Source organism: Haliotis rufescens, unplaced genomic scaffold (genome assembly GCF_023055435.1).
Source record: "Haliotis rufescens isolate VD_foot unplaced genomic scaffold, xgHalRufe1.0.p SCAF_38, whole genome shotgun sequence".
NCBI lineage: Eukaryota > Metazoa > Mollusca > Gastropoda > Lepetellida > Haliotidae > Haliotis > Haliotis rufescens.
Genome location: NW_025964090.1, coordinates 2,934,574 through 2,995,638, shown reverse-complemented (window position 1 = coordinate 2,995,638; position 61,065 = coordinate 2,934,574). Strand labels below are relative to the sequence as shown.

At 39.8% G+C, this 61,065-nt stretch overlaps 3 protein-coding genes across 3 annotated transcripts; 2 read left to right on the top strand and 1 right to left on the bottom strand.

Annotated features, from left to right (window-relative positions):
* Positions 1-3,053: 3,053 nt before the first annotated feature.
* LOC124123904 (failed axon connections homolog) lies at positions 3,054-17,365 on the bottom strand. Its single transcript, XM_046487102.2, has 6 exons — positions 17,216-17,365; positions 7,779-7,893; positions 6,761-6,957; positions 5,493-5,683; positions 4,838-4,954; positions 3,054-3,304 (listed from the first exon to the last, which is right to left on the bottom strand). The coding sequence occupies exons 1-6, from the start codon at positions 17,218-17,220 to the stop codon at positions 3,198-3,200; spliced, it is 732 nt and encodes a 243-aa protein (XP_046343058.2). The 5' UTR covers positions 17,221-17,365; the 3' UTR covers positions 3,054-3,197.
* A 12,226-nt stretch (positions 17,366-29,591) lies between these two features.
* LOC124123907 lies at positions 29,592-32,404 on the top strand. The gene is made up of 5 exons (XM_046487105.2): positions 29,592-29,595; positions 29,760-29,968; positions 30,102-30,236; positions 31,878-31,984; positions 32,278-32,404. The coding sequence occupies exons 1-5, from the start codon at positions 29,592-29,594 to the stop codon at positions 32,402-32,404; spliced, it is 582 nt and encodes a 193-aa protein (XP_046343061.2).
* Positions 32,405-32,750: 346 nt separating this feature from the next.
* On the top strand, positions 32,751-38,139 carry LOC124117838 (glutamate receptor ionotropic, delta-2-like). Its single transcript, XM_046479865.2, has 4 exons — positions 32,751-33,069; positions 34,803-35,020; positions 36,678-36,943; positions 37,412-38,139. Exons 1-4 carry the CDS (start codon positions 32,817-32,819, stop codon positions 37,617-37,619), a joined length of 945 nt encoding a protein of 314 aa, XP_046335821.2. The 5' UTR covers positions 32,751-32,816; the 3' UTR covers positions 37,620-38,139.
* Positions 38,140-61,065: the final 22,926 nt, after the last annotated feature.

Genomic DNA, 61,065 nt, shown 5'->3' with positions numbered 1-61,065 from the left:
CCGCAGTATAATAATCATTAACTGACAAAGTCTGTTGTCAATGAAGAAAGCCTATGTTCCTACACTGTTCAGTGTCGTTTTACTAATTTATCATTTTACTAGTAAGCATCAACTTCGTAAATATTTATAAAAACTGATAAAGTAATTTCGCATAATTCATTGCGAACATACTCCATTCTTTCTTAGACCATCTGTTCTGGGATCCCAAATATACATTGTACAAAACTTTGATCATATTAGAAATAGAACAACTTAATTGTCGTATGTTATCCAATTAATACATACTTTTCTTAATCAAGCTTCAACATTACCATAAGTATGTATGCCACTATAGCTAGTAAGTCAATCAAGGTAAAGTAAATTGTTCACTTCATTCTTAAGATCAATATGAATCGTAGCCAGAACCCTTTTTGCGAATGCAGCTGTTTGTTTGTTTGTTTGCACTCAGCAATATTCGGGGGCACGGGTGGCCCAGTCGTCTAAGGCGCCGCGATTCGCTGTGCAGAGTTGCGTCCCTTGGGCACGCCAGAAACCTATGATTGTGGGTTCGAATCCCGATCGCCCCGATTATGTTTCTAGGTTTGTCAGCACCATACCCGTGCTCGTGGGTTTCACCGAAGTGGTAACCGTCTGATTCCTGCATCACTTCCGGCTTTCCTCTAACATTAAGCTGACACGCCGTGATATGACTGGAATACTGAACGTTAAACCCAACTCACTCACTCAGCAATATTCCAGCTCTGTAAATAATCGAGTCTGGACCAGACAATCTAGTGATTATCACCATGAGCATCGATCTAGGCCATTTGGATACGAAGACATGCGTCAACCATGTCACCAAACCTCACCATCCGATCCCGTTATGCAGGTACTAATATATGGAAGAACATGATCCTGACAAGCTTTTATTGTTGCGAATTACTTACTTCAGTTCACTGTAAAACTCTTGAACTAGCTGAAAGCACACAGAGCTATTTTGCCAGGATTGTACAACGTTTTGACGAACGCTCTCCCACTGTCGTCACCATTGCTTATATAGGACCGATGGTTGGCTATAAAGATGATGGAAAACTATAATCATAACCACTTGACACAGACTCACGAAATATCGCGATGATTCATTAACGGAGATAGCTACATGTGATCTGATCCTTATAGGGTAAAAAAAACAAGCCATAGCCCTCGGTATGGTTCGACGTTTTCTGCTTCTGATTGGCTGGCATATGAGGTAGAAGTATACACTATCTGGGGTATCACTAGGTTATCAGGTCACCATGGTCACCACTTCCCGGGTGTGATTGGCTGGCGTGAGGTACAAGTATACACTATCTGGGGTATCATTAGGTAATCAGGTCACCATGGTCACCGCTCTCGGGTGTGATTGGCTGGCATGAGGTACAAGTATACACTTACTGGGGTATCATGAGGTAATCAGGTCACCATGGTCACCACTTCCCGGGTGTAAAGAACACTCGGTTATCTCTATTTACCTGACGTAGCATGGTGCTCTAACGATAACCTCTCTATCAGTGGTGATGTATGTCGCAGTAGTAGCCCAGGCTAGTTCAAGCAGCCACACTGTCCCACCCACAGACCCACAGACAGACAGACAGACTGAGTGAGTGAGTTAAGATGAGAGATTTGGTTTGATCTAAGATTAGCATTTGGCAGGAGGGGAGTTGAAAATCAACGTCACGTCACCCGCATTTCTTTTCGTGTGTCGGTAGACGAGTGGGATGCGAGTTGAGCACACAGTGCGGTGATCTTCATGATTCAAACCAGACACAACCAAGCATAGACTCCTCTCCTGTTGCTTCTTTGAACTTGTGTCTTCCAAATTACACCCAGAAGACGCAAGTTACTTCCAAAGACAACGAAAACTCACAAACGCATCTCCCGACACTCACTGCACAGGCACTTGGTCACAACAGCGTATGAATTTCTGACCACGCACACCTGGTAAAGAAATACCACGATTTGCTGTGCAGAGTTGCGTCCCTTGAACACGCCAGAAACCTATGATTGTGGGTTCGAATCCCGTTTCGTCCCGATTATGCCACACCAGTCACACTTCTTTCACATCCTGGCGTCGAATGCCGTGAAATCATGAAACAGACGGTCTTCAGCTAAACACGCCGATATTCAGACACACTTCAATATGGTTCTATTGTCAATCACAATGTACCAGCAGACCCATTCCCAGTAAATCTACATGTAAATGTTGAACAGCATCGTAGATCGGGGTTGTCATCTGGCTTCATGCAATTTGTCAATAGCACGGAGATGGTCAACAACTGCTTCGACAGCCACTGACAATGGTGACGAATAACCGCGAAGTTCGGGGTGGAGAGTGAGTGAGTGAGTTGAAACTTACGTCGCTTTCAGCATTATTCCAGCAAACTCAGCGCGGGGCACACCAGGGCCCACTTGCACAAAGCGATCTTAGCGCTAAGACTATCGGAAGCCTATGTTAAAGTATGTGAGTTACAATCATCTCAGCGCTAAGATCGCTTTGTGGAAGTGGGCCCAGAAATTGGCTTCACACATTGTGCTCATGTGGGGAACGAAACCAAGTCTTCGTTGTGACGAGCGAACCCATTTACCACAATTCTACCCTACCGAGGTTTGAAATTAAAATAGATGGTTTATAGATCTCGATGTCAACAACATGTCTCACAGTTTCAAAACACAGTAGGTACCTCTCCGTAATACCAAAGAACTCTTTAGTGGGAAGATAACGAGTGAGACATCGGATGAGTATGGAAGCGTATTCTTGCCACAGTCTAAAAAAATATCATCAGCGTAGAGGATAGTACTTATATTTACGTTGATGATACTATAATCTACAGAGATGATGCTTTCATCAACGTAGATGATGCTAGTCACATCTACGTACAAGATACTTTAATCTACGTACATGATATAATAATCTACGCAGAAGAAAGTATCATCTACTGTCAAATTATCGACTTTGGTAACAATATTTTCTCGAGTGATCGACACTAGTTCCGGGTCAGTTATATATAACCTCTGGCTTAATTAATAATGACCGGTTAGTTTGACTTTCTATCTTGACATGTCTTTATTGAGACACTATCTACACATTGCATAAAGTACATCTTCATGTCAAAATGGACCATCATCAAACGTCGGTTTTACCTTTGACGTTCATAATGATCATACACAAAAGTCGGATTTTATTTTGTTGCAGTTTTAGTTCCGTCCGCCGTGATGCAGTCCTCCCAGTCGGGCCAAAATGTCGTCTTCATTCGTTCACAATACTCCACCAAATTTTGGAATTTTTCTGAAAAAAAAACGAACCGAAGGATATTACGTCAGAACTTTACTTTTCTCTCGATACTGGGTGTGTGAATGAGTGAATGTGATTTTACGCCGCTTTTAGGAATATCAAGGCTTGTGACACCAGCAAAGGCTTCACACATTATAGCCATGTGGGAACTCGAACTCGGGTCCTTAACGTGACGAACGGAATATTTAACCGCTAGACTACCCCACCGCCCCACTCTCGATATAAACCACTTACACATATGTTCTTGTAGTTAAGGTCATGATATAATAATACTCAATCAAATTTGTAAAAGTTTCTGAAAGAAATCCGAACCGAAAGGTATTATGTCAGAACGTTACTTTTCTCTCGACCGCCTCCGTGGTCTAGTGGTATCTCAGTGAGCTAGCACTATAAAGCGGCATCAAATGTAGTACAAGCTTAAGCAGCCACACACACATACACACACACACACGCACGTGCATGCACGTCTCTATATATGTACAATGATCTTGGACGCGACGTTAAACCCAATTTCACCTCACCTCACCTCATAAACTTTTCTCTCGCAATGAGCCGCTAATATTACATATGTGTGTTCTTGTAAATCAGGTTAATACGGGAAAATATCATTGGTAGTTGATGGGTTTTCTCTTGCAGTTGTACACCTGAACCGAATATCACGTTAAGATGAGTGTCAGCTTGATTAATATGGAAATATTTTTGTCAATTTTATTTCCTTGTTGAAAAGTTTGTTCACGGTACACATGCTTTGCAATTCAAATCCTGCATTCGACCGAAATCTGCACAGCAATCGCCAAGTCGTGTACGAACCGGGTGTTTCGTTACGCGAATTTTGTTTGAACGAGACAAAAACTCGTTAGTCCAGCCAAAATATAACTCAGAAGTTCCAGCCGAGTTCGGCAAGGGTTGAAACTGGCCATTTACAGTCAGTTAACGCCCTTGCCTCGGGAAGACGCATGACCAATTGCCATAAATGGCTACGACTAATACAAAGTGGAGACAACTCTGTAAAATTACCCAAGCTTAAAACAACTTCGTGCGCATGTCAAGCAGTGCCTGTCGCTTACACAGACGTACGACCTCTTCTGTATCACGTGATATACTTGTCATGATATGAGTGACTGTCGGTCTTCACCAACTATAGCCTGGAAATGGCCACATACCCATTGAGCGTAGATTCTTTAAAATCAGCATTCGGTCTCAATTGGAAACACTACAAGGTAGAAAATGTATACATATACATTTTAGTAAATACATCTCCTCGGAATTTCAGAAACCTTAAAATCGAGGAAATCTGTGTCAACGATGTTGTGCAGGCCGATGCGTGGAATCAAACGTCTCCACAGCGTAGCCAGGTGTCGATCATACCTCACCACAACCGCATTGTGTACTTTAACTCCCTCGATGTCCGAACAGGACGTATCTCCCTCCTCTTTACCCTCACTCGGCATCAGGGGGGGTTAAAGTGGCGAGACACGCGCGCCACCTGACGGCACTGTCGATGGTTTTTGCGTGGTACATATTTACCGTTCACGAGTTGTTCCCCTTTGGTTCCTGGACACTGCCAGCAAATCTGACACAACTGTCCAAACAAAGCAGCGTCCGTCTCGCATGGTTGATCGCCGAAAAAGAACTTCTTTGTCCCTGTTAATATAGGAAACAGTTTTAAAGATGAACATAACATAATGTTTTGAAAACAATGTTTTTTGAGTCCTACTGTGCAGTGGACAGAGCGACTGTCCTGATAGCGGAAGGCTGGTTGTTTGATCTCCGGATGCGTCATGCCAAAAGAAGTTAGAAGATGGTACTTGGCACTCGGCATTAAGGGAACAAAACAAGCACTGGTCAGTTTCGGGGTAGAACAGTCTGAGCTGGGTCAAAGCAGCCATAATACATGTACAGTAAACTACGTTTATAACGAACACGCTTGTTACGAACTGACGGATAAAAGGAACTGTTTTTTTGTCATTTGCCGGTCATTTGCTGTATATATGCTGTGTATATGCTTCTAACGAACATCGGTTATAACGAACTAATATCAGCAGTCCCTCTGAGTTCGTTATAACCGTAGTGCACTGTATACTCGTGCATGCACGTCACTATATAAGGGAAATAATCTTGAACGCGACGTTTAACCCAATTTGACCTCGCCTCACCTCATCCACTTATCGACATTCCTTACCTAGATAGACTGACAATGATCTTAAATCTTCCTCCATGATGTGCAGCACTTCCTCATGAGTGTGTCGGCCGATTCCGTGGGCTTTCGTATTACTCCGGAAAACTCGTGTTCCAAGCCAGATTACTATTCTGTTCAAGTCGAAATGTTTTTTCACGTAGTCCAAATTCTCAGCTCTGCACAGGCCCATACACCTGCAAAGATAAATAAAGGTCAAAACATCACCGGGGTCTAACCATCGTGAGTACGCCATGAGTGAGAGAGTTGGGTTTAACGCCGCTTTTAACAGTATTCTATTTATATCACGGCGTGTCAGCTTAAAGTGGGAGGAAAGCCCGAAGTGATTGCGGTCTCAGACGTTTACCACTTCGGTGAAGCACACGAGCATGGGTATGGTGCTGACAAACCTAGAAACATAATCGGAGTGAACCGGGATTCGAATCTACAATCATTGGTTTCTGGCGTGCCGTGCCCCCAGTCCGTCATGAGTTTGCATACACTGATGTACATCTGCTGAATAAATAAGGCCGTTTATAACTCACGGAAGTCAAATGAGCTCGACTCCGTGCATGTATGCACGTTGTGCGATCCCTACCATTGCCTAACACTGGAGCAATGTGAAGAGCAGATAGCCTCAAGACCGAGGCACGGTTTTCAAGCGAGAAATAGTGTCTTGTATGCGATGTAATCTGATCGATCAATGGTGTCGGAATCTGAATGTAGCTCGATTCGTTGGTTAAAAAAGCGACCACACCCTGTTGGTACTCATTGATTGAGTGAAGTATTGACGATGGGATCTAGCAAAGTATGCAACTCTCCGTCCAAAGACATTATTTACTGCTTTTCACTTGCGACGGTCTGCTTGACTTTAGACATGAGAGACTACACAAGGACAAAATGACACAAGTATATTTCGAAAGAGGAACAGTACGGCACAAGGACAATGAGACAGACATAATACACCACAAGGTCAATAGGAAATAAAGACAATACGACACAAGGACAATATGACACAGGGACACATGGACAATTAGACAGGGACAAGGACAATACACAGGGACAATACGACACAAGGACAATATGACACAGGGACAATACATTCAGTCAATATGACACAAGGACACATGGACAATTAGACAGGGACAAGGGCAATACACAGGGACAATACGACACAAGGACAATACGGCACGGATACGGCATAAGGAAAATAGGACGCAAGACGACACAAGGACAATACGACACAAGGTCTCCGAATAACTACATGAACAAACCAGAAAAGGTTTTCTTCCGCCATCTTCCGAAGGGCATGAGCAATAGCCCTTTGCTCATCGGTCAGGTGACTGTTGAGGTCAATGTTCAACTTCCGGTTCAGATACTCCACACAGAACTGCGAGTCGGCCACGGCCTCTCCGTCGTATTTCATCCAGGGAATCCTGCCTTTTGACGACCGCTCCCAACTGCAATTGTTCTGAAATAGTGATATGTGATGATTAGGCTACATAAATCCTGGTACTTCCTCCGATTGTTATTCTCAGCTTAAATTGTCCTGCCATGGTACTGTGGCATCCTCGATTATCAAAGGTATAATGTTCATTCTGTTATAATTAATAGACTTTGCGAAATAAGAGATACGAATGATATAGATTGTGACGAAACGACACTGTGGTGGAGAAAAGATCTTTGATATTAGTCACAACAGACTGTAGATGCTATACCCTTGGTAACCAAGGATGGGTACTGTGTATGTACACACAATCGTTTCTGTTATACGGGCGAGTCCCAAGGAGAACGGGATAAGAAAGATCCCCAGGACTATATTGCTTGTAGTTGGAGGCGACTAAACTGGATCCGGTCATGTCCAGTAAACGATTTTTGTGGAACCGGGGGCCATAATATTACGCTTTTACCCCAGGAACAATCCTGTTTTTCAATCTGTTTGTTTTGTTTGTTGTTCAACGCCGCATTCAGCAATATTCCAGCTATATATCTGTAAATAATCCAGTCTGGACCAGACAATCCAGTGATTCAAATCATGAGAATCGATCCACGCAATTGGGATACGATGACATGCATCAAGCAAGTCAATGAGTCTGACCTCCTGATCCCGTAAGTCGCCTCATACGACAAGCATAGTCGCCTTTTACGGCAAACATGGGTTGCTGAAGGCCTATTCTAACCGGATCTTCACGGGTTGATATTTTAATCAAACCCTTTCCCTTCAATTATTTATTGATGAAGAATTGTAATGTAAATACATGCCCGACGATAGCCACGACTAATTCCACTGACCTGGTATTCTATTTTGGCCATTCGGAGAAAGGTCTCCAGCTTGAGAGCAAATGGGGAGAAGCTAGGCGCCCTTGGCCCTCTCGGTATCTGGCAGAGAATCACCTTGGAGGCAGAACTGAAAAACAGGCATGAAGACTAGGCTAGGCAAAATGTCAGTTCTAACAAATTTGGTTCAAGTCATTTAAATAGTCAAAGAGCTGAGTTTCAAAAGGAGCCTAGAACCTACAACGCAGGACATCAAGTATTCGGAGGGTTTGATTTCATATTCTGTTCAAGCAGGTTTTCAGGCCTGTTTAACATAATTGTGGTATCAGGTTTATTTTCAATGGTCAGTGTTTGTTTATAGGGGTATGTGTTCATATAAACGATTCATGTTGGTATATCATGTCGGAATCAAGGTAGCAACCTTACACAAAGTCCACAAAGTGTTATTTTCCATGTCATTGATACGGTTATATTCCCTTGGACCAACTATGACAATTTAGCAATTATAAAAATCCAAGATGGCTGCTAAAATGTTATCCAAGATGGCCGCCAGATTATGTTTACGTTCTATACTACAACTTTGAAACTAATCCTCATACAACTCGAAAAATACAAATGCTTTTTCCAATTAGACATACTATTAATTTCTGGGCGGTGGGGTAGCCTTGTGAGGGAGCTAACTTCGTTTGCCTAATCGAAAGTTCAAGGTGGGCCCACATTCGAAACTAAACGTACTTGTTGTTGATGACATGTTCTACGTAAACATACGATCGTATTTCGTACGCAGATTATACACTTGAAAATAACATACTGGTATGCGTAATCATTTTCTTCATATATTATATTTATTCAAAATTTTAATTTCAAACCGCTCCCGTTTGTGACCTAGGAACGTGTTCTATTGGATTTTGACTGTGATCGCCGAGCTAAATTCAATTGTTAAATCTACATTGAAAACACAGTATGTTTATCTCAGATAAGGGAAGTCTTTGGAGACCGACCTTTAACATTCTTGGGCTGGGATTTTTGTCTTCAAAACACGCAAAATAATTCCCGACCCCTCCCAGAATATATAACGGCTGGTTCCTTGTGTCAGCGGAAATAACGCATACAGAAGCATTATTTTCAGTAAGTTGGCAACACCGATAATAGAAATGGAAATATAAAAAAGTATTTATTACCTTCTTTGCAATGTTATATAAAAATATAATCACAGAATGAATTTTCTAGGAGTAGCAAAATTCGTCATTGCAATCATGTTTGATACATTATACACAAGTCCTATATACATATTGCCTAATTATAGACATTGACTGTAATGTCTATATCAGTTGTGACAAGATCCGTCATTCATTACAATCACGTTTGATACATTATACACAAGTTCAATATAAATGTTTCCTAAATATAGATATTGTATGTAACATGTACATCAGGTGTGGCAAGATCCACCATTCATTGCCATCACGTTTGATACATTATACACAAGTCCTATATAAATATTGCCTAATTATAGACATTGACTGTAACATCTATATCAGGTGTGACAAGATCCGCCATTCATTGCAAACACGTTTGATACATTATACACAAGTTAAATATAAATGTTGTCTAATTATAGACATTGACTGTTACATCTATATCAGGTGTGACAAGATCCATCATTCATTACAATCATGTTTGATACATTATACACAAGTTCAATATAAATGTTGCCCAATTATAGACATTGACTGTAACATCTATATCAGGTGTGACAACATCCGTCATTCATTGCAATCACGTTTGATACATTTTACACAAGTTCAATATAAATGTTGTCTAATTATAGACATTGACTGTAACATCTATATCAGGTGTGACAAGATCCATCATTCATTGCAATCACGTTTGATACATTTTACACAAGTTCAATATAAATGTTGTCTAATTAAAGACATTGACTGTAACATCTATATCAGGTGCGACAAGATCCATCATTCATTGCAATCACGTTTGATACATTTTACACAAGTTCAATATAAATGTTGTCTAATTATAGACATTGACTGTAACATCTATATCAGGTGCGACAAGATCCATCATTCATTGCAATCACGTTTGATACATTTTACACAAGTTCAATATAAATGTTGTCTAATTAAAGACATTGGCTGTAACATCTATATCAGGTGTGACAACATCCGTCATTCATTGCAATCACGTTTGATACATTATACACATGTCCTTTTGTATATGTATCAGGAACCCGAGGCTATACAGTCATATGAACGCCATGAGTATCTTCAAACATTCTTGCTTGACATCTTTTGACTTTTGTCGCACATACTTCAGTCATTGAAAGTGTGTAATATAGCTGCTTCGTAACCTAACTTAAAGATGGCACCCCTAGAGAATGAAGCAAGCACTGCAAGGTTCAGTTCTACACATCACGTCACTGATATAACCGACCGCCTCCGTGGTTTTGTGGTAGACCGTCCGCCCAGAGAGCGGAAGGTCCGGGGTTCGATACCCGGCTGCGTCATTCCAAAAGACGTTAAAAGATGGTACTCGTTGTCACCCTGTCTGGCGCTCGGCATTAAAGGGATAAAACAAGGCATTGTCGGCTCAGAGTCGGTATACTGTGTCTGAGTGGGGTATTCATGCTAAACTGCGGCATGGTATCTCAGTGGGCTAGCACTATAAATCGGCATCAGTCCGGACTAGTACAAGCAGCCACACACTCAAATGTGCATGCACGTCGCTGGTTAAGTGCAATAATCTTGGACGCCACGTAAAACCCCATTTCAACTCACCTCATCTCGCTAATTTAACCGAAACTCTGCATGTTGTAACCTGTAGTTGTCAATATCATAATTTCAAGACGCCTTCCAACACTGATTGAAGACGACATTTTCTCTATGAATACTGCTGGAGTGGTCAATGATGCCTAGTTTGACACGAGTGGGTAGAACGCTTGACCCAAGCAGTGATAACTCACCGGGTGCCTATTTGTGTGATTCCTATTCTTTGAACGATATTGTTATATACTTGTTACAACTGTGGTCAATAAACCGTGTTTGTGTATATATTCAAGTTGGTATTTCCGCTATCAAAAGTGTGCATTGAAGCCGTCTTATTGTTGATAGTCATTTAGGAGACATAAATGCGAAGTTTTATTTATTCGAACAAAAACCACTGGCATTTTTCGCATTTAATTCAAGCTCGCGTTAATTTGAAGATTTACAGTATTAGCTTCCGCGATGACTGTTTCAATCAGAGGTTGTTACAGGGGTTGAATCCTCTGGCTGACCAAATAAAATCGAGTATTTTCAAAATTCATGGTAGAATATCCATTATAAAATTCAGGGAATCAAACACATAAGTAAAGCACCAGCCCCCCTCATGGGTATTGACAGGGGAGTGTATGCAACAGTGTTGTATGTCACATCCACTGCACCTACAATAGGAGAACTGTGGCAACTGAAGTAGATGGTGCCTCTATACAGTCTCATGTTCCAGGGGACGGCGCTCAGTGTGGTCACCTCTGTACTCACATTAGTGGACACTGTCATCTTCATCAGTTTCTTCTCATTGTTATAATACAACACACCAGCTGTCTGATCTAGGGTAACAGCATACATGTTCCTCCCTGTGGCTAATGTTGCCAGACCTTGACCATCATATGTCACTGTGAACAGTTTCCCGCGATTACATCCATAGATCCTCTTTCTCCTTGTATCAAGAGTTATTTGCCTTGGAATGCTTCCGTACTTGGATAAGTTAATGATGGCAGAAAAGTCTTTCCCCTGTGTAGATATGCGGCTGATTGAGTATCGTGGTTGATACGTTGCTATGAATACAATGTCCCGATCTTCATCAATTGCCATGCCATATGTCTCTACACCTTTTCTTAGCACCGTCACGTGACTTGTATCCAGTGTAGATGACACTATTTTATCAGGGTAGGCTAGTCCTATCAGAAGTTTCTTTGTCTTAGCTATGTATGCAACATATGTTACCTGCTTCATGGTGTGATACTGATAGACACTAAGTGAGTTACTGTGAATGTTGAGTTGACGGAACTGGTGCTGGTAGTTTGACCAGAGTGGAGCAATCAGGATCCTACTTTTCTCCTCCTCTGGCCTGGGTGTCATCACTGACGTTGTCGACACATGTGGCCTGGAGGTTGTGGTTACATTTACAGGGGCGGGGGTACAAGAAGACGCACCGAGAGCTGTTTTCATCTGTAACATTTGGGACTGACACGTTTCATTCAATGCCATGTATCGCTTGATGTCAGTCTTGAGCTCGGCAGCAGTAACATCACACTTCTGTAGTTCTATTTTCAGTCTGTGTTTATCTCTGACACAGGTATCACTTGCGTTCTCTCGATTCCACACATCTGCAATCTTCAGCATAGATTCATGAAATTCACCCGTCTCGTCCTGGAAGTCTTTGAGGGATCTAGAGACATGATGCAACTGTCTCTTCATCTGATGGTAGCCCTGTTTCAGATGCCGCAATTCAGAGACAACCTGACTTTTCACCATGTCCTGAAGAGACTCTCCTTGTAGAATCTCGGCCATGGCTTCTCTCACCTGATCCCGTATGTTTTCCTTCAATTCAGATCGAAGTGAAGTTCTGGCGACATCTATGGTGTTACGTACCCTTTTTTCCATACGGAGCATATCGACCTTGTTCTCAAGCAGTTCCTCCTCAAACTGTTCCAATTTGTGTGAGAGAGACACAATACTGTCCTGGCTACTACAAAAACAGATTACGGAGGTACATGTCAGCAACCAGAACAGGCATTTAAACTCGATCATCCTTAGGGCTGTACACTATCCTCTAAGATGTCCTTGTCCGTTAGAGCGATGTGTGCGTTTACCTCTTGGTGTGTAACGACGTTTTCTGCTACTGATTGGTTTACACTTACTGGGTTATCATTATCAGTGTTGCTGGTAACCTGTGGTTAGGGTTAGGGGTTAAATCTCCTGGGTGTAAAGAACACTTTGTTATCAGAATTGATAGCTGTGTCATTGATGTTATGATGATGTATGTAGCAGTAGTAGTCCGGGCTAGTTCAGGCAGCCACATAAACAGAGACAGACAGATAGACAAACAGACAGACACACAGACAGACACACAAACACACACACACAGAAACATACAGAGACACAGAGCGACACACACCATTGTCATATGGCCTCACTATAGGTGGAGGAACAATTAATAGAGTGCAGCAAACGAGATAAGCAGGTTGCACAGAGAGAGAGAGAGAGAGAGAGAGAGAGAGAGAGAAAGAGGGGAGGGGAGAGAGAGAGAGAGAGAGAGAGAGAGAGAGAGAGAGAGAGAGAGAGAGAGAGAGAGAGAGAGAGATAGAGAGAAACAAAAAAACAAACTGTTATTCTTTGGTCAACTATTTAGACAGAATAATTCCTTCATTTCGAAGAAACTTTTCTAATTGCTATTAGGCATCTGTTTTGCTTATTTAAAATGTTGCACGTTTATGGACAAACAGAGATGGTGCTCTTTGGTCACAAAGGCTCTTAATCAATATGAAAAGGCATTACACTCCAGCGTGCCTTACAACTAACCAGAACTACAAACTGTTCATGAAATTCACCCAACAGTGCGTATGCATCATCTGTGGAAAGTAGCATACGTTCATCTAACACGCAAACTGTACATATCATCCATGATATATCTGGCATCAATAAAACCTGGTGATGTTACATGTGCACCATGGCACACCATAGTACCGGACTGTAAAAAACACGTCACCATTGACGGTGAAGGAAATACAAATTCGAAATGATACCTCTCCACCCCGAACCTAGACGTGGGTGGACTTGACCTACTGCGCGGTTACTACTAGTCATTGTGGCTGTTGACATACATTGACACTATTCGCGACCAACTCGGGTCACTCTGGGACAAGCCGAATGGAGACTCGTACCCCTCTCGAAGATTTCCACCTTCACGAGATTTTTTGCTTGGTTTGTTTTTTAACGCCGCACTCAGCAATATTCCAGCTATACGACGACGGTCTGTAAATAATCGAGTCTAATCCAGTGATTAATGTCATGAGCATCGATCCACGCAATTGGGATCGATGACATGCATCAACCGAGTCAGCGAGCCTGACCACGCGATCCCGTTAGTCGCCTCTTACGACAAGCATAGTCACCTTGTACGGCAAGCATGGGTTGCTGAAGACCTGTTGTACCCCGGAATCTTCACGGGTCACCTTCACGAGAACTACTTCAAAAAAGAACTACAACTCTAACCCTACCCGCGTCTTATTGTATAATTAATATAGGCGTTCAGCAAGGTTCATATACTCCTGTTGTAAAGTTTTGAACTACTCTTTAAAAATTATATATTTGGTAAGCTTTTCAACCCAATCAATCTCAGCTGTTTCTCGTTAATTCGCAAATTTTGATTTTGTAAAAATAAGGTTTTAAAATATGATGAAGAAAACGGTTTTGGGTTTTAAATCATTCAACAATGCATTTTGCAGACACATTCAATAAAATTATCAATTTTGATTTTGTCTTTTCCTTGCTTGAAACGGCAATTTAACACTTTATATGACTGCATCCATGACTCAAATTGTCCTTTCCCGGACAATATTCAAACCCCGCTGAAATTACCAAGTACATGTTGCTGGTCAGAGGCAACTGAATAGATGGGGTGGTCAGGCCTGGTGATTTGGATGATAGCATCTCATCGTACCTCGATGGCATGGATCGTTGCTTACAATACCAATCACTTGCTTGTCTAAGTCGCGATTATATACGAGCAGTCATCATATAGATGAAATATTGCTTAGTGCGTCGTTAAACAATAAAGTAGGGAAGTATACAATTTGAATTTGTATTACTGTTAATGAGTGAGTGAGTGAGTATGGTTTTAGCAATATTCCCGCAATATCACGACGGGGGACACCAGAAATGGGCTTCACACATTGTACCCACGTCGGGAATCGAACCCGGGTTTTCGGCGTGACGAGCGAACGCTTTAACCACTAGGCTATATGTGCATTAGCCTGCCCATACTGTGGTATATACAACAGGTTGCGCTGAAATTAAAACATCTGTGTTTGAAGGGTTATTTGACAATTTAAGTACATAAGTAATTTTATTTTAATTTGAGTAATATTTATTATATCTAGCACTATCTGTGATCCCTTTGCTGCATGTTCTGAGATCGCTGACTAACGTACAAACATTTTACTGACTCGCAAAGAAGAGCAACTCAGAGAAGTTTCGTTTTCACTACCAAATAAAAGCCATCACTCTCCGATCTCCTTGTGGGTGAGCTGAGGTGAAATGCGGTTAACCGTCGCGTTCAAGAATATTGCACTTATATAGCGACGTGCATTCACGTGTGTGTGAGTCTGTGAGTCTTCCTGTACTGGTCAGAACTAATGCCGGTTTTATAGTGCTAGCTTACTGAGATATAAAGCGGCAGTTAAACATGGATTCTGTTTTAAGGTAAGAAAATGCATCCCTAAAACCTTAGAAAATATCAAATTCAACTTATAAAATGGCGGCTACTTTCATAATAGCTTTGATTGTCTTTTTATAAATAATGAGATTGAGATGATAATTTTTTCACCTCACTCAGATTAATCACCTCGCTCAAACACAGTATACTGACTCCGAGCTGACCAGTCATTGTTTTATCCCTTTAATGCCGACCGTCAGGCAGGGTAACAACAAGTACAGTACCTTAAGGTCTTTTGGCATGACGCATGTTAAACTGTGCCATGATATCTTAGGGGACTAGTACCGGCATTAGTCCAGACCAGTTCGAGCTGATACAAACGCACACGCACATAACACAAAACTACACATACGCACACACACACAGACACGTATATGTACTTCTCTATATCTTTCCATTTCACCCCCTTATCGTAGAGACCGCCTCCGTGGTCTTGTGGTAGAGCGTCCGCCCGGAGAGCGGAAGGTCCAGGGTTCGATCCCGGGCCGCGTCATACAAAAAGACGTTAAAAGTTTGTACTTGTTGTTACCCTGTCTGGCGCTCGGAATTAAGGGGCTAAAACAAGGACTGGTCGGCTCGGAGTCAGTATACTGTGTCTGAGTGGGGTATTCATGTTAAACTGCGGCATGGTATCTCAGTGAGCTAGCACTATAAATCGGCATCAGTCCGGACTAGTACAAGCAGCCACACACACACCTACACGTGCATGCACGTCGCTATATAAGTGCAATAATCTTGGACGCGACGTTAAACCCAATTTCACCTCACCTCACCTTATCGTAGACGTACTTTACTCACGTTGTCATACTGTTATCAGTTGACCCACCACAACAACGTACCCGAATGTATGGCCTTGATGCTGACATAAACCTTGTGATGATAAGGGCAAACGGTACAAAGTCCAGCGTATATTGGTTACGTTAACCTGGAGACTCTAACATCATAGACATACAGTAAACTACGGTTATAACGAACTCAAAGACACTACTATGTTTAGTTCGTTATAACCGTAATTCGTTATAAGCATATATACAGTATAACAACAGCAAGAAGTCGGGACTAAAAAGTTAGTTCGTTATATCCGTTAGTTCGTTATAAGCGTGTTCGTTATAACCGTAGTTGACTGTAATATTATACTCCATGTCTTTGATCAAATTCCTCAAGCTCTCGCGCCTCGCTACCTTAACACTTGTTAGAGAGGTTTGCTTGTTTCTTGTTACAGTAAACTACGGTTATAACGAACTCAAAGGGACTACTATTTTTAGTTCGTTTTAACCGTAATTCGTTATAAGCATATATACAGTGTAACTACAGCAAGAAGTCGGGACTAAAAAGTAAGTTCGTTATATCCGTTAGTTCGTTATAAGCGTGTTCGTTATAACCGTAGTTGACTGTACTTTTGTTCTAACCAATATTCCGACCGCCTCCGTTGTCTAGTGGTAGAGCGTCCGCCCGGAGAGCGGAAGGTCCGGGGTTCGATACCCGGCCTCGTCTAACCAAAAGACGTTAAAAGATTGTACTTGTTGTTACCCTGTCTGGCGCTCGGCATTAAGGGGCTAAAACAAGGACTGGTCGGCTCGGAGTCAGTATACTGTGTTTGAGTGGGGTATTCATGTTAAACTGCGGCATGGTATCTCAGCACTATAAATCGGCATCAGTCCGGACTAGTACAAACAGCCACACAAACACACACACGTACATGCACGTCGCTATATAAGTGCAATAATCTTGGACGCGACGTTACACCCCATTTAACCTCACCTCACCTCTAACCAATATTCCAGCTACATGACAGCAGTCTGTATATAACCGAATTTGAACCAGACAACCCAGTGATTAGTCGCCTCTTACGACAGCTATCGGAACGTGTAATCGTTTGTATACCCACAGATTCGTTCGTCAAGGACGAGCAAACACGAAGGAGCTGTATGGGAGCTTCGTGTGCAGTATTGACCTACCTCATAGTGACGGGAAAAAGTCAGCCGTGGACACACATATCCCTGTGATGTCAATGCCACTCGCTGTTGTCGGTGAGTCAGAGTTGTCAGCAGATATCATGAAAGCCATAAACGTTATGTGTCATTTCTTATCTGCTGCAACAGCGGTCACCTGGCGACTGTGGAATGCGTGTACATAAAGGTTGGCTAACTTCGGGCAAACTCCTGTTGGGGTGTGATATGCATGGTGCTAAAGCCTAGTGAGGTTGTCGGGGTGTGACATGCATGCTGCTGCAGTCTAGCGGGATTGTTGGGGTGCGATGTGCATGCTGCTGCAGTCTTGTGAGGTTTTTGGGGTTTGATATGCATGCTGCTGCAGTCTTGTGAGGTTTTTGGGGTTTGATATGCATGCTGCTGCAGTCTAGTGAGGTTTTTGGGGTTTGATATGCATGCTGCTGCAGTCTAGTGAGGTTGTTGGTTGGTGACATGCATGCTGCTGCAGTCTTGTGAGGTTTTTGGGGTTTGATATGCATGCTGCTGCAGTCTAGTGAGGTTGTTGGTTGGTGACATGCATGCTACTGCAGTCTAGTGGGATTGTTGGGGTGTGATATGCATGCTGCTGCAGTCTTGTGAGGTTTTTGGGGTTTGATATGCATGCTGCTGCAGTCTTGTGAGGTTGTTGGGGTGTGATATGCATGCTGCTGCAGTCTTGTGAGGTTGTCGGGCTGTGACATGCATGCTGTTGCTGTCTAGCGGGATTGTTGGGGTGCGATATGCATGTTGCTGCAGTCTTGTGAGGTTTTTGGGGTTTGATATGCATGCTGCTTTAGTCTAGTGAGGTTTTGGGGGTTTGATATGCATGCTGCTGCAGTCTAGTGAGGTTTTTGGGGTTTGATATGCATGCTGCTGCAGTCTAGTGAGGTTGTTGGTTGGTGACATGCATGCTGCTGCAGTCTAGTGAGGTTTTTGGGGTTTGATATGCATGCTGCTGCAGTCTAGTGAGGTTGTTGGTTGGTGACATGCATGCTACTGCAGTCTAGTGGGATTGTTGGGGTGTGATATGCATGCTGCTGCAGCCTAATGAGGTTGTTGGGGTGTGATATGCATGCTGCTTTAGTCTAGTGAGGTTGTTGGGGTGTGATATGCATGCTGCTTTAGTCTAGTGAGGTTGTTGGGGTTTGATATGCATGCTGCTTTAGTCTAGTCAGGTTGTTGGGGTTTGATATGCATGCTGCTTTAGTCTAGTCAGGTTGTTGGGGTTTGATATGCATGCTGCTTTAGTCTAGTCAGGTTGTTTGGGTGTGACATGCATGCTGCTGAAGCCTAGTGGGATTGTTGGGGTGTGATATGCATGCTGCTGAAGCCTAGTGGGATTGTTGGGGTGTGATATGCATGCCGCTGAAGCCTAGTGAGGTTGTTAATGTGTGATATGCATGCTGCTGCAGTCTAGTCATGTTGTTCGGGTGTGACATGTTTGCTGCTTTAGTCTAGTGAGGTTGTTGGTATGTGATATGCATGCTGCTTTAGTCTAGTGAGGTTGTTGGGCTGTGACATGCATGCTCCTGCAGGATAGTGAGGTTCTTGGCGTTTGAAATGCATGCTGCTGAAGTCTTCAACCATGAACGTCCCTGGTCATACATCAGGCATAGTTTGGAGAGAAATCGACATGTGTACGGATTACTGTGTTTAAATATATTTATTTTATGTAAAGGCACATGATTAAACATCTCAGCATGTAATTAATAACATTTAACAATATATAAATCGGGATTCTTCAGTGTCATTTCATCGATACTTGACACTGACATACAGACGTTTGTATGCTTGGGAAAATGCAAAGTTTTGCTTGAAAATGTTTATTTCTTAAAATGTTATGTAACAAACGGTTGCTATGGATTGATATGATACGTATTCAATCTCATTAAAACAAGATCTGAGTTCTAGCTGCCGCTAGACAAAGATCTGAGGACATCCCATTACGCGAACTTTTACCGACCTTTAGAAGGACTGACAAGAAGTCGACATTAACCAATCAGAAGGCAGCTTTCTCGTGCTTTACAGCACTAATTTCAAATTGGCGACTACGCTTCGAAACATATTTTGACAAATTCTCGATTAAAAATTTGAAACCTGAACAAAAGAACATTCTGAAATGGCTATTAGATGGTCTAGATTGTATGGATTCAATCGTTAAACCCTAACTATCGCTCGAAATACCCCGTGTTAAAGGTTTCTAGGTTGCAAGATTGAAAATCACATTCCGACTGTCACTTTCATGATCTGGTAAGAGACGCTCTGATTTGTCGGAGGAAAGGTCGTTCTGACGTGGCCCCTAATGGGATGTTCCGCAGATCTTTGTTTAGCGGTAGCGAGAACTAAGATCTGATTTTAATGAGATTGTATGATATTCAAAACGTTCGTCATTTAGGATACCGACCTGATTTTTATGTGACTGATAATTTCAGTTGTAAGTAACTGACTCGATTTCTCAGAACGTTTTACACCACTTTTAGTTATATTCTTGCAATATCACGGTGGGAGATACCAGAAATGACACACATTGTACACATGTGGGGAATCTAACCCGGTCCTTCGGCGTGACGAGCAAATGCTTTAGCCACACGACTACCCCAGGTTTGAAGTTGAAACAAATGATGTTTTGATCTCGATGTCAACGACAAAGGGATCACAGAGAGTGTGAATATTATTGTCAATGCAGTGTCAATATTATGTTGTCACTGCTTCATACATGTTTTTGGGACCAATGCATTTTTTAGGACAACAAGTAAACAAAGTTTGTTTTTCTTGTCAATCTTGAGGCAAAAGTATTTTCCCCAATATATTTTCTGGTACAGTTTAAACCAAATAAGTAGTTATTACATTCACGGGTGGCCCATACGTCTGAAGCGCCGCGATTCGGTGTGCAAAGTTGCGTCCCTTGGGCACGCCAGAAACCTACGATCGTGGGTTCGAATCCCGGTTCGCCCCTATTATGTTTCTAGGTTTGTCGGCACCAAACCCGTGATCGTGGATTTCACCGAAGTGGTAAACGTCTGGGACCTGCATCACTTCGGGCTTTCCTCCCACATTTAACTGACACGCCGTTGACACGCCGTCACTCACTCTTTCGAAATGAATGCGCATGCGCATTCTTTAAGATTGACCACTTGAGTGACCATAGCATGTCGCCCAAAATCTTACCACTCCCCCCCCCCCCACCCCCCCTTACAATGAAGGCTTCTTGAGTTATTGTGAGCATAATTTAGCGTATGCTCTGTGGTAGTCAATGTTACAACCAATATACATCAATAGCATATGTTACTCATTGAACGAAGGTCACTGTGACCTTGTTATCACTAGCATACATATATATTCAAATAATATAACAATTGCATGCATGACGTACAAACATACACTACGTACTAAGGCCTTAACGTGGCCTTGATCTTATACGTAAGTAACTCCGGACCATCTCGACGAACCAAGTTTCATTAACCTATAATACGACTCGATTTAGGCAGTAAAATTACCTATTTCTACCTTGGCCTTGACGATGACCTTGACCCTTGACATGACATTTGTTTAGTCCAAAACAAGTTCAATGGAGGCTTTAATGGGGATATGATGTCTCTAAGATGTCCAAACACAGCTTGTTTTCAAAAACAAAATGTGCCGGCGGTTTAATTTAGGCAAAAACTTGAAGCATCCCCATTTACATGTACAGTAATAATATGCACGAATATGCAAAGCCATAAATTCCTTAAATTATATATTTCCACGTTTTGTCTTTGAGTATATTATCACGTTTTGTCTTTGAGTATATTAAAAAAACTGTTTAACATAATTATAAATACTCACCGTGTATTCTTTTGTGGTAATTCTGAGAAACTTCTCCAGTTTAACAGCGAACGGGATGGACGAGGCGCCAGGGGACCGCGGAATATTTGGTAAAGAATCACCTTGGCAGCAGCACTGAGGAAAGCAAACTTTCACTATCCAGTATAAAGACAGTTACAAAATATATTCTTGCCTCAAAGCAAGTACAAAAAATATATTTGCATATTTAAATAAACATTGCAAAAAATGTTCAAAAGCAGGCGAAAATGTGCATAAAATACGGTATTTCTAAATTAAGGAGGGCACGTGAGGCATAACGATCATCGCAGTGAAAACAGGAAACCTACTCAATACAAGAACAGTGAAGGTAACTGTTATACTGCAAACATATCTGTGAGCTTCTTTGAACTCATCTCAAATGAACCTCCCCCGTGTAGATCCGGGTAGAGATTAGGTCTTCAGCAACCCATGCTTGCCGTAACAGGCGACTATGCTTGTCGTTAGAGGTTACTATGCTTGTCGTAAGAGGCGACTAACGGGACCGAGTGGTCATGCTCGCTCGTTTGGTTGATGCATGTCACCATATCCGAATGGCGTAGATGGATGCTCATGGTGACAATCACCGGATTGCCTGGTCTAGACTCGACTATTTACAGATCGCCGTAATATAGCTGAAATATTGCTGAGTGCGGCGTTAAGCAACAAACGAGCAAAAAATTACATGAACCTTTTGCAGTGAGCTGAAAATGATGACCACTGAATGCTCTTACATAAAGGACACTGGGTGGCATTCTCAGCTTATTCTGTTAGCTTCATAATACCCCGGGACGATAATCCGCGTGACGCCAGATCCCGCCGGATAATATCCGTACAACTTGACTGTCAATTTTAAGAATCATATTTCACAGGATTCAGAAAAAATATGTAATTTAATATTGAGCAAGATCATGCAAGGGTCACGATTGCCGCCTGATTGTATTTTGCTGTTTGATAGTCACGTGAACTAGTGAAACTAGCGAATCTAGTTCCAGTATGAATTCTACCCAATGCCGACCGAGAGGACCTTTGGGACTGAGGTGAACCGAGTGAACTGTGTCAGTGTCACGTCCTTACTACATTCCTGCTTCAAAATTACATATCAGTTACCGCCATCACGTTGTTCATATTCTGATGACGAGGGCAAAAAAGCATGTTCACAATATGCAAGGCCGTTGAATACAAACATCAACTACTGCTTGAGCGCTTTGACGCCAATCAGTTGTGGCACAAGGTGACCCAGTCACAACGACACAATATTATTTGGTCACAACTGTGCGATGCTCTCAACAAGCCCGTGCATATATTCATCATACTCACAGCAGCGTTGTGACACGATATTGAAATGGTTGTTGATGAAAGCTGAATCATGTTTGGCACCTTCAGAACGTTCAGCATGTCATAAAAGAGACACTGGTCTGGCATTGTGTAGAAAGTGTTGGAAGCTGGTTAGACTATATAAGTGGAGCGGCTGCGTCCTGGTCTCATCTCACATTTCATCTGACATTACATCAAGACAAGTTTTCGTGCGAAGATCACTTTTAACCATTGTGCTCAGCTCTGAAACATAACTGAAGCACACTGGGCAACGCTATATGGACATTCCAACTACTTTGATGCATATCACCAATAGTCCTGTAGTACGTTTTATTAAGATATGTGTACACAGTATACATACTCCGTCATTGTCATTTCGATACTAGTTTAACGATATGGTATTTGAATCTGGTCTTTGTAAAATCACAGATGAAATTAGAGCATTCTGCATATAACGATGAACTGGATTATCTAGTTGATCGTTAAGTAATGAGTTATGATACAATGACCTAACCACGGGCTAGATAAGCCAATACCTATGGCCGTCATATGATAAACACCACACTAATGAAGAATTGAACGACACGCCAGTTCGTCACGAATGCACAATTTGCTGACTTCTCTCTCAGTTCGATCAGTTGCAGGTTACGGGGATGCATACTTACCTTGCCATCCATGTACATGAAACACAAAACTTAAATGACAACAGCATCTAATTAACCGTACTATTCGTTCATTTCCTTCAGTAAGTCGACAATCGGAAGGTGGTATAGGGATTACTGTTAAATTGTATATACACGTACATGTAGAACCATGGACGTTGTACGCATGTACATATGTGTAGTTGGTCATTTGGTGCTTTTCGTCGGTTCGTCCTGTACTCCCTTCGGGAACTTGACAGGTATGTGGGAAATCAGTTTCATAATGTTTTGTATATTGTCACTAAAATTACAATTATCACTTTAATGCATTGTGGCAGCTTATGGTGAACCTTACCTGGACAAGATACCTAAACATTCTACATCTTTACATGCGTCGAGATTCCGTTTTCCGGAAACCTTCAGGAAACCTTCCGAAAACCTTCCTCCCAAATTGTCAACATTTTGGGAGTGCAACTTATTCAATTAAGTGTGAAGCACACAAAAAGTATCTGAAAATTACCAAGAAAACTGAAGGTTGCTGAAGGTATCCAGTTGTTTTCCGGAAAACGGAAACCTACACTTTTTATGCTGTGTTAAATGGTCCCTCATGGGTTGTTTTTATAATACTCAAGATTAATTAAGTTTATCTAAATGACAATGTAGTCAATATTTTACTCGTTCTTGATCTGTAGATACTTCATAAAATGATCTTGAAAGACTGCATTCTTGTAATCTAAACCTTCTGTAATCTCTCTGAATGCCAGCTCTTGATGTTCTCATCTAAAATTTGAGTGAGTGATTAAGTGAGTGAGAATTGTGAAATGGAAAACGGAAATTCGGCGTGACGAGCGAATGCTATAAACACAACTCAAAGGTTAAAATCTACATTTAGTCATTATCATAGGAAGTGTATGTTTTTGATATGAGCAATCGCTTAAGTCAAACCAGTATCTGCATGGAGCTACAAAGGCAATGAAAATGTACAACATGCTGTCTAGGGATGTGTCTGGGAACATCGTAGACAGAGAAACTGTGTGATATGTATCACTAATATTAGAATACATAGATACGATTCTTGAGTGTACATTTGTTAGTTCCTAAATTTGACACTGTCAGGTTTGTTTATACGGATATGACTACCCTTATGACATTCACGCTAAATACATCTACTATTACTGGCATAATGCTGAAAGCGGCATTAAATTCATCTAACTCACTCATTCACTCCAGATATATTGTGTAATTGTGATTTCCTTTTTCATTGTGCTAATGTGAACAATGGTTTTCATCTTAAAATTTATTAAACAGCACCTTCCAGAATAACAATTGGAAAAAATGAATTACATCACCTATTAAGCAAGATGTCTCTCCATCCGGGTTCATCTTTGATTTTTGTTAGTCATTCATATATGGGTAAGTGAATCTTCCTTTACTTCTTCAAATTCAAGAAATGTATTTGCCAGACATACTAACCATCGTTGAATCTTTGGTCTTTGTATATTTTTCTGGTGTCCATTATCACCAGCAACTTGCCTATTGTACATGAAATAATGTTTCTGTTATTATTTTACGTTCCCATTTCGAAACAGGAAGAGACATACATGGCAATATTGAGAAATGGACTACACATCATGGCGTTACTGCAATGTTCTTCCATGTGCATGCCTTTGAACAGAGTCTCACCGGCTTAATTGAAAAAACTCTCCCGAAGAATCGAATCAACATTTATCGCAAATTGTTCAACTTTGTCGTCTTCTGTGACGGTATCAACAACTGCTTCCCAAGCATCATAAATATCGTACGTTTTACAAAAATAATACATGTATTTCAGATATTCATTTGATAGAAATACTAATTTCTCCTGTGAGTTCTATTGGCTGTTTCTAAAGAAAGCTTGTCTTTTTATCGCAACATACAAACACTATCATTATGTTTATTTTTAATTTGTTATATCTGCCAAAGTCTTCCAAAAAAGACAAGGAATGCGGACAAGGAACTCTGCTTCGTCATTTCTCGAAATGGTTCTTCCTGAATGTGGACCCGCCATTATTGTCAGAAGAACATGCTGATCTGGACAACATAGCAATAGCAGTCAAGGTAATCAGCAACAATAGATATCCGTTTAGACTTTAAGATAAACTGTCACCCAACGTCTACAAATTATTGAAGCCATGGAATAATTGTTTCAATACACGAACAAGGGCATTTTAACAATACTAATGACGGTAGAGGTACTCTGTATCACTCTGCTAAGCACATTCAGCACTAAAACCCTTACCGCCATTATTAACAAAAGACTTGACTTCTTGGGTGATCCAATGAATAAAACTAATGAATCACAGGCAGGGTTTAGGCAATGCTGCACAACAATTGATAACACGTTCGCTTGATATATATGCTAACATGTTCACTTGATATATATGATATGATATAACATGATAGTATTGTACACGTATACCTTAATGTAAAAGATGGAAAATTATATACATTATATGTAGACTTGGAAAGGCGTTTGACTCTGTAATTATGGACTCTCTTGAATACTAATGGGATAAGTAACATCTATGACATTCTTAAAGCCTGTGTAAGGCATGAGCATGATTTGTCAGAAACCAGTTGATACAGACATCGAGCTCGGAGTAAGACAAGGTTGTATACTGAGTCCCTTTTCATTTTCTTTCTTTATAAATAAACTCAAAATGAATATAACTGCACACATTGTGTACAATTACACCCGGATACAGTTCATTTATTTCTTCTATTAATTGCAGATGATGTTGTGTTAATTTCAAGTACTATTGGTGGACTACAAAAACAAAATTAAGGAACTGGAAAACTGGAGTGGAAATACTTAATATGTTATCATTCCTCAAATGTTCGGTTGTGATAGGGGGAACGGGTTGTGTAAAGTTGTGTCCCTCGGTCACGCCAGAAAACTATGATTGTGGGTTCGAATCCGAATCTACCTCGATTAATTTTCCAGGTTTGTCAGTACGATATAAATGTTCGTTTCACCAAAGTAGTAAACGTCTGAGACCTGCATCACTTTGGGTTTTCCACCAACATTAAGCTGACACTCCGTGAGATAACTAAATACTGTTCAAGCAGAGCTAAAAGGCAACTCACTCACTTGTGGCGAAGGCATAGATCTCGCCTTTTATTCTCAATACTGAAAGGCCACAGTCCCCTAGTACATGTATTACAATGTATATACGGGGAAGCTGTACACACTAATCTGCAGTGAAGGTGTGGGACTTCCCACCTCAAACATCTTTTTGCGGTTCTTTTTTAGGACTATATCTTAATTGGTTTCTTGTTTTTAGGATAATATTTTTATTTTGTCTCCTGTTTGCGCGATGCATTTTTGATGAAACGTGCATACGCGCAATTGTACAATTTACCGAAAACTTACGGAAAGAGAAATTGCAAAATAATTATGTATCATAAATGACAACCTCAACACGATGAACTAACATTATTGATACATTCCAGCTATTTTGTGACATTCCAGCTTATCACAGTTGCCAGTATACAATCGACAGTGTTACACAGAATAAGAAACGATCCACGTTCGGCTATAATGACAAACAATCGGCCAGGTCACACTTTTTGTTATCTCCCTATCCTCATTCCAGTTGTCTGATACGAGAAACATAGGGAGTCAACCATTGAATCCCACAGGGGCTGAGATATATCAAATCCAATTTAAATGAAACACAAAATTCGACGTTTGTTAGTACACACAATACCTTACTTGTGAACATTCTGAATCGAACAGGTAAATCTTTTATTAAAAAATATTGTCCAATGAGTGTTAAGTTATTGAAAATGGCCTGACCAACAGATTTTCGTGTACTTTCAGCCAATGTTCACATATGCAGTTTGGGGCACGGGTAGCCCAGTCGCCACAATTCGCTGTGTAGAGGTGCGTCCCTTGGATATCTATGATTGTGGGTTCAAATTCGAGTTCGCCTCGATTATGTTTCCAGGTTTGTCATCACCATACAAATGCTCGTGCGTTTCAACGAAGTGGTAAACGTCTAAGACCTGCATCACTTCGGGCTTTCCTCCCACATTAAGCTGACACGCCGTGATATAACTTGAATACTGTTAAAAGCGGTGTTAAACTCAACTCACTCACTCATGTTGATATGTTAGCTTCACACGGGTTTAAATAGATAAAAATGTAAACGTTTATGATCAACATCACTTTGGGCTTTCCTCCCACATTCAGCGGCCACGCAATGATAATAGTGGAATGCAACTTGCAAGACATGACGGCCAAACGCTGAGAAGACTGGGACGCCAATTTCCTTGAACACATGCAGGTCCCAGTGTACACATGTAGTGCATCAGGACAAAATATATACCTTAGCTTTGAAATACTCTCCATCAGCTTTTGTTGCCATAGGATAATGCATTTCAAGACAAATATGCTTTTTGACAAGAGTTCTTGGATAGAACTGGAAGGGACACGATGTTCACACCTGACGAATCAAATAGCGTGACAGCGTGTTCTTCGTCTGCGACGGCATTTGTTTGTTCTTGTTTCTGGACATTGATATAAATAATAGCGACTCAAGCCATTTCCATAATAAAAGGGAAATTTCTGCGAAAACAGTCAACTGTGTTCATGAATTACTATCAAATAGTAATGATACGAGGTGTTCTCGAAAAGGCGAGCGCTTCCTGTCCCGACTGTGGCACCCGTCACAAACACATGCAAGGGCAAACCACAAACAGATGAATTTTAACATTTTTGACTGACAGATGATATTACTTTTCATATCATGCAAATGTATCTTTTATCAGTGCCCAGTCACGACGATTACATTTCCAGTCATTTCACGAAATAATCCTCTCAAAAGGTTAAGTTTTATAACATAAGCTTCACAAACGAAAACATAAGAGAATGTATCTGCATTCAGCAAGCTTGTTCCTTTTTTGTGTAGGAAAACACATTTTGTTTCGTTTTTTAAATATTTAATCCTGCGAATTTAAAGGATGCTAAAGCTTCGAACGCTGGTAAAGTAGACCATGTATGTTGTTCTTTTGATTCTAAAACATAGGACATGCCTTTGAACGGTTTCATACTGTATGCTACCATTCTAACAATATGGTATTAGAATGTATGTGGAATTTGCAATGAAAATGCAAATGAAATATAAACGTTCATGGTATGAAGATGAACTGGATTATCTATTTGATCGTTAGGTGGTCCTTAATGATAAAATAAATATCCTTGGGAGACTAGAGCTCCATAAAACATACACCTATGACAAGCATATGATGAAATATTAAATCTCATTACTGGTGTCGTTCGATGCGATATAATACATTTCAAATATTTATAGAATATCTGCAAATTAAAACGTCTGTTATCAATCGATTAGTCTGCATTATGTGTGGATTTTGGCGATATGTACACATACGATTAAACCTGCAAATCGATCACACACCCACTTATGAGGAAACAAAGAATGCTTTCCATGAGATTCTAAACACTTTGATGCATATCACAAATAGTCATGTAGTACGTTTTATTAAGATATGTGTACACAGTACACATACCCCGTCATTGTCATTTTGATACTAGTTTAATTGAACAGATGCTTCTGCCTATCGTGTTTATGCTGTGTCAATATTTGTAAACGATTCTGATGACGAATGATGAAGTATTGAACGCAAGTGCCAGAACGCCACTAATGTACAATGTTCGCTGACGTCTGTCTCCGTTTGCTGAGTAAGGTTACGGTTGCATATTTTCCTTGCCATACATGTACATGAAACCAAAAAAGGTAGTATCGGGATTCCTCTTGAATGGTATTCAAACATCCAGAGCCATGGACGTTGCACGCATGTACATATATGTAATTGGTCAGTTGGTTCTTTTCGTCGGTCCGTCCTGTGGTCGTTTCGTGAACTTGACAGGTATGTAGAAAATCTATGTTATAATATTTTTTATATATTTTTACTCAATTAACACTGTATTAGTTTTGTGCACTGTGTCTACTTATAATGACCCATTCGTGGAACAGATACATAATGCACCCGTATATTCATTACCTTTACATGCTTCATTAAATACAACCCCCCCCCACCCACCCCACCCCCCCGCCCCCCACCCCGCCCATGATTTGTATTTATGATACTCATGAGTAATTTATTTGATTTAATTGACAATGTAGTGTACACTTTACTCGTTCGTGATACGTAGATGTTATACTCGAGGCTATGTCCTTTCAGATTTGTGACAGAGAAACTTTGCGGTGTGTATCATTAAAAACACAATGCATTTATGTGATTCTTTAGTCTATATTTATTGGTTCGTAAATTTTGTGCTTCCAGTTATGCTAATTCGAACATGAATACCCCCAAGAAGTTCACACATAATTCATTTATAGTGATTTCCTTTTTTCAAGGTACTAATGTCCATAGTGGTTTTAATATTAATATTATTAACAGCTCCTTCCAGATTAACCCTTGGAAAATATGAACTGCATTACCTCTTATGCAAGATGTCTCTTCATCCGGGTTCATCTTTGGTTTTTGTTGGTCATTCATCTATGGGTAAGTGACGTCTTCAAATTCAAGACTGATATTATCATATAAACCATCGTTGAATCTTTGGTCTGTGAAAATATTTTTGGGTGTTCATTATCAACGAGCAAACATACCTATTGTACATGTTAATGGTATTCCTGTTGTGATTTTACGTTCCCATTTCTAAACAGGAAGCGACATACATGACACTATTGAAGAATGGACGACACAGCATGGCGTGACTGCAATGTTCTTCCACTTGAATGCCTTTGAGCGGAGTCTGACCGGCTTAATGGAGAAAACTCTCCAGAAGAACCAACTCCACATTTATCGCAAATTGTTTAACTTTGTCGTCTTCTGTGACGGTATCAACAACTGCTTGCCACGCATCACACATATGGTATGTTTGCCAAATAAAATACACGTATTTCAGATATTCAATTGTTCAACTGACCGTTTCTCAGTAAAGCTTTCCATCCCAACGTACAAACGTAATCATAATGTTTATTAATGATTTGTTCTATCTGCCAAAGTCTTCCAAAAAAGACAAGGAATGCGGACAAGGAACACTGCTGCGTCATTTCTCGAAATGGTTATTCCTGAATGTGGACCCGCCATTATTAACAGAAGTATATGCTGATCTGGACAACATAGCAATAGCAGTCAAGGTAATTAGCCATAATATATAACCCTTAACACTTTTACATAGACTGACACTAAACGTGTACAAAATGATTGAAAACATGAAACAAAGTTGACAAAGTTGACAGAATTTATGGATAACAACTTCTTTAATACTGTAAAAAGCAAACATGAGATCGAACGCCTCCGCCAAGTCTTCACCCACGTCAACAATTATCCACCCAATCTCGTCGACAAAGTCCTCTCCTCTGTACTCCACCCCACACCAAGATCTGCGACCCTTAAACCTGAATCAGCGTCCTTCCGCAACCACCCCATTCCCCCCCCCCCCACCCCCCCCCACCCCCCCCCCCCCCCCCCCCACTGCCCCCTCCCCGCCATTCAAAGAAACGTCTCTCACATCATCAGCCTCCTCCTCAAAAAGCAAGCCAATATTGACATCCACTTCACCAGCTCCACCTCCCCCAATGCCCTTGCTAAGAGCCAACGGCAGGATCACAATCAAACCCCAAGAGTCTACAGGTGTAGTTTACAAAATTGACTGCAACTGTCCTTATCACAACATCGACAGGGACAACGTCCAAATCCTCCCCAACAATCTCCATGATTTCACTGAAAGAAACCTAACATCATGTTGTGACAGTATTATCCTTCTGTTGTTATTACTTAATCATGTTTTCCCATTCATGTATGCAATTGTTGTTACTGTTTATCCTCCACCTACTATATATCTTCTGTACAATGTCCCTCATTCAGTCTTGCTTGACAAGTTTATGACCATCTGTACCGAAACGTCGCTTTTTACAGTATTAAAAAAGTTGTTATCCATAAATTGGGTCTACTTTGTCATCCGTCAACTTTTAAGTAATGCCAATCAAACAATATATTTCATTGATATTGGAAATAAGCTTATTCCCTAAAGGGGTTTGTTACATTTGTTTGTAGGAAAATAATATTTCTGGTCGGTCAAATGTGAAAATCAGCACTCTGTTGTGGAAGCCGAACAGCCGGAAATGGTCACAAATCGGTGACTTAACAAGTAACATATACCCCGCCTCCATTGCTCCCCTCTTCCCCAATACAGCATACATGTTGAACGGAAGAAAACTAAAAATTGGCGTCTTGGAGGTAAATAGTGAGTGAGTGAGTATGGTTTTACGCCGCTTTTAGCAATATTCCAGCAATATCACGGTTGGGGGAAACCAGAAATGGGCTTCACATATTGTACCCATGTCGGGAATCGAACCCGGGTCTTCGGCATGACGAGCGAACGCTTCAACCACTAGTCTACCCGACCGTAAATAACTACAACCACAAGCAGATATGTAGTTTATGTCAGATAATAGAGACACAGCTATATTAAAGCTATAAAGAGACAAAGCTATATTTGTCAGCAAGATGGGGTGATATCATTCCAGAAAGGACTTCAAGCCATCCTTCTGAGGCAACCAATTCAGTCTAAATAGCATAAATAACTGATTAACTAAATTTTTATATTTTACATTTCAAATTAAGGGTTTAGGTTTCAGTAAAACTGATTCACATGAAAAACATCTCTTCAAGGAAAAGGAAACGTTCATTGTAGCCATAAATAACACCCCTCATGCATTTGGCATTAACATAAATATACCGAATTGATAGTAGAAGACAATTATTCTCTCTTGCAGTGGGATCCATTTTGCAAGAAATCAGCTTCTTCAACAAATGGCTCCATTGTGTACACTCATATCTGCAAGGATTTTTTCGACAGCTTTGCCGAATATCTCAATTTTACGTACGTTTTATAATACATCCATCTCCAATATTTTTATCAGTATTATACTGTCATAGTCAATTTACCCCATACAAACATAACAGCAATTCCTTTACCAGGCTAATGAAATGTGTTATTGAAAGGTCCGTCCAATGTTTTTACCATGACCATGTTATACTACTGCTTTACTACGCTAATAAAATGTGGTAATGACAGGAAACGAGTACTACATATAATGATATCAATATAAAAGCCCGTCCCCTTCAACTGTAATGACAACTCATATTCATTATGATGTTTCCTTTTCACTTCAGATATGAACTGATCGAACCGCCTGACAGGTCCTGGGGTGAATTGTCCGAAACATGGAGCGGTCTTCTTGGCATGGTGGCACGAAATGTAAGGAGAGAATATATTGATTTGAACTATTTGCAAACGTAGATCTATTGGAAATTATACATTAAGCCATTTCCATCTCTGACCCGTGAAGATTCCGGGGTAGAATTGGTCTTCAGCAACCCATACTTGCCGTAAAAGGTGACTATGCTTGTCGTAAAAGGCGACTAACGGGATCGGGTGGTCAGACTCGCTGACTTGGTTGATACATGTCATCGATCCTAATTGCTCAGATCGATGCTCATGATGTCAATCATTGGATTGTCTGGTCCAGACTCGATTATTTACAGACCGTCGTCATATACCTGGAATATTGCTGAGTGCGGCGTTAAACAACAAACCAACCAACCAACTAACTATTTCCATCTTGTCTGGTTTTTTTCAGGATGTCGATCTTTCGGGCATACCTTATGCAATCAGCCTGAAAAGAACCAAGTCCTTTGCATTTTCTCATATCATGTACCAATCCGAATGTGAGGTAGTCCATAAAAAACTGTCAAATAATGATAACCATTGGATGTTGTTGGTGTCTATTTTTAAATGGGAAGTGTATGTATACGGACTGTTGACGACGGCATGGTGCATAGGACTTTATACATTGCTGGAACGATACAGTGTTGGAGAGCATATCAAGGCCGGGGAGATTCCTGCACGTCCACCATCAACTTCAGTCAGTGTCATGACAGCGGTTCTTGTGCCGCTACGTCAAGGTACCCGACTATCATTTACAATTTGGGACAACATTTTGTGTCAGTGTTGAGCCAATGAGTCCATTTTATCGTTGGTCTAACGCACGGAAATAATGATTTAGTAAATACTTCTTGAGGAGCTTGGAACGTGGTCCACAAATATCGATTAAGAAGATATTCTAAATACCACAATACGATGTTGGGTCAATAAGTAAAATCATGATATTCTTATTGAGAATAAGGTTAAAACCTCAAGCAGATTATTTTGTTGTTTTATTTATTTCAAATTCTCTATATTTGATTATCGCTACAATTTGCAAAATGAAAAAAGCTACAGGCTATAAGCCCTGTGACAAAGCCCCACATAAGTTTAATTCCAGTGATATAGCCCCAAACATACAGGATTGAGGTCAGATTTGGCCACACACAGGAGCCTATGCATTCAACGGATGCAGCGAGTCTTATTAACTCCATTTGTAAACTGAATATTACAGATAGGGGAACATTTTTCTTCAAACATGATTCCTAAATATTGATCACGGAATGATTTTCAGTTTTATCCGTTTAAATTTGCAAATGTAAATATGATTAGAGGACACCATGCAACATGTTATGGTAATTATGTGAAACCACAAATGGAATGATGTTTTCCAAAGTGTAAACCTCATTTTGATGCCATATATGCCCCAATCATCTTGAAGAATATTATTTACTTAATAGGATGACACTTATCAAAACAAATTAAACACACATGAGGAAAGGTTGTCAAACGAGCATGTTGATGAATAACAGAACCCTTTTACTGATTCTGCGATCTTGATAATTAAATATTCAAATGCAAAATATATACCCCATACTGATGAATGTCTATAATGCTTTTGCAAGATGAATTTTTTTTTTCAAATTAGAAAGTCAGTTTGATTAATGTTTTCTGCAAAGTTCAACCACAATACCTAATAGTTATCAAACAGTAGAACAATGTAAGGTTTAAGCCAACACGATATAGGATATTGGTTCTCTCGCACCATCGTATCACTCAAAACTTCTGTAAAAAACACATGTTAAAAAAAATCTTAAGATTACATATCACTGTTCGAGACCGGGTGGTCTTATGTTTGCTGCTTTACGCTCCTTTAGTCATCCCACAGGAAGGGAAAGACAGGTCATCAGTGTAATCATGTAACCCAATTCCTTCTAACCAAGCTACAGAGTAATCATCTCAGTAATAATTACTTAGGATGGGTGCCACTGATAGGGAAGAATACGCTTACAGGTTTGATAATGAATGTCAATGGAAGACAGGTTGAAGACATTTTCAAATGTGACACATCACTAAAAAATGATGTGCGATGGAATCCGTATTTTAGCTTGTACCGTATGTACCGTTTTTTAATATGAACAGTTGACTTGCCTTTGTATGTGTTTGTGACGAAAGCAATAGGTGGGGCTGGATATGCTCAACGTCTCGCGAACACCTGGTATCATAACTATTAGGCAGAGATATATGATTATGGAAATTTTTCTAAAACAGTACATTTACTTCTCCACTGCATCAGTGAGTCTGTGTGGCGTAGAAATTTTGCCTACATCGGCTGATATTCTCAAAACACGGAACAATATACAACTAAAACAATTTTAAAGAACACTCTATTCTTGTCCATGACTATAGTTCATTTATAGTAAAACGAAAAATCTGGGGTTCTTTAACCTCTTTTGAGCAGTGTATTTAACATTTGGAAACATTTCATCCACAGGCTCGCTGCATCTCCCACAGCCTACATCTAGCCGCATATTCTACACAAGCTGGTGGTGGTTTTGCATCATCATCGTCGCAGTTTACACGGGTAATCTGGTTGCAACTATATCAGTGGTAAAAGAAAAAATACCCTTCAATTCGATGGAAGAACTTGCAAGAAATGATGACTTCAAGATTATCATAAATAGAGGGTCATCCACTGAAGATACCTACAAGGTGAGAAGCACACTTGCTTTGCGTAATTGTGTTTATCTTTATGCTTTCTCCAGGTCCCTCTTGTCGCATTGTAGAGAAAGGCACATATAGCAGAAGGTGATGGATGGTAACTTTTGTCTGCTCAAGGTGATTAACCATCCAAATAGTTACTACTTGTAAATTACATTTGATGTCAGAATTATGCCTCATATTCCAAATATATACGAGTCAAATTAAAAACTTCACATTTTAAAAAGTATTCCCATACATGATATAGAACGGACAAATGAATCAGAGAAAGTATTTTTTAATCATTAATGTCCAAATATGGATTTTAATTAACGGCGGTAACCATAATTTGTTCCAAGCACCTACGGTATTCGGTAATAACATCAACAGTTTAAATCATAAGTCCAAAGCACGTGAATCTGATGGCACACAAGTTCAGTAGCGTGTATGGCCACCTTGTGCGTTGACAACTGCCACACTGCATAGACCTTGTGATGCTTGTGAACACATGTTTGGGAAGACGACGCCATTGCTGCTGCAAAATGGTGCCAAGATCTTGCAAATTCTGTGGTTGGTTCTGGAGAGTGCGCAGACTTCTGCCAAAGGATTCCAGACATGTTCGATGGGATTGAGGTCGGGACACCTTGACGGCCAGTCCATGACGTTGACTCCCGCATTCTGAAGGAAATTCCTTGTCAAAATTGCTGTGTGGGGTCTGGCATTGTCGTGTTGGAAGATCATACTGAAGTTCTGGTCCCAGTACCTGGTCGCGGTAAGCAGCAGCGTTGAGGTTGCCACGGATGACAAGAAGCCTGGAACTTGCGGTGCAACAGAAAGCACCCCACACCATGACACTTCCGCCTCGAAATCTGTCATCTTCCTGTACACAACACTGGGCGAAACGTTCATGACGGCGCCTCCACACCCTCGCCCTACCATCAGCAAATCGAAGATTAAATCGGAATTCATCACTGAAGACGACTTGATTCTAATTCCTCTGAGTCAATCATAAGTGTCGCTGTGCCCACAATTGACGTTGACCTTTAACGCTCTAAGTCTACCCCTAAACAGTTCATTTCTGGTTGATGTAGCCGCCAAATATCCGTTACGGAGGTGACGTAAGACAATCTGACGACCCTCTGCATGTGACGTCACACGTGGTCGACCTGGCCGAGGGCGATCAGCGGTGGTACCTGTTTGCTGTAGACGCGCCTGTAAATCATAAACAGTCCGTCGACTACAACCCATCGTCCTTGCGACTTCAGCTACGGACGTTCCCGTCTGCAACATGCTGATGGCATGTTTACGTTGCACATTTAATTTGAAAGGCGTGGCATAACAAATGGACGTAAAGACTTTTGTTTTCTTGTGTTTTTCTGTTTTTGTTAATGACTGCTAACACGTATGGCTGAAAACACGTGACCAGTTGCAAGTGAAAACCACTTTTGCCACTACAGTGCTGTGCACATGATTTTGATCGATTCACCTGCACAAAAACGGGTGTTGTCTGAAGAAAATACGTGGCCATTACTGTTTAAAAACAAAATAAGGGCCCACAATGATAGCTGTTCAAAATGTTAAAATTCTAGGATTGTGAAGTATTTAATTTGGTTCAGTTTACTTCTGTCAGCTAATTCCCAGTAAATTGTGTTTTCTGAACGTTTTTCAGTATTCTAATAATAGTGTAAGCAAGAAAATCTGGTCAAAAGTGTTGGATACCCGAGCTACAAATATCCAAAACTCTCTGGAAGAGGATCTTCACATTAAGATGCTCCTGCAGTCTAGCTACAACGCATACATAACCGGTTCAGCCATAACTGATGGTATAGAAAAGACAGTTCAAAACCTCCGAAGGATGAAATGCAGCACTGGTCCGAACTATCTAAGTCTGCCATTTCCCGTCAACTCACCTCTTGTGGAGTTATTTTCAGACAAGTAAGTACTAAACACGTACATGTTTCATATTTAAATGACACCAATGCATTTATCTTTTCCAGTGATATATGCGTTGGTCTAGTTTGTTTCAATTTGTACAATATGTATTAATGTGAACATATGCTTGCCATAAGATGCGACTATGCTTGTCATAAGAGGCGACTTTGTTGATGCATGCCATCGTATCCAGCTTTTTTGAAAAGGGGGGTTGCACAACTAAGATCTATTTATAGTCTTTGGTGGTAATTTATACAGAAATAAAAAAGGGGGGGGGGGGGGGGGGGGGGTGCGTAAATATTGAAAGAATATTTTACTTCAATAGTTTATTACGTTTATGGACATATGAACGTAAAAACTGGTGTGCACACTGTGCGTTAATCCGCTACAAGCAATTTCATGTGCATGCCAATATTTAGTCTTATACCCCTTAAGCAGTTGTACTACAATTACTACACCTTACTGTTCCAGACTCATTCGTCTGTATGATAACGGCATGCTGGAAGCCTGGGCAAGAAAATGGTCCGGCACAAAACGGGAGGAACATGTACCTGCAATGACGAAGGTTGACATGAGTAATTTGCGGAGTGCCTGGGCATTGTGTGTATCAGGCGTTATAGTAGCCTTTACTATATTAGGAATTGAACGTTTCCTAAACTACCGAATAAACAAAGATTGATTGGTTATTCTATGAAAATGGGCACAGCTTAGTAAGTTACCGTGAGTTTACATATATAATTGATGGCCCCTTCATTGCTTCGGTAAATACAGTGTAAATATTACCATTACAAAAAGAAACAAAAAGAACACCAGATTCTTTTATATTATTACATGTTATCCGTCAACCATAGCAATAAAAAACAACCGGGTGTTCTTTGACTTCTTTTGATTGTATATCAGCCAAAATATCAGATTTAAATTGAAAGATTCCACTTCCTTTGTCGAATTGTCTCATGCTCTCGCGATAGCCGCGCCTTATTTATGTTAAACTAGGTCAATTTGACATTAGACATGACTTGTGTTGTAAATAGTTGTGTTGCTTTTATTGACATGGGAGTGCTGAAACTGATTATTCGCTCATTCCACTGCATCACAGATAGTGAAGAGTACAACCACACCGTAAACAGTGTCAGTTGTTAATGGTTTAACCCTAACCACCATACATGTTTCCACAGCAAAATCCCGTTGCCCTCTGTATAGTTTCAGTGTACCAAAGTCATGTATCTGAATATGAATAAAATGTTCTCATACCATTTAAAGCCTCAGTAAAATGTTCATACAGGTTGATGGTAGACAGGTGGAGGACATTTCCAAATGTAGAGCATCAGTGACAAAGATTATGTCCGATCCAATTCCATATTTTTCAGATGAACAGTTGACTTGCATTTGTGTGTGTGACGAATGCAACAGTACGGCAGGATACACTTACACTTTAGCGAACACTTGGTATTACCACTATTGGATAGTGATTCATTAACACATGTTCAGGATATTGTCGGATCGTACAATCAACTCATTGGAAGGTGCTTCCGGAACAGGAAGACATGCTTACCCTATTCGCCTGGTGTCATCACTGATTTTCAGTGATCCATTAATATACATTTTCACTGCTCTGACGCCCAAGGGAATCAGTTTCGACGGATACACGAGACTGGTTATTTCCTGGCGTTGAGGTTTCAATAATATGTTCCAACGGTTAATGACTTAATGATGCAAGAGTACAGGAGTAATTTATGTAAACTGCATAAATCGATTGAACATTTCGTTATGTCAGAAATTCACGTGAGTCCAAATAATGATATAGGAACTGAAATCTACAATATTGGACAGAAACTATAGAGTTAGCGATCAGAGATAGTTTCAAGTCAGTGTAAATGTGGCCACGTATTAAAATTATATATGACCAAATATCAAAATATCAAATATTATTTTAGGTAAATACAAGGGAAAGTGCGAACGCCTCATTTTGGAAATATGACTTTCATTTGGGAACATTTTAAAAGAATCCTTATGTGCTGTGATTCTAAAAAAATGAAAATGTTGAGCAATATTGTTTTACAGTACATTAGTTGACACAATATGTAGGTTTCATGTTGAACGGAAAACCGTTCATGAAATTGCGTACGCCAAGGAACGACAGGGAGAGAAATTTCTTGAATGCACTGTCCTCAGTAGTGTTTGTCTAGTGTGTTGTTTAATCCCGCACTCAGCAACATTACAACGATATGACGGCGAGATATAAACACTCAAGTCTGGACCAAAAAATTCAGTGATCGAGATACAATGACATGTATCAACCAAGTCGCAGAGCCTGACCACCTGGTCTTGTTTGTCGTCTCTTACTACAAGCATGGGTGGCTGAAGACCTTCTAACCCGGATGTTCACGGGGGTTCAGAATAGTACATAATACGATTATCTCAAACATAGAATCAGAAGATATCAATGAAATGGAATTGTGATTTGTCGGTTGATTGACAGAATATTGATGTCCAACGATTCCCCAGTTGTGCGTTAGTCACAAACCATTTACTAATTGCTCCTCTCGTTTCGTATACGAATCCAATATTACCTGTATTAAATAATCTTCTGAGTATTTGTTTTTGTGTAACCTTGATGCCTGACAGGTTCGCTTCTTGTCCAATTAAGAAAAACCGTCAAACTATCTACATATTTACATGATAAAAACAAATTACTATGAAAGAAAATTTGGTTGGTTGCTTGCTTTGTTGTTTAACGCCGCACTCAGCAATATTCCAGCTATATGACGGCGGTCTGTAAATAATCGAGTCTGGACCAGACAATCCAGTGATTAATATCATGAGCATCGATCCACGCAATTGGGATCGATGACATGCATCAACCAAGTCAGCGAGCCTGACCACCCGATCCCGTTAGTCGCCTTTTACGAAAGGCAGGGCCACCTTTTACGGTAAGCATGGGTTGACCTTTTCTACCCCGGAATCTTCACGGGTCAAGTGAACTAGGCAAGACACGTGTTTATCAATATATCACTGTCGTCTTTGTTCAAGGTCACCAAAGACAAATCAAGCCATGCCGTCAAAGAAAAGGGTGTAATTTTGCGGTAATTCATTACATTTGATGATATGGCTAACTATAAAATGTATAATGGTGCCACATTAATCAGATTAAATTTACACAATCAGGTGAATGTGGGAAGCTAAGGCCTAATTAAGACATAAGATAAGGTCATCCATTTCGCTACAACTTCCTTTTTTGATGGAGAACGATTTAATCATTTCTCATGATTTGTGACAACACCGAAACGCATACAGTTTCAATATCGATATTTATCGCAATTTTCCTTCAACGTTCATTTGGCAGATATTTTAAAAATGTGCCTCAGACAAATAACTCGGTATCCAGCCATGCTACCACCAGGGGGTATATTGCGAAACTGGATTTAAAGAATGCGTAAGGAAGCGAACCCGTCCATCCTGATTGGTATCCTGTGCTAGGTCTTCAGTGGCAATTCTGAGAGATCTGTAGATAATCACGTGAGTTATATGTTTGGCACTAATCTTCCGTTCGGCTCTGCTCGTAGCCCGAGATCTTCCAACCTATAGCGGCTAGTATTACCCCTATAATGAGATACGATATGACTATTGTTTATCTGGATGACTTTGCTATTATTACCGGGAATAAAGACCACTATGAAGAAGTATTGGAATGCTTGCGCCGCCTTATTGAAGATTTAGGTATAACAATAAACCATGATAAATTCGTTGCACCAACCATAACAATGACACTTCCGGGCATATATATCGACAGTGTTGCCGGTACATAAAGAAGATAAACATGTATATCTGAGAGACTTTTCAAATCAATTTGTAAAAGCGAAGAAAGTGAAAAAATTACAGTTGCAAGGCAGTCTTTAACTGACAGTTAATCATTGTTGTTCTGACAGCACCAGTGGCAAATGACCTAAAATATTTTGGATTCTGAGATTAAAATTTACAAATAAAGTGACGGAGAAACATATTTTATCAGTGATGTTATAACAGTACAGTAAACTACGTTATAACGAACACGCCTAGAAAAAAATGACCAATATAACGATATAAATATAACTTATTTTCCCGGCCATTTGTTATGCTTATAACGAACTACGGTTATTACGACCTAAAATTAGTGGTGTCTTGGAGTTCGTTACAACTGTATTTTACTGTATTTTTATATAGGTTGTATAATACGTTGTTCTACAGTCACTCATAATTCCATGAATGGCCCATGTATTTTAATCCAAAGGTATGATTTTATGCAATATTGGTGTACATCGGGGTGAGACTATAATACAGAATCTGTCCGTCTCTATCGGTTCTATCTTCGAAAACTTGTTGGTTTTCTTTGGGTTATTTGTCTTATAAAATCTGACGGAATATATGCTTGTCGTAAGTGAGTGAGTGAGTGAGTGAGTATGGGTTTACGCCGCTTTTCGCAATATTCCAGCAATATCACGGCGGGAGACACCAGAAATGGGCTTCACACATTGTACCAATGTCGGGAATCGAACCCGGGTCCTCGGCGTGACGAGCGAACGCTTTTACCACTAAACTACCCGACCGCCCCGCTTGTCGTAAGAGGATCGGCGACTTTGTTGATGCATGTCATCATGTCCACATTGCGTGGATCAATATTCATGATATAAACTCGCGTTTGGGCACAGTGCCGCCTTGAAACTTGAGTATTGCTGAGCACGGCGTTAAGCAACAAAACATACATACACTGTTCTGGATAGTGCATTTGTAAAATGTAATCATCTCCAAATATCATGTCAAAGTCACTAAAACATGCAAACTTGGCACATAAAACTCTCTCCACATTCATAAGGAATATCTGATTAAGGCAGAGTCGATTCCACGATTTCTACTTTGTGTACATTACTCTTGCATCATTAAATCATTCACAGTTGGAGCTTGATACAAGTCAAAATAGGGATTCTTTTTGTTCACTGATCCGTCTACCATTAACCTTTATGAAAAATATACTGAAGCCCTGAAAGGTGTGAGAGAGAAAAATACTACTGACATTCTTTATCGTATGTTTACAATCGAATGAGCGAATAAACAATTTTAGGAAGTCATGAAAACATGCATCAAAACTCTTTCTTAACAAACGTAAAACAACAAACAAACTTCTGATGTTCATAGTTTCTTGTCATTAAATGTATTTTCTGAATGCTTTGATGCCATCACATTTTATTTCAAATGTCACAAATTAATCTGTAGTATACATCTTTATTCAAACCAGACAGTCTGGTATGGTAGTTCTATATAGTTCACGATATACTCAATTATTTGTACTATGTACTACTTAAAAGAAGTTAAAGAACACCCAATTCTTTCATATTATTATTCTTAACCTGCCATGTCAGTATTACTGAGTTCCTACACCAGAGAACAGTGATGTATATGATGGCATGGCATGACATGACTTGACACATTAACTGTAGTAATATGATAGAATCGGGTGTTCTTTTTTCTTCTTTTGAGTACTATGTTGTAACTGGATTTACCGATGCAACAATGATGACATCAATTGTAACTGTAACTAATCGTTACAGTAATGTGACCGTTTTCATAGAATAGTTAATCAATCTTTGTTTATACGATAGTTTAGGAAATGTTCAATTCCCAATACAATGATGGCTACTGTAATTCCCGATACACACATTGTCCAGGCACTCTGCAAGTGGGTCATTTGAAACTTCGTCATTGAATGGCCATATCCCTCCGTTTTGGTGCTGGACCATTTTCTTTCCCAGGCTTCCAGGATGCCGTTATCATACAGACGAATGAGCCTGAAATAGTGAGACGTATACTAGTATTTGTTTTACTACTGAAAATCAATAACAATAGAGGCGATATGAAAGCGTCGTGGTACTGAGAGAGAGAACTGAGAACTTTACATAAGTAAGCATAAACCAAACATTGTTTTACTGTTTGATAAAATATGGATATTTTGGTTGAACTTGGCAGACATATTTTAATAAACCTATTTTTTTTAACGTTTGCATTGTTTTAGATGCTGATAGGTAACCTGGCATTATACAGATCTAGTGAAGAACACAACTGCAACTCAAGTACGTACCAGGGTGCCGTTGTACAAAACAACCTTTACTAAGGTTAATCTTAAGGTAACCTTATCAAAAAGTTACGCCCGTTGCACAAAACTACCTTTGGACAACCTTAAGGTGGACAGGATACTCAGCGGCAACCTTAACTACGGTTGAACTCTTTAGTGTGGGAGACTTAATTATGTCCGTAGTTACGGTTGAGAGTGACCTGACACTCTTGGCCGATGAAGTCAAGTGTCGCAGCCATGTTTTATTCGGCTCATTTTCTTCAACAATCACCAATCATTCCAAAATGAGGGAGTGGGATGCAATAGCCGCAAAGTAAGTTTCGCCATACATTCAGTCTAGCTGATGTAGCATCGTTACTTTGTAAATGAGATCAAATTTATGTATCTATCATTGATATTATTTGAAAGCATAACATGACATCCAGTGGTGTTAGAAGAAATGTATTAATTTTCATTTTATATCGAACGTAAGTACAGGCCAAAATAAATTAATAAAAGTTCCTCCACACCATTAGATCTATATATTTCTATTCGAGTTCAAAATGTGTTATTTTGAACAGGATTTTTTTTTCAGCCCAAAGTGGCAAGGAAATAAAATAGAAACTCTTTGTACCCGGCCAGTTTGCGAAATAATTGGATAATAATCTGGAAAATACTACATTGCTGACTGAACTTAGTATGTTTGTCCAAGTTTGTCAGTGTCTCAAGCTGCATGGTGCGATCTTGGAAAACACGCTGTTTTCTCATACTTCTCTCAGTTTCCCAACACATCAACAAGAAAGTAGCCATGTTGAAATTCAATGAAGTTTCAAACTTAGCCACGCTAAGGTTGGGTCTGACCAACCTTTAATTTTCACCTTAACTAAGGCTACCTTAGCGTAAGGCAGTTTCATGGAACAGGAGGTCAACCTTAGTAAAGGCCTAAGGTTAAAACTTAAGCATATAAGGTAACCTTAGCGCTAAGGTTGTTTTGTACAACGGCACCCTGACAAGTAGATACAAATATATGCATGATACAATTAAATATACACCTTTCGGAATAAAGATACTGAAAAGAATATCACACTTTTTTTGTCTTTAATATCCTCCTCTTTGCCAAGTACATGAATATGGAATAAGTTCTAGTTTATTGTTTTATATCTCTCACGCGTTCAAACAGAAAGGTTTGGCACAAGATTTATGACGAAGCACTTTGTTGCCACTTTGGAAAACATCATTCCTTTTGTGGCTTAATATAATTACCACAGGGTGTTACAGGGTGTCCTCACCTTGTATTTTACACAAGCTAGTTTCACTTCAGCGACGGATAGTCAGAGATGGACAAAATTGATGTTCAACCCAAGATCAGTACCTCTCTATCATTTGAAGAATAAGGTTCGCCTAGAATCTTGTCTATTTATATTTTTTAATATTCCCCTTCATTTTACAAATGGAGGTACTGACACATGCTGCATGCTTAGACTCCTTTACTGGTTGTATATGTCCTCAATATATCGGTTATACAAATATTGTTAACAAGAAGTTGAAAAAATAAAACAAAAGTTATAAATCTTATTAAAATTGAGGTCTAAACCTTTTTCTTTTTAAGAATATTATGATTTTATCTATTGGACGTGTATGGAACTATCCATATAGGATGCATCCCATAAACCTGTGGTAATGTTGTGATGAGAGTTTTAACTGTCAGTAGTGGTAGACGTCTAGACAGCAGATTTAAAAGATAGATGCAGGTTTACGTATATAACAACTCACAACTGACCATTGGCTTAGTACAGGGTAGAGAGCAGTTATTGTTTTCTTAATATAATCTTAATCGATTAATTGTGGACGACATTCCAGACTAGTTGAGAAGTATTGAGGAACAATATATTTTCCAACGTTAGGCCAAAGATAATATAAACTCGTTGGACCAGCTTTAACAGCCAATATTGACGTGAATCTGAATGATAGCGGGGTACCTTGATGCAGCGGCACAAGAATCGCCGTCATGACACTGTCTGATGTTGATGGTGGACATGCAGGAATCTCCCCGGCCTTGATATGCTCTCCAACACTGTATCGTTCCAGCAATGCATAGAGTCCTATGCACCATGCTGTCGTTAGCAGTCCGCATACATACACTTCCCATTTAAAAATAGACACCAACAACATCCAATGGTTATCATTATTTGATAGTTTCTTATATAGTACCTCGCATTCGATGCGATTGGGGCTTTGAACTGGGTTTCACATGTCAGGATGTTGTTATTTCAAACAGGTTTTGCTTATGTCTGGACTGCTCAGGATTGTGGAAACACGAAGGGTTTCATAACTATGTTTAAACAGAGATGTGTAGATATGGAGATACAGAAATGGTTTCAAAAGATTACCAGCTCACATTTCCTGTCACATTATAATTCATACAAGTCATTACTAGCGCCAGAGATGTATATCACATTGGGTGTTTTAGATAAAGACTTGATCTGTGTAGTAGCTAAGTTCCGTACTCTTTCGCATAGTTTGAAAATACAAAAACTGCGTTATAGTAACAATAATGCGAAAACAAATGTTGACCAGCTGATGCTATACTGTGACCAGTGTGATGAATTAGTTGTTGAGGACGAGTACCATTTTGTACTATTCTGTTCATACTATAAGCAAAGTAGAAATACATTTATTCCACAATATTACCATAAACATCCTTCTCGTCAAAAATTAATTGAACTAATGTCCTCTACAACACATTCAACAATCAAAGGTCTTGCTTTGTACCTAAAGAGAAATTTGAAAACACAAGAAACAAACAAACATAATTATGTATTATGTATTACGTCACATATCATGGAAACATTGTAAGTCAACTGTGTGAGATCCACAACTAAATTAGATGTAAATGTATTGTACTCTGGACCACGAGGCCTCAAATACTGAAATAAAGAATCTTGTAGTAGTATAGCTGTATAATTATGCAAAACAATAGGTAAAGCGCACCGAAAGGCTTGCATTAGGACCGTTTCACAAACTAAAAAGTCCGGTCACGTGATAAGCCTACACTGGTAGTGTTGTCACTGCAGCAGAAACGGAATAAGACGAGCGGACGTCCTGTCCCTTTAGATTGAAAGAATCACCTGTCTCACTGTCTACATGCTATCTGACCTACCAAACAGTCGAGTCGTCATGAGTACTACTGTATTGCCACTTAAACCTTGTTATTTGGTCCATTTGAATTGAAAGATTCATCTGTCGTACTGTCTGTATGCTATCGCGATGGCCATGACCCTTTATGTAAAACTATGTCAATTTAACCTTTGTCATGCTTTTATTTACATGGGAGTTATTGTTCATATCTTGCTAAAACTGGTTATTCACTCATTCGACAGCATCACACACACTTAAAGGTATAAACATAACTTAAATATTGTCAGTAGTTTATGATTCAATACCGAACTCCATACGTGTTTCCACAGCAAAACCCAAAGCTTTCTGTATGATTTCAATGTACAAAAACCATTTATCTGAACATAGATAAGTTTTAACAAAACATTCAAGATATCAGTAAAGTGTTCATAAAGGTTTATCGTGGACATGTGAAGAACTGAGTGGCGGATGCTGCCTGTAGGGCAGGACATGCTGATACTTTTTGAGACACCTGGTGTCATCACTGATTTCCAGTGATCCAATCATATAATTTTCACCGCTATTTTGCCTTTTACGCCCAATGGAATCTGTTTCCGTTGATTCTCTACGTATCTCCAGGCGTTGACGTTTTGTAACTATTATGAACATGGAAAGAGTTTTTTTGCTTGTATTCACAATAGGGAATATACTCAAGCTCCAACCGTGAATCATTAAATGATTCCAGAGTACAAGGATCAATCGAATAAACATTACATTATGTCGGAAATTCGTGTGAGGCAAAATATGAACTGAAATCAACAATATTGGACAAAAACGAAGGAGGTAACAAACTGACAAAACTCTTTAGTCAATGGTATTGTACACACGTTCTTGGCAATTTCTGCATGTTTTGGTGAACTGATATTTCGGAGATGTTGACATTTGGATGACATCCTGTTTGTTTGCCATTCAGTCGCATATATATTTGTCAAGAGAGCAGTAATTGCAGATGTATTACATGTTTTGTTCCACCCGTGGAGATACGGGGTAGATCAGGTCTTCAGCAACCAATGCTTGGGGTAAGAGGCGACTAATGGGAACGGGTGGTCAGGGTCGCTGATTTGGTTGATGCATGTCATCGATCAAAAATTGCGTGGATCGATCCTGAAGTTTTCAATCACTGAATTGTCTGGTCCAGACTCGATTATTTAAAGACCGCCGTCATGTAGATGGAATATTGCTGAGTGCGGCGTTAAACAACAAACAAAACATGTTTTTTCTTTCGAAAAACGGGATATAATGCGGGAAATATAATATATTGATTTATAACCTGAAACAATATTGATGTGCTGTGATGATAAAGATTTGAAAACGTTAAACAATTTTGTTATACAGTACATTAGTTTACACAATATGTGGCTCTCACGCTGGACAAAAAAAACCCCTTGAAACCGTAATTTGGTCCTTAATTGATGAAGGCTCGTTCTGCAAGGAACACAACAAAGTAAAAGTTCTTTAATGCACTATTCAGAAAAGTGTTCTGTTTTGTTTTGTTGTTTAATGCAGCACTTAGCAATATGCCATCTAAATGACGGCGGATTGTAAATAATCCAGTCTGGACCAGACAATCCAGTGATGAGCATCATGAATTACCAATTTAAGCAAATTAAATGTGATGACATGCATCAACCGAGTCAACGAGCCTGACCGATCCCGCTGGTCGATGATAAGCATGGGTTGCTGAAGGCCATTTCTAACCCGGATCTTCACCGTGTTTCAGAGTAGTGGATCATAAAACTATATCCAACATAGAGTCAGTATATATAGATGAAGGAACCTCATTCTAACACAATCAAACACGGATATCGTCAGTGTGAAAGTTAGGTTTCACAAGAAGAATAAAACAGAAAAACAACGAGTGTCCGAAGATAGAGAGTCAGATGTGACTTGTTTGTTGTTTAACGCCACACTCAGCAATATTCAATCTTAATGACGACTGGGTGTAAATAAGCAAGTCTGGACCAGATAATCTAGTGATGGGTATCATGAATATCGATCTAATGCATAATCTAATGATGGCATGCATAAACCGAGTCAACAAGCCTGTCCACCCGATCCCGTCAGTCGCCTCTTTCGACGAGCATTGGCTGCAGAAGAACAATTCTAAACCGGATATTCATGTGCTGGTTGGATGTGATAATGTTTGTAAAGTATTGCACAAGCCTAACACATGGCAGCACATTGTCGAAGCAAGATCATAAAAAAACCATATATCATATTGAAGTTGTTCATGAATGATTTTTGTATTGCGCAAGTCGTCACGATGATACGATTTATACAGCGATGTTAATTTTTACTGTCCACGCGAGTCATGAATATTCATCTTTTCATCATTTGTATTTTTAATCTTTTAATACGGTGTATTGATGATTTACTGGTGGATTTGGTTAATTTGTAAAATAAGGATCGGTTTAGATAACCTTTTCAATTGTTTTCTTTAACTCAGTTACATTTCATTTTGTATGTTGTATATCCTCTGTATGGTATACACATCAGACATAATGGGCACTGACCCAAATATATGTGTATGTGATAATGGATACTACTCAACATATCTTTGAAAACTTCATTATCCAAAATAACTAATTATTTCACTTTGTTTCCAAAATGCACCGACACTCTTTTTCCTTTGTTCAATATGTTCAGCAAGCATTCCTCGTAACCCCTCTAATCCTAAGCCCATCCAGGCAGTACCCTTATACGGACCTTCCAACAGGACATGTAAAAGATCCACATTCAAAACTTGACACACGTTGTCAGACAGAGATCGGCCCAAATCATAACAAGAACAGACGGATTCTAGGGCTAGGCTGGTCGTGACGTGAGCTACAGCCGCCACGTCACCAACAACTACGTCAACGATGAATAATCGCCGCCCTACCTTCTGCCGTGACAGAGAACATTGTTCTCTCGTCTTGGAGTGCGTTCTGCCACGCACTTAACATTTGTACCTTTTCGACTGTCATTCACACACCAACAATAAACATGTCTGCTGTCGCCTTAAACTTCAACCCGGAGTTTTGTTTCCGGTAACTGTATCTCTGTGCTTCACCCTGAAAACGATTTAATATTGATTTGTCGCTACACAGAGCTACTGGCTGTCCCTGATGTTTTCCAAATAGACTCTGATCCAAATCTGCATCGCACTTTACATGTATATGCTTCAGCAAACTACATGCGTCTTGATCTGACAACAATGCAACATGATTCACTTCCTGAGACGCTTGCCTCCAAACACCAGTACTTATATTTTACATCAGGCAACAATATATTTAATTATCGAGTTATAAACCAGGCTGGTAAAGATTTTTTATCCACCATAGCACTCAGAGATGCTCGCTAAAACTCTGTTCCTTCTCGATAAACAGAAAGTCGCGTGATCGAAAAAAAAAGTACACATATTTCAAGGAGTGAGTGACTAAGTTGTGTTTAACGCCGCTTTTCACAGTATTCCGGTTATATCACGGCGTGTGAGCTCAATGTGGGAGGAAAGACACTTCGGTGAAACCCACGAGCACAGGTAAGGTGCTGTGGTTCTGATATCGAACATATACAATTTTAATTGGTTCTCTGCAGCCAATGTCATATACATTGATGAATGAAGAGGATTTATTAAAAAGAGGTGTCAGAAGGAAAAAGGGTTCCCGTTTCAACCAATCAGAATCAAGCATTCTTCGATATCATGTATGTTCTGAATCGGGAATCTGTAAGGAAAACACCGTAGAACAGCCCGTATTTCTGTGTAGCTATTCACAGTGGTGCGGTTGCCTCGGCTTACCTCGAGGCACCTGATGTACTGACTAAACATGTAATCCCGTGACACAGATGGTTTGTATGAAGACAAAAGTGTTCCTTCCAAGACTGTGTGTCTGTGTCTTTGTCTATGTCTGTATATGTGTATGTGTGTCTGTGTGTGTGCTTGTTCTGGTTCGAACTAATGATGGTGTAAGGGCACTGAGATACCATGCTGCAGTTTAACATGGATACTCCACTCAGACACATTATATTGACTCCTCGCCGATCAGTCCTTGTTTTAGCCCCATAATGCCGAGCGCAAGGCAGGGTAACAACAAGTACCACGTTTTAACGCATTTTGGTATGATAGGGTCAGGGATCGAACCACCGACCTTCTCCTCTCGGGCACATGTCTATCCCGACTCCGGATTAGTACAAGCAGCCACACACATACATGTACATCTTGAACGTGATTATCATTTCACCTCACCTACTCATTAATCCCACTTCCCTAGAAATGGGGGATAAATGCACGTTATCAGGCATGAGATCGACATAGCCTTCTCTACCTATATATGTAATCAATAGCAGTGTGTTTGCAAGACCTCACATTTCTATGATTACAGTGAAAGACAAATATCATACCATTTTGGAAAAATGGAAAACAGATGCACGATGTGAATTATGTCAATAACATTAGTGGGAACAAACAAACCGGAGTATTGAATGCATATTATGCTTATATACAGCTAAGAAGTATGGGGCGAAGGGAAAAACGACGACACAGGGTTTTGCCAACGATGAAGGGTTATATACTATCTCTGAGATTGTTGTAAATGGCCATGAGATATCAGCTGGCCCTCCGTTGGATGGAATACAAGTGACAAAACTCGCATACACACCAACCGAAGGTGTCTCTTCATTGTCGACGTAGTTGTTGGTGATGTGGCGGCCGTAGCCGACGCCGAGACACCGAGTTTTGCATGGGGATCTTTTTATAAAATGTGGTGTAAATTCAGTGACCCGCGTCCATATACATATGTAAGATGCGGCGAAATGTAGGGGTGTTAACTGATTTTTAAAGGTAGCACTGGGGATTCAAGGTATTGCCCGAAGGGGCATTATGATTAGCGGGCATACGCCGAATGTTTGCTGAATATATTAAATAGATAAAGGATAAACCCTTTCCATGTCCAATAGAAATATCTGACTAAAGCAGATTGATTGTACCATTCTGACTATATCACGAGCATGTGTTTATGGATCACTATCAAATAGTAATGATACCAGGTGTTCGCGAAACATGTCCTTAAATTACAAATGAACCAAATCTACCACTATGTCATCAGTCCATCATAATAAGATTAAACATTCAAATAAGGACAACATTCATGACTGACGTGGGTAGCAAAAAATAACAGAAGTCGCTGTAGAAAGATATTATGATCATATTATCACAACGAGATGCGCCATCAAGACCATTGGCGGAAAAAACCAATGTTATAGATCTGAACTACACCGGTTCATGGTATTGTAACGATGGCGAACTGCTCTGTGTCCAACCCGTGAAATACTTACATAATTTATATTACCCATAAGAGGAGAGTGGTCGTGTGTAATAGCTTTGTATTATGTGAATTTTATAGTTTCACAATGTTTATTGGTAAATATGACGGCACAGTACTTCACTGTCAGGAAACATACGAGTGAGTGAGTCTGGTTTTACGCCGCTTTTAGCAATATTCCAGCAATATCACGGCGGGGGACACTAGAAATGAGGTTCACACATTGTACCCATGTAGGGAATGGAACCAGGGTCCTGACGGCCGAATGCTTTAACCACTAGACTACCGCCCCAGGAAACATACAATATGACACCCATAAGTCATGACGTCACAAACTGATTACATTACGTCATCCGAACAATAGGATAACTTCAGTGAAGTTTCTCTGTAGAGTTGACTTTTCATACATATTTTCTCTTAAAACGTCAGTGTGTAATTGATAACGGAAACCAGTAACTGTAACAAGTCCATTAAACATAACTTTATTCTGAAATCAAATAATGCATCGTTGCATATTCATATTAATGAAGATGCAAAGTTTGCACATGCATATTAATGCACGGCGCACAATTTGGATGTGTGCATGTTTGTTGGGAGTATCGTATGTGGGTTTTGAATGTGAACAGCACAAACTGATTGTTTAAGTATCAGGTGCTCATGACAACTTTTTTTGTTTAACTGTAAATAACGCTTATGCAATGTCACATCATCCTGGAATTTATGGTTTTGGAAAGGATTTCTTTTTTCTGGTTTTGTGGCTTTAAGTAGTAAAATATCTATGATGTTATTGGTGATAGCATTCACGAATATTTGATCAGCCGATGGAAATCAACTTTTGTTTTACTGTAAATAACAGTTACGCAATGCCATGGCTTGCTGAAAATCAACGTCAACGCGCCGTGGGTATGCCCCAAACAGTGTGGTGCAAAACGAAGTTTCCAGACATTTCCATGTTCGTCGAAACACCATATCATCTCTTTGGGACGTTATCTACATCAGGGCAACTCTCATGACGTGTGACGTCACGCCAACAAGCCAACCATATTCGGTTGGTGGATCTACGAAATCAATACCAAACTGCCACATTAACAGCTCGGACAATTCCTGGGTGGAGACCAATTCGTGGCAGAACCGTACGCTTCCGGTTGAGGGAGCACAACTCTCGGCCCCACGTCCAGCGATACACGCAATTTTCCTCCAATGCCACCGTCAATATAGACAGCATCTGAGGCTGCTGGAGTGTACTGTTCACAGATCAGTCCAGTTTTCATCTGGACAGATCTGATGATAGTGAAATGGTCTGCGGGCGTCCAGAAGAACGTTTTAGCGACGCTTGCGTTACTCAACGTCATCAGTTTGGTGATGAAAGTGTAATGGTATGGGTGAGGTGCACCCGGCAAATCAAGCTCAACAATGTCACTTACTCACCGTACACATCAGGATCGGATATACCACTCGGATGCTTTATGTGCTCTTTTCTACTGACGATCCAGGTACTGTGCTCATTTGGCATTATCAGTATTCTAGAAAATGAACTAGATTTCACTAATTTGATACCAGCAGAAAATATTTTTCAAGTTGTACGTGACGTCATCAGTATTGACAAGTCCTTTGTGTCAACGACGGGGTATTTTTCCCGTGCACCGGGTTTATGTTGGCTCGGGGGACACCCTGTGCCAGCCGGTGTTGTATCAGATGTGCTACTTTGCTCTGGCGATATAGAAGCTCACTTATTCATCTGAAGACAGGAATAAACACTTCACAGTGTATGGTTTATGGCGAATGTGGAAGATATCCGATGTACATTAATGCATATATTCCTTGTTTAAAAAACTGGTTTAAATTTTTAGAAATGCACGAAGGCCGCCTGCCTAGAAAAGCATACAAAATGCTACTTAATCTGGACAATAATGGGTACACAACATGGGCATCACATAGTCGTTACATGCTATTTTATCACGTTTTCGGTTATGTGTGGTTGTATCAAGGTGTCGGTAATAAACATGATTTTTTAAGATTATTTCATAGAAAGTCACTAGATATGTTTCAGCAGGATTGGAGATCGACACTTGAAAACAGTTCAAGATATGTCATGTATATCTTTTAAATCGTTGATTGAACCTGAATTGTATTTAAATATTATAACATACACATCTCTGCGCATAACATATTCAAGATTTCGTCTCGGATTGTCTGAAATAATGATTAACATTGGCCGACATCGTTCTATACCGAAACAAATGAGATTGTGTCCTTTCTGTCAAACTTGTATAGAGGACGAACTTCATATACTGCTTGTTTGTACTGTTTATGCTGATTTAAGGGAAGCATATACTCCACAGAAATACCTGCGTTAATCAAATTTGTATTCGTGTAAATCTCTGTTGAATTCTAATGATAGAAAAACAATTCTGAGGTTAGCACTTTTCGTTCATCATGCACTTTCTCGGCGCAAGAATCTTATAGTATAGTGAAGTCACTTCGTAAAATAATTGTGTACATTCACTTTGTAACATTGTCTCCACATATGTATTGTATGCAGCAGTTGTACTCGCGGATATTATCTCTTTGAACTCTTATTTTGTATATGGGCCGGAGGCCCTCAGTACAATAAAACCTCTCGAACGAATTGTATGGGGCGGCATCATAACTCGTGGGGGAGCACAACTCATGATCATCATTGTTAATGGCGTACGCTACCGGGACGACATCGTTCGAGATCATATTCTTCCCCTTGCGCAAATGCCGGGACGTAGCGGCACGTTGCAGCAGGATAGTGCCCGCCCACATTCTTCAGACGTGTCCACCATACAACGTGTCTCGGATGAGATGGGTCGACGCCTACATCAGGACCAGAACCATCTTTGGTTGACATGTGCCGTTTTCAACCATCTGTTGTCTTCAATGCGTCAATTGACACTATTAAGTAAGTTGTCACACTATCTATCTTTTAGGCCCTGTCGCTCTGTTTCCTGTTACAAGGAAGGGTTTTGTCAATGGATTTCCTACAATAAAACATTTATCAGTCAAATGACTGATCCATGCTCATGATATCTATCACATGGTTGTCTGGTCCAGACTCGAATAGTCACAGACCGCGGGCATGAAGCTGGATTATTGATGAGTTCGCCGTAAAAAACAAAAACAAACATTATTCTGAATAGTGCATTTAAGAACTTTCACTTCGTCTGAGTTCCTTGGAGTATGAACCACTGACGTTTTACGGGCATGGGACCGTTTTTTTTACCAACATGAAAGCCATGTAAACTTTTGTACTATAAAATAATATTGCTCAATATTTCTAAGTCTTTATAATCACAGCACACGAATATTGTTTCAGCGTATGAATGAATATATAATATTTTCCACAACATATCACAATTTACAAAAGTAAGGTGTTTGAGATTTTCCATAGATTCCTACCTAGAACATCTAATACACCTGTAAATACATCTGCAATTACTAATGCAATTTACATACAAAACAGGATGTCATACAAATGTCAAAATCTCCAAATGTCATGCCAAGTTCACTCAAACATGCAAACATTGCTAATAAAACCTTTAAATTTTTTTTCCATATTCATAAGAATTCTCATCTAATCGCTGAGTCGATTGTTCAATTCCGACTTCATAATAAGCATGTGTGTACATTACCATTGACTTGAGGTTTTGTCAGCGCATTAACTCGTTTTGTTCAATATTGTAGATTCCAATTGCGATACTAATATTTTGCCTCATTTCCGACATAAAGTTCAATCGATTTATGAAAGTGAAATAAATTATCTCCGTACGCTTGCGTCATTTAATCATTGAGTAAATTCCAGTCACTGACTGTTTACTTAGTGCGGCTGTTGCATATACTATCATCTATGCATCTGCTACAATTGTGTGCATGGTCGCTGCTAAAATTATCAACGGACGTCTAAAAATCACACTTCGCGACCTCGATGCTCTATGTCTATCACGATGTCTGTCACTGAATCGCCTAGCTACTACACAGACAGTCGCCATTTGCTTCTATATCATCTTCTATAGTGTGATTGACACCAACCACACGCAAATATTGACCTAGGTTATGAGAAATGTCTGTTCATGTTCAGATCCCCGTACATGATTTCGGTACACAGCAATCACACAGAAAACTGTGGCTTTGTTGTGGAAACATTTCACATAGTATGTTCGGTGTTAACTGCTGTATGTTTATACCCTTGACTGTCTGTGATGCAGTCGAATGAATGAATGATCAGGTTTAGCAAGATATGAACAATAACTCCCTTGTTTAAAAAGCAACAAAACTATTTCAAATAAATCATGACAAATATTGAATTGACCTAGCCTTAACTAAAAGGTCACGGCCATCGGGATAGCATACAGACAGTACGACAGATGGATCTTGCAATTTAAATGGACCAAATAACAAGGTTTAACTGGATATACAACAGTACTCATATCGACTCGACTGTTTGGTAAGTCAGAGTTACCAAATACGAAACTTCTCACGTTCTTCCAGTGAAGATCTGGGTAAGAATTGATCTTCAGCCAGAGGCGACCAACGGTATTTGGTGGTCAGGCTTCGGTTGATGTATGTCATCGTGTCTCAGTTGCGTCGATCGATGCTTACGAGGTGCGTTCAATATGTTTTGAAACATCAATATCAGACCAAGTCGCAGAATATCTTTTGCACGTTTATTTTTCAATATAATCTCCATTCACCTCAATACACTTATTCCATTTGTCCTTCAAGCTTTTAATACCACTTTTATAGAAATCCGCAGATTGGCCCTCTAACCACACCTCTGTGGCAGCCTTTTTGTCCTCGACATCCTGGAAGCGTCTTCCACGTAGGGTGGATTTCATTTGACAGAACAGGAAATAGTCACTGGGGGCTAAGTCTGGGCTGTAGGGTGGGTGATTTAACTGTATAGCTCAGACTCAGCCCCCAGTGACTATTTCGATTACGATTATAAAGTTGCAAAACCTATTGAACGCCCCTCGTATGATGTCAATCTCTCGATTGTCTGGTCCAGATTCGTTTATTTACAGAACGCGCTCATAAAGCTGGAATATTGCTGAGTGCGGCGTCAAACAACAAACAAACACTATTCTTCCGTTCATTGTTTGTTGTCGTTAAAACTATATTTTGAAGGATTTGATGCCAGCATTCTTTCGCATTGTCACAAGTTAAGTTATAGAATATATCTGTATTTCTCTCAGACTGTCTCCCTAAGGCCACAGTACTGTGTCTAACACAGGTTTAGACAATTATACCAGTCTTTTCGTAGCAACGAGATATCTTCACGAGATAGCTATGTAGATCTTTAAATATATTGCATTAATTGTATTAAATATAAAGTTACATATAAACCTTTATCATAACACGACTAATACCCTTTTGTGAAACAAGTTCAATCATTGTTTATACGAGAGTTAAGGATACTCCCGATTACTCATATTATGAAAGATGTATTCCTCAAACGAACTTTAAGAAAACCCAATTCTCTCGTATTACTTCTGTTAATCTGTCATGTCATTACGACTGAGTTCCTACAAAAGAGAACAGTGATGTATACGAGGGCGTTCTATGACAGATGCTAAAATGAAATAATCGGGTGCACTTTAACTTCGTTTGAGCAGTATCGTTCAAAAGGATTTGCCTTGATGCATTGAACAGGGCATCAATTGTAACTGTGACAAACAAGAACGTACAATGAATAAACAATCAATGTTTGTTGACACGGTAGTTTAGGAAACGTTCGATTCCTATTACAGTAAAGGCTACTGTAATTCCTGATACACACATTGTCCAGGCACTCCGCAAGTGGCTCATTTGAAGCTTCGTCATCGTGTGTTCATATTCCTCCGTTTCTTTGCTGGACCATTTTCTTGCCCAGGCTTCCAGCATACCGTTATCGTACAGGCGGATGAGTCTGGAACAGCAGGACGTATATTTGTAATACAACTGCAAATCAATAACAATAGGGGCGGTGGGTACCCTTGTGGTTAAGGCGTTTGCCCGTTACGCTGAGGACCCGACCCCATTTTTGGTATTCCGGGATCCCCGCCCTACTATGGCTGGAATATTGCTAGGAGCGGCATTTAACCATATATGCTCACCCACTCACTCAATAACAATAACTGTCTCTTCACTAAAAACAATAGAATTATGTCATCCTTTCTTTTCAGAAGTCATTGTATTCACTCCAGCTCATAAACATATATTGCACAAATTTCAACAAACTATACCACCGCATATATCACTAGATAGGATACATTTCTTTCATCTGATATTTCTTTTAGAGATGAAACATGTGAGTGTTTAGTACTTACTTGTCTGAAAATAACTCCGCAAGAGGTGAATTGATGGGAAAGGGCAGACTTAGATAGTTCGGACCAATACTACATTTCATCCTTCGGAGGTTATGAACTGTCTTTTCTATACCATCAGCGTTTAATGAACCGGTTATGTATGCGTAGTAGCCAGACTGTAGGAGCATCTTGAAGTGAAGATCCTCTTCCAGAGAGTTTTGGATATTTGCAGATCGGGTGTCCAACACTTTTGTCCAGATTTTCTTGCTCACGCTGTCATCAGAATACTGAAAAGCGTTCAGAAAGCACATTAATTGGAAGTCAGCTGAAAGAAGTAGGTTGAGGATATGGGGTGTACGTAGCTAAGTATTTCATTCTTGACATCAAATTTAATTTACAAAATAGGATTTAAGTAATACATTGAATATGATACACCATCTGCAATCGACAAACGTTCCAATCCATGATCTATTTCGATGTGTGCCTTTCTCAACAATATGCGAACAGGGATCCGTATTATAAAGACAATACAATTGCAGTTTCCATAGCAATTACCTTGTATGTGTCTTGAATAAATGACCCTTTAGTAATGATAATCTTGAAGTCATCATTTTCTGCAAGCTCTTCTATCGTACTGAAGGGGATTTTTTCTTTTACCACTGATACAATTGCAAAGAGATTACCAGTGTAAACTGCGACAATGGTGATGCAAAACAACCACCAGCAGGCGTAAAATATACAGCCAGGTATGGTCTGTGGGAGATGAAGCGAACCTGTGGATGTAATGTTTCCAAATGTTAAATATACCACTCAAAAAAGTTAAAGACCATCACATTCATTCATGTCACAATACTTTACGGGTCATATGAAAGAATTGGGTGTTTTTGTTTGTTTTGTTTTGCATTGTTTTTATTCATTTCAGTAGGATGTTACATTTCCACATGTTCTGGCATATTTGTTCTCACGTACATCGTCGTACATATGACTGTGAGATGCAGTTGGACAGAATGCATTATAACATATTGTACAGAAAAGGATTCATACTTCTTGACATATATCAGTCGGATCGTGCATATATATATATTAATACCTAGTAGCTATTTCGTATTAAAGTATTCCAGTAATTGCATTGACCGTTGTTCCTCTTTGAAATACAGCTGATAAAGCTGCAAAGAATCGGGTCTTCTTTAACTTCTTTTGAGCAGAATGCTTCCATGTTTTGAGAAAGTTCAAATTTTCACAGCACAAAGAGTCACTGATAAAGTGGAGAAAAAACTTACTACTACTTTAGAACATTTACAGTTGATGACCATATATTTCTGATCAAATATAGATATTTTACTAAATTAAATTCACACAACCGTTTCGTCTATGGTAAGAAATCTCCATTCTATGATGGCAACTAAATTATAATCATGTGTTGATGAAACACTTTCAAATATTGTTGCTACCAGGTATTCGTGAAAGCTTGGAAAGATGGAATTTTGGTACACTGAAATTTTTTTCACCTGAACTGGCATATTTGCATCATAGGCACCGATGACAAAGGATAGGCAATATTTCAAGAACCTTTGAGTGATACAGTGGTGCGAGAGAACAGAGTAATTTTAAAAGTAAGTTTAAAACAAAGATTGTTCTTTAACGAATTGATGAAAATCTGGTATTTTGGTGGAAAATGATTAACCCTGCTTTCTGTTTTTAACGTTTGTCTGTCCTAGATGCTTTCTAACAAAAACACGTTCAGAATAGAGATAGTGAAACGAAAATAACATATTTTGTCTCCTGTAAACTCAACTTGTAGACAGTTATCAATGTCAAATGTATCCCACGCTTGGCCAAGTACAAGAATATGAGATGTTATGATTGAGTTGCATAATTTAGGGATAATCAAATAGCTGTACGGATTAGGATAATTAATAACTGTATTTAAAAATAAAAAAAAATACCGGACGCCAACGACTCATTTGGATACGTGGGTTTCACCGAAGTGGTAAACGTGTGAGACCTGGATCACTTCGTTCTTTCCTCCCACATTAAGCTTACACGCCGCGATATAACTGGAATACTCTTAAAAGCGGCGTTAAACCCAACTCACACACTCACTCACTCACTCATTCGGATAAAGAATATTTTGATTTTACTATTTGGCCCTACATTGGACTATTCAGAAGTACCCCACAAGAGGGGATACTGGTCATGAACATCTGGTATTGTGGAACGGATTTCATGCAGTGATGCGTTTAATGTTATTGATTCCCAATATCATCTTGACCGATTAATTGTGGGCCTCATTCCAGACTGCTTTAGAGGTATTAAGTTGGGATATACTGCATAACGTTAGGCCAATGATACTATAAACTCGATGGACCAACGTTGAAGACAATGCTGTCTTGAATCTGAATGATAACTGGGTACCTTGTCGTAGCGGCACAAGAACCGCCGTCATGACACTGTCTGATGTTGATGGTGGACATGCAGGAATCTCCCCGGCCTTGATATGCTCTCCAACACTGTATCGTTCCAGCAATGCATAGAGTCCTATGCACCATACTATCGTTAGTAGTCCGCATACATGCACTTCCCATTTGAAAACAGACACCAACAACATCCAATGGTTATCATTATTTGACAGTTTTTTATGGAGTACCTCACATTCGTATTGGTACATGATATAAGGAAATGTAAAGGCCTTGGTTCTTTTCAGGGTGATTCCATAAGGTATGCCCGAAAGATCGACATCCTGAAAAAACAAAGTAGAAATGGCTTTATGTGTAATGTTCCAATTGATCTTTGTTTGCAAACAGTTCGACTCAAGTTATTTTGTCCTTACATTTCGTGCTACCATGCCAAGAAGACCGTCCCAGGTTTCTGACAATTCACCCCAATACTTGTCAGCTGGTTCGATCAGTTCATATCTGAAGTGAAAGTGAAATATTTTGGTCATCGAAAATATCAGGTACAATGTACTTTAAAACAAACATCTTCAATGTGAGTTGACATTACATTTGAAGGGTAAGGCCTAATATGTTAATATCATTATATGTAATTCTAGTCTTTTTAATGACACATTTGATTAGCGTAGTTGTTATTATATAAAATAGTTGTATGGTAAGATGAGCATTAGTAGTAACGACAGTAAAGAAGATACTGATAAAATTAGTGGGGGTGTGTATTTTGTAACGTACGTAAAATTGAGATATTCTCCAAGGCTGTCGAATAAATCCTTGCAGACATGAGAGTACACAATGGAGCCATTTG

Excerpts from the sequence above, each read along its gene's own strand:
- LOC124123904 (XM_046487102.2), bottom strand. Across the intron at positions 6,958-7,778 it reads TGGCCAAAATAGAATACCAG|AACAATTGCAGTTGGGAGCG; the intron begins GTCAGTGGAATT and ends TCACTATTTCAG. Across the intron at positions 3,305-4,837 it reads AGGGGAACAACTCGTGAACG|AAAAATTCCAAAATTTGGTG; the intron begins GTAAATATGTAC and ends TTTTTTTTTCAG.
- LOC124123907 (XM_046487105.2), top strand. Across the intron at positions 29,969-30,101 it reads TGCCACGCATCACACATATG|TCTTCCAAAAAAGACAAGGA; the intron begins GTATGTTTGCCA and ends TATCTGCCAAAG. Across the intron at positions 31,985-32,277 it reads GCCGAATATCTCAATTTTAC|ATATGAACTGATCGAACCGC; the intron begins GTACGTTTTATA and ends TTTTCACTTCAG.
- LOC124117838 (XM_046479865.2), top strand. The coding sequence starts at position 32,817 with ATGTACCAATCCGAATGTGAGGTAGTCCATAAAAAACTGTCAAATAAT. Across the intron at positions 33,070-34,802 it reads TCTTGTGCCGCTACGTCAAG|GCTCGCTGCATCTCCCACAG; the intron begins GTACCCGACTAT and ends TTTCATCCACAG. Across the intron at positions 35,021-36,677 it reads CCACTGAAGATACCTACAAG|TATTCTAATAATAGTGTAAG; the intron begins GTGAGAAGCACA and ends AACGTTTTTCAG.